Source organism: Rosa chinensis, chromosome 7 (assembly GCF_002994745.2).
Source record: "Rosa chinensis cultivar Old Blush chromosome 7, RchiOBHm-V2, whole genome shotgun sequence".
Classification (NCBI taxonomy): domain Eukaryota; kingdom Viridiplantae; phylum Streptophyta; class Magnoliopsida; order Rosales; family Rosaceae; genus Rosa; species Rosa chinensis.
The window spans coordinates 35,582,018-35,652,949 of record NC_037094.1 but is presented as its reverse complement, the minus strand read 5'-3'; the positions used below and the strand labels follow the sequence as shown (position 1 = coordinate 35,652,949).

Sequence of the window (70,932 nt, the reverse complement as noted above, 5' to 3'; positions counted from 1 at the left end):
CTAATGGTTCTTGTCCACGTGCTAGTCATGCGGACAATCAACAAAAAATAGCTACCCTCTCCAGCTAGAAGCTCAAAATGGTCAAAACGGTCAGTTCCATCTCAATTCCTAGTTCCAGTAGAATCACATGAGGGGAACTCACCGTTTTGAGCTTCTAGCTGGAGAGGGTAGTTATCTTTTGTTAATCGTCTGCATGACTAGCACGTGGACAAGAACCATTAGTGATTAATTAGCTTTTATTTACTTAACTAATTTTCTGTTAGAGTTTGCAAAACTATGACTTGGATGATTGACAAGTATCAACCATCCGGATGTCTCTTAGTAGTATAAATGGTTGTTGCTAGGGTTTTTTGCCGTCATGAATGAAATTGCAACTTTTTCTTTCCTTTATTAGTTTTCAGCTTTCAGCTTCTTTCTTTCTTTTAGACCATTGATTTGGGGGTAAGACCCTGTCAGAAGTTTTTGGAAAATCAACATCCAAGACAGAGTTTATAGGCTTCGTTATATCTAGACTAGACTTTATGCAAACATGCTAATCAGATTTTTTCGATTCTCTCTTTGTTATATCAGACTCCTACGTAACTTATTCAAGTTCATGAAGCCAATGCTTTGTCCTCCTACCATGGATATCCAAGCCGCTGCTTTAAGTGTGGTCCTTGTGAAAATATTAGGATGAACGTGTTTCTGGATATTGGGGATTGATAACTATGTTGCAATCCTTACTGGGTAAATAACTGAAATTCAGACAAATAACACAAATTTGTTTCCCATTGAAAACCTCAAATTGAGGTTAAAAACACTTGAAAACCCAAATGAAAAGACAATCCACTAGTGGTGAAGAAAGCGTTTTGAACTTCTCCACTGACCTCGAGAGAATTATGCAAGTGTATGAACAATGAATCACTTAACAAGGAACAAGTGATTCAGAGATGCAACCAAGGATGACTACACAGCTCCAGTCCTTGATTTTAGGTCGCTAGTGCACTGCTGCTATTTGAATTCCATTAAAAACAATAATTTACATAATCAGCTGATCTATCAAGAGATTTGTACTATTTTCGAATGATTTTGGATTCTCACTTTATGATTGTACATGATTAAGCCTGATCAGAACACTTGAACAATTGTATATTTATTGGCTCCCTCTCAACTCAAGGTCATGATTGATTAAGCCTTGTCTCATATGTTGAGAAAAAGAGATGAATCAAGTTCCCACTGTTCTTATTCAATGATCCCATCATGAGCGTTGGCATATGATAATTACAAATTGATAGAACCTCCTGGAAATAAAAATTTTGCCCCAATTTAATTCAATTTTAGCCTTTTGTCTTAATTTTTCTTTTGAAAGTTCATGCCCAATTGATTGTGTTAAGCAATAGACCGATTTTGGATCAATTTTCTGGAACAAAAATGAGGAAGGGCGACCTATCTTTGATGAAGTTGGGATGAAATTTATGCATTAAAGAATAAAGAGATTGAGGAAGAAGAAATTGAGAGATACTTCTTCACCATGGTAAAGGCTGAGAGATCGAAAGCCTAAGAAGCTGGAATGAGATTTTTGGGTGAGTGTCTTGCAGAGATGGAGAGAAAAAGAACGACTATTAAGGAGAAAAGAATTCGAAACAGAAAAAGCAGGGGAGCAAGAGAATATAAAAAATAAAAAAAAAACTCTATGAGGTTAAATAAGTCATTTCAAAATAAAATGTAGTCGAAATGTCTGATATATCCTTATATTTAATAGAATGACGGAATACAGACGAAAGTACCTTAATGATTCATTTTTTAGAGTCCAGGCACCTATTTGATTACTTTAAGAGTTCAGGTACCATATGAAACTCCCCCGTTCCGAAATTGAACCAAAGCATCATTACCTGCTGAATTAGATTTGAAACCAAATAATATTGGTACTCAATCTACTAAAAATAAAAAGATAATAAGATCACCAACTAATTCAAGAGAAATACTCCAAATAGTGCTTACAACCATTTCTAAAACAAAAATACAAAGAAGAAACCTACTCTCCACTAATCACTCCAAACTTTTTTGATCCCAAATCTAAAGTGACATGCAAACACATTTAAATGAGGAATGAGCAAAAAGTACGCTCAATGAGTAACTCAAATATATAAGTCTATCACAAAATAACATTCTTGAATATCACAAGAGTTACCATATTCAACAAATCAAAGCTATTAATTAAACACTTTTCAGGTACACACTTTCATAAAAAATTGTCACACAACAAGTCATTGAGATATACATGGTTCAACAACCAAGAACCTGCATGTACCCACTTGAAACACCATCATCACAAGATCATAAACTTTTACCAAAAAGTAACAAGTTGCCATCTTAATCCATAAGTCAAAATATGATGTCACTGCAACCCACTCACGTAATAATATTGGGCTGCAAGGCATGCCCGTTAGCTATGTTTGAGTAGCCATTGCATACTTCATTATAATATTGGGCTGCTCCGCACGCCTGTTAGTTATGTCTTGGCTATCTTAGCCCGAGCTACCTCAGCTCAATGATCTTGCCACAAATCATAGCCACGTCATAAGTAATGTGCATATTGCCAACACCATCACTCTCTTGTTGGCTAGAGGATTCTAAGTACATATAATTTCGTGCTCCCATTCACAAATCGGGAATCCAAAAAAAAAAACTCGCACCATCACATACACACCAAAATTGAGATTAAAACCAGCAACCAATGAACAACGAAAACACAAAATAAAACAATAACCTAGGACAAGAAGTTACTGACCACCCAATTCGATAAATAGCTAACAACACACTACCCAAACCAATTGACAAAATAATCAAATGATTATCATGACCAACAAAGTAATTACAGAATAAAATGGTCCTACATAAAACAACACCCACATTTAGACAACTAACATTTAAACAAATTGGAAACCTAAACATCTCTTTATCACCTGTTAGAAATCGGAGGACATAAACAATAGGTCTATTATCATTCTATCAAAATAAAGGCTAGAACAACCAAGAAGAAAAGAACAATTAAATACCAGCAGCCTCCCAAATTTCAAAGAAACCGATAAGAAGAGAAAACAAAATCAAATAAGTATAGAGGTCACCCATCACCAAAATAACCGCCAACAATTATGTCACCACAAGCACACCAAACCCACATCTTGCTCATACACTTAGATATCACAAATAATTTACTTGATTATGGCAAGTAATATAAGACACAACCCGTTTCACAGGACCATGATTAAAATCTAAGAAAGACTAATAGAGAAATAGAAACTAGATTGTAATCAAAAGAGTCACTCACCGTAAGACAACCAACGATGCTAAGCAACCTGAAAAGAAACTCATCTGTTCTGAAATTAGAACTACCCGATTGATCAATTGCTAAACAAAACCTTCATAAACAACAAATCGAACTTGCTGACCTTTTTTGCACATCAGTAAGCAACTCACAAAGAGGAAAAGAAAATGCCCAATTAAAAGTCAAGAAATTGATGGTTTACCATCGTCCATAACCTATCTCATACCTTGCATAATGAGGTATTTGAAGTCTAAAACTCTCTTCCAAGCAAGAGAATGGGATTGCTTCTTCCTTACCTGAAAAAAGGACATGTTTTTGAGAAACTTTTTCTTCCTAATTTGAACCCACTAATTATCCTAAGGGACCTTGACCCAAAGCACCAAAATTGGCTAAAATTATCCCACTTACCCCAGCAATAGATTTTTGTTCCCACTAACCCAATTTAAGATAAAATGTCAATTTTGTCCTTAATCTAATTAACAAACTACATTTTCTACCACTATCTTATCTCTCTCTCTGGCGTTATCGGCATCGCCAGGTTCCTACAGATTCGGCACACGTCCTCTTCCTCATCCTCATTATCGTACTTCGCTGCCACTGACGACGACTACACCGCTGACGATGACGTCGACAGTTTGCCTCGTTGTTGTTCTCCGATGGCCCTGTTTTGATGGTGCTTGGCGATGCGGTCTAAAGCTGTGGCTGCGCCGAGGCGGTCTCCATGAGTCGGGTCAGGGGGGTCTGAATCCCGGCGGCTTTAGTGATCGATGATTCCTCGGTCTGCATTCTGGAATTGGATTTGAGGGGATTAGATCAGGGAAGAAGAATATGGGTGAGTGCGCGACCTTCATGCTCTGGAGACGAGTTCAAGCCCTTCTTTTTTTTTCTTTTTTCTTTTTAATGGAGGCAAAATGCCTATAAAGAAAGGAAAAAGCAAAAAAAAATTATTAGAAGTGCCTATAGCTGTGTTGGTAAGGTTGCTTCGCTCTGGATCAGAAAGCACCGTAGTTGGTGCATTGAATGCTCTTCTGATACTGGAAAGTGATGAAATCAATTCTAGGTTCCCAAAGCATTTTCTGGGTGTCCAAATCATTTTTTTTTTGGTAAAATGAGGGCAGAAAGAAAAAAGAGAAAGAAAATGTTTTATTGGGGGGCAATAGACGTTTTAAATTGATGTAATCTCCTAATTATTTTTTTAATCAAAAATTTTGTTTGTCTAATTTTAGGAAGATTAATTCACATTCCGGCGATCAAAAGTTCTATTGGGGGGTAATAGACTTTTATTGGGTGGGTGAGGCAATAGACACCTATTGACGGGCAATAGAGGTTTTCAGAAAAATTTGGTGGCCGGATTCCGGCAATTGGCTCCGGCAAAGTCTCCTATGGTTTCTCTCTCTTCCATTTTTTTTTTTCTGTCTCTCTAAGTAACAAAGGGGTGAGGGTAAAATGGTATTAAAAAAAACTTAATGGGGTATTAGAGAAGACTTCCTTAGAGTGTTTTGGGTAAAAGAAAATTAAAAAAACTTAATGGGGTAAGTAGGAAAAAAATTCCTAGAAATGGGGTAAATGGACAAAAACCCTTATCTTAATTATAGATAATTTTCCAAGCAAGTTTAGCTATTTGTAGCATTATTGAAAAAGTAGTTGGTCTAACCCCTAGATCTCCAAGTCTTTTTGAAGTGCAAACATGCTCCCAAGTTACAGGAGGACTTTTAGCATATAATTTGGAGAAAATGAATCTAGCTTCTTTGTCAATACTATTTGTAAGCTTATACATAAAGCAAGACATAACATGGTTAGATATTCCCAGTGAGATTGCACTTAATAAGAGTTAGCTTTCCAGCTCTGGAAAGAGTTCCCCAAATCTCTTTCCACGTACTCTTTTCAATTTTTTTATGGGCTAAAACTTGTTTACTCCCTGTACTTTGTCTCCACCATCATTTAAGTCCCTAACATTCTAATTTCATCAAAAAACTCCTTGATATCTCAATTTTCCTCCAATAGGCCCACTTCGTCCAATTGCTCTGTTAACTGGTTGACGTATGTGGCACACAATTAGACGACAACTCAATGCCATGTAAGCGAGGTAGATAGTGAAATGTCTAATATAGCACAGTGGTCTTTCTCCTTTCCTGTTTTTTTTTCTTCTGTTCCTCCTACCTTATTCTTCACACTCAAAATCCAAAACATAAGAAAAATACGTAACCACTGCCACTACCAAACCATACTCAACTTCGACTCCAACCAGCTTCGCTATTCTCTCTCTCTCAAAATTAAGAAGACCTACATTCTCCAAAACCCTAATTTTCATTTCCTCTTTGAACTCACATTTCCTTCTTTCCTCTCTACAATTTGATTTCGATTATGAGCGATTCAACCAAACCACCACTGCCATCGACGATTAGACCATCGCTGTCGACTATTAGACAACCGCCGCTGCCACGAATCCTTATAGCCTCTGCCACGAATCCTTATAACCGCTACCAAGACCTTGACGCTCCGATTAAGAGGGTCTACTAGCTCCCAACTTCTCCGGAGCACCTCGATCTTAAAAACGCTTCAAAACCCTACTTCCCTTGGGAAACAACCTCTAAAACTACATCAGTCTTTACTTCATCTCTGGCTGGACAGTTAGACACTTCCACGCGACTATTCGGGAACTTAAGCCCGCTAGCCTTGCCCCTCCAAAATTTGGCTACAGCTTCTTCCTTGGAGAAAAGGAATCGTACTCGTTGATGAAATAAGAACCGGATTTCTCTCATTCTCGTTATAAAGTCAAAGCCCAGATCAGAGTATGATTTTATGGATTACGAGACTAATTTTATAATGGACCCTCCAACTCTCTAATGAAGAAGGTGATAATGGTGGAGAAGGCTGTTTTGAGGGTTTCGAGATTGGGTCCATCAGGAGGTTGCAAAGATACACATTCCATTCTCACATTCAAAGTAGCTGAAGTGAAAGTTGACCAAAGTTGCCTATCGGACAATAAGAAGGCACATGTTCACTCACAATAATGACTCCAACAAGCATACACATGATACTCAAATCTCAGTTACATAAAAGAAAATAAAACCTGCAAAGCCACTAAACATTGTCCAAGGTCCCAGGCTTTGAAGTCTCTAACAAAAATTCTTTTACGGCTTGGTAACTCAAATACCATGACATCACTCATATTTGTTCCAACTGAAAGAATGAAATCACTTATCAATAACTTACTCATGATTTGTTGTTTGGTTATGGTTCTCATATCTCCATGATGAAGGAGTATCATTAGCAGTTGTGGCCTTGTGGGGAGGAACAAATCCATTTGTTTTTGGAAGTGTGATCACAAGTAGCACTAGTATTAAATGACACAAGGAGAGGCAGATACAAACCCATACACTTAGATTTTACCTGGTCAGTGGCATAAGAAAAGCCTTGGTTATAAGTTTGTAATTACTAGAGGATTGAACTAAGGAGAGGAATGAAAGATTGAAAAGAACGAAATTGAAGAAGTGAGGGCTGAGGATGTGAACTTCAAATATTCCACTAGTTCACCATCTTTCGAGCATCCAATTTCAACCAAATTTTGTCAGCATATATCTCTCAATCTGACGATTCAGGAACCGGAAAAAAAGAACAAAAAACGGCCTAAAAGTGAGTGAACCGGCCGACTGAAAATTATGCAGAAAACCGGCAGAAAAGAGAAAAAAAAAAAAGAAGGGAGAGACTGACGCAGCCCATCCAACGAGCCCAACGTTAGAGCCCAGAAGAAGAAAGCTCTCGGCCCAGAGGCCCACTAACCCAAGCCCAGAAGCCCGCTGACGTCAGCCCCGCAGCCCACTAATATCTGCCCAGCAGAACCTGACATGTCAACACAGGGTCCCACAGCCACGTCAGCAACGAACCCCACTGCCACGTCAGCAGCGGACCCAGCGCGACGTCAGCTCTGGACCCAGCGCTACGTCAGCACAGTCAACTTTCCGGCGACTTTTTCGGCCACTTTCCGAGCACTTTTTCTAGTCAAATTTTCCGGCGACCTATTTCGAGGTATTTTTTTTCTTCTAAAAGTTCCCTTTTTTTTAAGAGTTTTTAAATTCAATTTCCCTTCTTTTTATCGGGGACTTGCAACCTCCCTTCTTCTCTCCCCCCCCTTCCTCATTATAGGGGAGACCAAATTAAGCCGAACTGTGGGGGTTCGTGCTCACTCCAAGCTTAGAGCTTGTTGAGATCTCCAAACTTAGAATTTGTAGAGAATTTATGATCGACCATTTTTATCATTGTTTCGATATAATCCAATACCTCTTAGAATTGGATTTCTTGGAAGTGACTACGCTGAGAAATCCTAATTTCTTGGAAGCAATTACGCTAGGAAATTCATAATTTCTTGAGCGACTACGCTCAGAAATTTTTATTGTTTTCGTGGTAGCCTTTTCGCTCCAAAACTAACCCTAAGTTCTTGTTCGCTTTCAGGATGAGTAACCTGAACAAAATGGACTTTGCTCTATTGGGAACAACTGGCTCTGGATATCACAGGTGGGTTCGTGATGTCCGCCAGCATCTCAAAGCCGATGGAATCCTGGATACGATTCTCGAGCCTAGCCAAGACGTGCTAACTGTTGAGCAAGCTCAAGCTTTAGAAGTAAATAGAGCAGCCTTAGAGGCAAATAAGGCGAAAGCCATCATCCTAATGACTCGTCATATGGATGATTCACTCCAATACTAGTGTGTGAATGAAGAAGACCCCAGAAAGTTGTGGGTCCCACTCGAAGAAAAATTTCGCAACGTCCGTGACTCCCTGCTTCCTGACCTAGAAGTGAGATGGCATAGCCTCCGCTTCTGTGATTTCAAGTCAGTTCTTGACTACAACTCGGAAGCACTTCGCATTAAATCCTTAATGGAATTCTGTGGTAAAGAGATCACAGATGCGATGTTGATTGAGAAGACTCTCTCTACCTTCCCTGTCTCTGTATTGATAGTTGCTAAGAACTATCGAATCGATGTTACTGCAGGACAGATCACAAGGTTTCATGAGCTCATTGGAGCTATGAATGTCGCCGAAAAGCATGACAATATCCTTGTGAAGAACTATAATTCGATATGCGTGGAAACAGAGTATATTCTAGAATCCAATTATAGTCGCGCCCCTAAGAGAAGACACTAAAAGAGAGGGCGCTAAGAGCGAAACCCTAATCTTAGGGATACTTCTAGACGTTCTGGTCCAGATAATCGCTCTACTTGGGAAGGTAACCGCCAAAATAGGTCATCGTGGAACCGAAGAGGTCAACGTGGAAAGAGAGAGAGAGGCAACGCCTCTGGCCATGTTGGTGGCGCCACCAACACTAAGAGCCATCTAAATGACGCTTTCAAAGCGCCTCAATCAATGAAGTCTGAGCAAAGAGATGTATGTTCTTGATGTGGAGAATCCGGTCATTGGGCACACATTTGTAGAGCTCGTGAAGAAATTGTCACCGCCTACAAAGCATATTGTGAAGCAAGAGAAGCTCACTATTTGGAATAAGAAGATAATGAAGATGATCTAGAGTAAAGGGTTGAAGACTACAAATCTGGTTGGGATCAATAGATCCCCAATTCTGTTTAAGTCTTTATTTTTCCAAGAGATGTAATAGGCAATTGTCATATACTTTGTTGTAAATGCCAATGGTTTAAGTCTTTCTTCAAAGTAGGCTCACCCAAAATAAGTGTGATGTCTAGGAAGGTTCTGAGATTAGTGGTACTTAAGCGAGCCTTGCTCCACCGACATCTCTCTACTCACTTGGTCACATTTATTTTGGAATTACTGAAAGAAGTTAGATGACTACCATTGTTTTGCATTAGCTAGCATTTTGGATTAGATTTTCTTTGGTCAAAGAGACAATGATGTAACTCCGTTGGCTTATGAATAAAATTTGAGTTCTTTATGACTCCATTTTGATTCTAAGCATATGACTTTTATGACTACGATGGTTGGGCCATCAGTATTAATTCAAGGACATGGAATAGCCCAAGTTCCCATTGCCAAATGGCACCTTGATTACTCTCACAAAAGCTCTCTACGCTCAAAGGGCAAATCGCACCTATGAATAGCCAACAAATTCCATGCGAAAACGCATGTAGAGAACTGAAATGAGTTCCTTTGCAATACCTCTAATGATTGCGAACAAAGATGCATCTTAGAGAAGTTTATGTGTCTCTCTAATGGACTTTATGTCACTATCCGAGCTATTAAATCCAATAAAGTTATGAGAGAAGATCTCTTGGATTTAGACATATAATGACTTTGTCACAACAGGATAGGTCATCCTAGTTATGATATGATGATCCGTCTACTAAAGATTTCACACGGACATCTATTTTCTTGAGCTAAACGAAGCATGAATCAAAAGTTGATTCTTGGACTAAGTGTGACCGCCAGCCTAGGGCTGGCATAGTCATTATCCATGACGCCATGGATAGCGTACATCTTGGTGATGACGCCCCAAGTGATGTTGCAATCACTAACTTTGCTTCAAATAGCGTCTCAGACGCTCAAGCCCAACCAAAATTCTCATTGGTTGATTCTAAAGCCTCTCGCTTGTTTTACAAAGCCCGTTCCTTAGGGAAATTAGGACTGAGACCGTCCTATGCAAAGGATATGAAAATACTCATTTTGTTCTTACATAGAACCCATGGGAATTCTATGGACTAATTCAACCAACTTGCGGACATTTAAATATCTCATGATGTTGGTTGACACGCAAACACGCTGGTCACGTGTTGTGCCATTGTCTAGTTGTAAATGCTGCTTATGCTACACTCCTAGCACATATCATACAACAATGGGCTCATCCCCGGATTATCCTATTCCGTCAATTGGACTTGACGATGCCAGAGAGTTTACATCGCAAACTTTCAATGGTTATTACAATGGGGCTGATGTTGGACATCATATTCCCATGAACACACCCTAATGGTCTCGCAGAAACGATTATGATGTTAGTCCGGACATTGGTAATGCGCATCAATCTACTTATATCCGCTTGGGATGATGCAATATCGCATGCAGCTATGCTAATTCGTCTATGACCTACCGCCACTCAATCTACCTCTGCGTTACAGCTAGTGACTGGGTACAAGTATCGTACTTACACATATTTGAGTGTGCAATTTATGTGCCAATTGCACCGCCACAGCGCCCTATGATGGGTCCTTACAGGCGAATGGGCAACTACATTAGATTTGAGATTCCAACTATCGTCCGCCACTTAATGCCCTTGCTAGGCGATCTTCTTACCGCTATTTGTGGATATCACTTTGATGAGACAGTCTTCCCGTCATTAGGGGAAGATAAGAACACGAATGTTCAGCAGGAATGACATGAATTGTCGTGGCCTGTCCCCAGGATGTCTCATCTCGATCCCTGTTAAAGTGACGAGATCACAGAAATATGCTGCAAACACGCCTGCAAGGATGGACGTCCCTATGAGAGGATGTAGCGCCACCCTACACGGTGGTAGGCATGGCGCCAACGCCAAAGAGAGTGGCACTCTGGCGTTACAGGCCATGGCCCCAGCTAGGATGCGTGGGAGGCCCGTGGGTTCGAAGGATACTTTGGCACATTCTAATCCTTTAATCATCAAGACTCAAAATTTGTCTCATGAGAATCTTCCGGGTTATGGTTATCGTTGGGGGATGCCTCAACGTCAGAACCTATTCTTGAGAATATAGAACTATATGAAAATTACACTAGTGTACATGAGACGTGGGATAGAAACTTCATCATAATTGATGATATAGTTGCGCATGAGTTTGTTGAGTCCGATGATATCGAACCACGCGCCGTTGATGAATGAATGCCAATGTAGAGAAATTTGGCATAAATGGAAAGATGCGATCCAGGTTAAGTTGGATTCTCTAACGAAGAGGAAGGTTTTGAGCCAGTAATGCCAACAGCTCCTGACATAAAACATGTTGACTAATGGGTCTTCATTAGAAAGTGTGATGAGAAAAAGAGATGGTAATCTCGCCTTATGGCGCAAAGCTTCTCACAAAACGCTCTGGAATCGACTACGATGAGACATATTTTCTCGTAATGGAAGTCACTGCACTCCACTACCCTATCAGTTTGGTAGTTTCCAAATAACCGAACATGCAGCTTATAATTGTGGTCAACACGTATCTCTATGGGGATCTAGATACGGAATATACATGAAGGTTCATTGTGGACTTCATTTACCCAAGTCAAGTGGCTCTAGACCACGGAGCGCGTTTGCAATAAGGTTAAAACGCTAACTAAAGTGACTACTTGATTGGGAAGGGATATGCCCGCGCGTTTCCATAACAAGTTTCGGATTCTATCGCGGTTCATGTTGGACATGATCTTCATTAGAAGCCCTTAAAGAGTTAAGGGAAACTGCTGAACACTTGAAATCCGAGTTTGAGATGAAGGATTTTGGGAGAACACGATTATGTCTCGGTTTGAAACTTAAGCATCGTGTTGATAGATGCTTAGGCATTTTGACAAGGTCAAGCCTTCAAGTTCTCCCATGATCTTCCGTAGTCTTGATCCTGAAAATGATCCTCTTCGTCTAAAGGATGATGATGAAGATGTGCTAGAGGCAGAAGTGTCTTACTTGAGTACAATAGGCGCATTATTGTACTTAGCTCAATGCACATGACCGGACATCTCATTTGCCATGAACTTGTTAGCTAGATATAGCTCTGCGCCAACGCAATGCCATTGGATTGGTGTAAAAGATATCTTTCGGTACTTGAGATGTACGATTGATATAGGCTCGTTCTATCCCTACAAAGAGATGATGGATTCGGACCCATCACACACCAGGAATGCCGCCAACACTGGCTTGCGTCCACTATCCCCAACCCAAAACGACATGTGTTTTAGAAGATTTTGTTGATGTTGGGTATCTCTCAGACCCACACAAAGGTCATTCCCAAAATGGTTAAGTATTCATCATGGGTAAAAGACTGTGATATCTTGAAGGTCTATAGAACAGACCCTAGTTGCTATATCTTAGAACAATGCAGAGATCATTGCTTTTCACGAAGTGGTTCATGAATGTATATGGATTGAATCTATAATTACGCATGTTCGAACAATTGTGGTTTGAAGTCTACCATAGATGAGCCTACGAGCATTTAAGATAATGCTGCTTGTTTTGAACAAATAAAGCAAGGCTACATCAAAAGCGACAACACCAAGAATAATCAGCAACAACAGACTCTCCTCAAGATCAAAGTGAACTAGGTTTAATCTGAGGACAGTATGGCAGACTTGCTCACTAAGTCATTGCCAAAATTCCACTTTTGAGAAACATGTTGGTAGCATCGTTTGCGGAAGTTATCCGAACTCCCATTACCGTAGTCATTAGGGGGAGATGCAGACATCAAGGGGAGATGTCTACATGTATGGTCTCGAAACGTGAAGAGTGTGTTGTGCTCTTTTTCCCCTTCAACCGAGGTTATTTTTGTCCCACATGGTTTTTGTTACTCGGTAAGGTTTTTAATGAGGCAACGAGAGGAGCACTACGTTTGGGCGACACAAGGGGGAGTGTTCAAGTAAATCCAGAATATGTGTCTACCCAAACTCGAGGTTACTTGCTCTAGTTGAAATAAAATTTATATTAGAGATATTATCGGAGAATCTTAGGAGATATCCAATCAATGTACGATTATGTTTCCATGTACAACTCTACAAACATAGAGATAATCCTCTATATAAAGAGGTCCCTATTATCAATGAAAGCACGATTCAATTCTATCTCAATTCAGTTTTCCTAAAACACAAACATATTTTAGAATGATCTTCAATCTAGATTCTTTTGTAATTTGTTTTTTTTGAGGAAAAAAAAAAGAAGAAAAAAAACGAAAGAAAGGAAAATATGAAATCGAGTTTGGACTTTAGACGCGTGGCGGGCCGAGTATTGGGTAATTAGTAAATTTGAGAGTGTTGATTCGGCACCGAAGCATATGAGCAGCATTAATCCTAAAATCCCTAACCCCGCTACGACGGCATCTCTCTTTCTCAATATTTCTTAGCGCCTCCGTTGTCGTCTCCTTCGCTTCTCCGTCTCCTGCGCCCGAAAACCAGAAATTTCCGGCGATCTAACGTCAAATCTCCGGCACCTCAAGTAAATCCTGACTTTAAAGCAAAAGCATCAGTTAGTATTTTATCTTTATTTGTTTGTCTGATTCAAACCCACCGTGATCAAATTCGATCGTGGAATAGTTCTAGGTAATCGATTCCAAACTAGGTACGCGAATCAGGCATTGCTTATTGGATACTCGTCTGAATTTGTAGGACGATTTCGTGAAATTGATATAGATTTTAGTGAATATAGAATTCTGTGGTAATAGGATTCCTTTTTTGAACAAGGTTACTCCAATCTTCGTGTTCGTGATTCTAACTTCTCCAAGAAGGAGCTGAAAGTTTGAGACTTTACACGGAGAGATACTTTGGCCAGCCAAGAGAGAAGAGTATATGATACAGAACACCCTTTTTCTGTCATTCTAATAGTTATAGTGACAAAAGTAATTTGCTTTAAACACAAAAGGCTTCGGCGGCATCGAAGCCTCTCTTCATCATTCTTATATTCCTGTTGAAATTTTTGGAAAGCTCAAGCCTCTTGCCCTGTTCTTCAGTTTGTTGTAAGCGTTTCTCTTAGTTGATTATGTTCAATTTAGGGATTAGTTTATGGTCTATCGGTTTAATTCAATTCGTAGGGTTCAGTTCCAATCGTTTGAGATTTCTGGTGTTGCTGCTAGTCAGCTGATTGGCTATTACTGAACCAGATTACTATTATTTTTTTGCTCTGTGCTTGTTTGTATTGCTACTATGTTTCATATACAGTACCTGATTTGCTTATTGTTATTACCTTTACCATCAGGTGTGAGAATAGTGGTTTTCTTCTACATCTTGTGTTGCTGCTATTTCGATGACAAAGTTGGATCAAACTCTAAAATGGAGATGAGCTGCCAGTCAAATGGCAATTCTAGTGATATTCAACAGCTCTGTAACTCTGGGGGGACCCCATACCAGGACAAGACTTACTCGGGCTATATGCCTCCTCCTCCTCCTTTTGTGAGCGGATGGATGTATGTTAATGAACAAGGACAAATGTGCGGCCCGTATATTCAGCAGCAGTTATTTGAAGGTTTATCTACTGGTTTTTTGCCAGATGAGCTTCCTGTATATCCTGTGGTAAATGGGGCATTAATAAACCCAATACCATTGAAGTATTTCAAGCAGTTCCCTGATCATGTTGCTACTGGGTTTGCATATCTGAGTCTGGGCAGCATCTCGAGCACAAGCACGCCTACAAATTCTCTTAAATCTTGCAATGGGGATTTGGCTACATGTAGTATACCTACACCGGTTGCTACCGGTTATCCTGATTTACAGTATGACTCCACTTCACAGACCAGCCACGACACTAGTGTTTCCAATAAGCTGATATTGAACTCCAAAGCACCTAATCAAGTTACTTCAAATCAGTCACTGGTATGTACACTTGTCTACTTGAGCTTCCGTCCAGACATGAAAACACTCTATATGTTATGTATCATTTTATAATTCATATACCTGTCTTACTAATTCTATTTCCTCTTTTGTTTCTGTATCCACTTGTTTGATGTATATCCTAGTCAAGTAAAGATTCTTGCTGGTTGTATGAGGATGAGGAAGGGAAGAGAAATGGGCCATATTCTCTTTTCGAATTAAATTCTTGGCATCGATATGGATATCTTCGGGATTCACTGACGGTAAGATATGAGATATTATGATGTTTGTTGGATGTTTTAGTGCAATTTTATAAGAAAAGCCATGAGAAGTTTCAGAAACAATCCTATTGGCATCTTAGTTGCTTGATATCACATCCTTCAGGAATTGTTCTCTCAAGTTTGAAACAAATATTTCCAGATCAACACCGTGATCATAATTATTCCCCATTATACAGCTGTTAATTTTGACAAATCGCCTCGTATCAGGAACTGACAACTCCTTATTTAATCAGAACTTCACATTTTAGGAATTTACTTGCTGCAACTCCATGTATTATATGCAAAAAAGCCAAGTCAAGTGTCTTTATTTGATAAGATAGAAGGAATTATGAAATATGTAGGTTTAAAGTGAACAATATCTCTGATGCCTGCTACATTTCAAATATTATATTATTAAGTACATGTTCCTGTACAGTTTGTCTTTTGTGAAAGTAGCTTTGGAGCATGGGTATACTGTCTCTTGGCTGCTTTTTCTCATGTTATTTTTGGAATAGATTTGGGCCCACTTCATTCATATGCTTTTGAGTTTTGAAGATTGCTTATGGAATTTCTTGAAGTTTAAGTGTTCTAAAAGCATGGAGATTCTTGTGGACTTGCTAGATCTTCAATGATTTTTTGATTCATGGATTTCCTGTCTTCTGTTGCAGTTTTGTTGAGACTTTTGATCCAACTGTTGATATGCTTTTGCAGATTTATCATGTCAAGAACAAGTGTAAACCTTTCACGCTGTCATCGGTTCTCAATTCATGGAAACTTGATGGACCTGAAACCATCACCAAATTTGATGCCAAATGTAATGAGTCTGGCCCATTGGTAAGCATTATATCTGAAGTCACAGAGGGAGTTTCTTCCCAACTGCACTATGGAATTATGAAATCAGCTCGTAGAGTTGTTTTAGATGAGATAATCAGCAATGTGATTGCTGAGTTTGTTACCACCACGAAAGCTCAGAGACTTAACCAGGATATGAAGACCTGGTCCTTGGATGCAAAAAAGGTGAGTTTTAAAGCAGTCTACTTATGTGTGCTTGCCTACAAAAGATTTCATATGAAACTTAACTGCTTCTTGCAAACTCATCTGGAAACACTTCTCGTGAAAGTACTAATTACATGCTGCAAAGGCAATAAGGGATTATTTGGGAGTGCTGTTGTAGGTCAGTTCTGTTATAGTTCATAAAAGTTCATTAAAAATGCTTCACATATTTGGAAGCATATATCGGGTGATCTTCCAGAACCCACTGAAGTGATTCCACAATTCCAAATGTGCTTGTAGTTATTGCTGCCAAATGCTACCAAAAGGACCACTGATTATCTGAAAGCCTTTAGCACTTAACTCCCTTATGCTTCTTTGGCCCCAAAAAATGCTCTTACTTTTTTCACTCTTTTTGGTTGACAGAGTACATCTATTTTTTTTTTCAACCAAATGCTACAAAATTCTGTTTTGGTTGTCAAAAAGTGCTTTCTTGCCAAAATAAGTAAACACAGCTATTTGGCTTCGCGAGATAATGGTTTTTTTGTTTTGTTTGAATAGTCTGAAATTGACTGTGAGGCTGGAGTTTCCGACTATGTTGCTGAAAGGACATGTATCAATCAGGATTTGCCTTCACCAATGACTAAATCTGTTGGAAGCATTCAGAACTTTTGGGATTCTTATGCAGTTGTTTGTAGAATGCTCTTTGATTATTGCATGGAAGTCATGTGGAATGCTGTCTTCTATGATTCAGTGGCAGAATATTCATCTGCTTGGAGGAGAAGGAAACTATGGACTGGCTCTCCATTGTTGTGGAGACCTCCTAAAAGATGTGGTGACTGGGTGGAAAAGATCACAAAATTACCTCATGAAATTGTAAGTCATCAGCATGTTTTAGTTTCTCATTATGCTGTCAAATTGTAAATTTTTAATGTTCCATTTGATCATGCAGTTATCTGATAATGATGATGATCGTCCCCCTGGTTTTGAACTGTCGGGAGCTGAGTTAGGGCGTCATGCTCAGCCATCATTGAGCTCTTCATTGGTTCTAATGGAGGAAAAACCACCAAAACAGATAGGTCCCTCATACGAAGACATGAAGTACATTGTAGAGCATATAGAAAATGAACTTCAATTGTCTGCAAAGAGTTCCTTGACCGAGTATGTTGGATGCTGTGTTGATGAGGAAGTGAGTAAACTAGTTAATTCGTCCACAGAAGAGAATTCAATAAAGGTAATCCCGAGACATTTCATTGGTTTCCTTCTTCTCCCTTCTGGTTCCTGTTTTACTGTAACATTTAAGTGATAGCAGACACTTAGTCCTTTTTTCTGCATAGACAAGCAATTAGTCACTCATCTATGCTTAATTTACGATCACACATAACGTCAGAGTAACAATTTTGTTTTTGCAGGAGAATATTGACTGTTCCCCGAGGAGCATTGGTGGCTCATCTGACCCATGTGACAATTTGAGGACTTCAAATAACACATCTGCAGAAATTATTCTGTCTGAGATATCCCTAACTCCAGAAGTAGAAAAACCCTTCCATAGTTCTTTTTCTGAAAATTGTATGTCTAATTTTCTGGCAAGTGCTTTTAAGGAAGTCTGTTCTCATGTTGATGATCTTGATGGTGACCAAGAAGTAAATGAACCATCACCCCCTGGACTCATAGCCAATGTTAAAACTCTTGGACGGTCACCTATTTGCAAATTCCGACCTTCAAGGTCAGAAGAATGTATTCCTAAGATTGGAGCATATGTTGCTACAGCAATGTTGCGGAAGAAACTCCGTGATGATGTTATTGGAGAATGGAAATCATCATTTATTGATCTGGCTCTTAATAAGTTTCTTGCATCATGGCGAACTTCAAGGAAGAACCATGTCCGTAATGAGGTATTGTGCTCCTGCTTTCTGCACCTCCCTCTCTCTATTTAGCATTCTAAATGCCCTGTTACTGCTGGTGATATTAACTTTTATTTTAATTTTACTTATCTAGGAAAAAGCCTGCAACACCAATAAAGAAGAATTAAAGCATTGTCACAGTTCTATCACTGCAGAAGTATCTCCAGTGATCGATGAATATAAATATCAGCGCAAGAGGTTGCGGAAAAAGTCAGGTTCTTCTGGACTTGTAACTGTAATTGATACTGGGTTAAAGAGTGAAACAGTGGAAAAGGCAAAGAAGCTACACGTTGCTAGAAATGTGCCGAAGAATGCTACTGTGATTCCTAGAAACAGATGTCTAAGCAAACCCCAAACTGAATCATCTGTTGATGCCATATCTGTGAAAGTTAATTCTAAAAGGCTTTCATCAACTGATAAGTCCGCAGCTAAGAATGCTAGTAGTCGGAAGCCATTGAAGGGTTCTCATGAACAAAGTATGTACTTTCACCAATTCTATTTTGATGCTTTATGGTTATGGATTTCACAAGAATTAACACAGATTCCATTTAGCTTTTATGATTATAGCTGTTTAATTAACACATACATTCCATTTAAATTTTTGTATTTTGCTTGGATCTTGTCTGCTTGTGCACTGGATTTGTTGCTCAGAATGGAATTCATATGTTAACAGGGGATTTTGCCTGTTTTGTCCAGGTTGTGAGCCCATTGACGATGTTATTGATGGCATCAGCTCAGTTAGGGGATCCCAAACTGAATTATCTGTTGGTGCCATTGCCTTGCAAGCCATTGATAAGAGGTGTTCATCCACTGATACATTAGTAGCTAATAATGCTATTAGTCGGAAACGATTGAAGGTTTCTCATGCAGTTAAAGGTAGGTCATTTTTCAACATTTATTTTGGTTTTGCGAAAAGTTTTATATGGTTATGGACTATAAATTTGCTGAATTAGGGCATAGTTTTTTTAATGTATTTATCCTTTTATTTTCCATTCCCCTGCATGTGGCCTTGTATGCTCTACCTGTGCAATGAGTTTATCACTCAGAATGGAAATTATTGTTTAAAGAGATGTTGACTGTTCCATCCAGGTAGTGAACCCATGGAGTGCACTCCTAAACCTAGTAAAAGGATGGTTTCAGCTCATGTCCAGGATGACAATGATATTGAGAATGTTGTAAATAGCCATGGTCGAGATGATCGGCTTAAAGGAGAGCCTTGTATGTGCCCGTTCTCAGTTTCTTTTTTTCATTTATTTATTTATTTTCTATAGATGGTGGTACGTGATTTAACATTTTCTTTTTGTTCTCTTTTTTTCTGTATTCCTGGTTCTGTGTACAGTAGCTAAGGTGTCAAAGCTGAAAAGGGAGCGTCCAGTTGGCGGTTCACAATTGCCACATCCCAAAAAGGTCTTGAAAGTAGCCAATGATGTTCTCAAGCAAGCAGCAAATATCCCAGTCGCAGTAAGAAAGGCCCGGTCCAGTAAGTCAAAGACGTCAAATCCTTGCCCTAAATCTGATGGATGTGCCCGTGCTTCAATTAATGGCTGGGAATGGCATAGATGGTCACTAAAAGCAACTCCTGCTGAAAGAGCTCGTGGTAGGGGAATCAAATATGTTAATGCCCAGTACCGGACTTCTGACACTAATACATCACAGTGGTCAAATGGCAAGGGTCTTTCTGCAAGAACAAATAGGGTGAAGATGCGCAGTCTTCTTGCTGCTGCTGAGGGTGCTGACCTTTTGAAAGCCACTCAATTAAAGGTTATATACAAATTTCATCAAAATAGATTTAATTGCCCTTTAAACAGTACTTTGATGTGATGTTCCATGCCAGGCAAGGAAAAAGCGTCTACGTTTCCAGCGGAGCAAGATACATGATTGGGGTCTTATTGCCTTGGAGCCAATCGAGGCAGAAGACTTTGTTATTGAATATGTTGGAGAATTGATTCGTCCCCAGGTATAGCTTTCTTGACTGTATTGGCTGCATGACTTGCAGATTTGCGTCCTTTTCTTTTTGTTTGTTCTCTCTTCCTGGCATGCTCAGTATTGCTTTCTGAATTTGCAGATATCTGATATACGCGAGCGTCATTACGAGAAGATGGGAATTGGCAGCAGTTATTTGTTTAGGATTGATGATGGTTATGTGGTGAGTGATGAAACACTGATGGCTAATTTAGTTTTAATAGTTACAAATTCTTTCTTTTTCAGTTTTATCTTTTGGCCTCTTTGAGTTAATTTATATATTTCTGGATTATTTTTTCAGTATAATTATGTTGTACCTGATGACTGATTAAGCATTGTGAAAATTTGCACCGACTATAAACTAATTAAAAGTTAAAAGAACACCGCTTTTTGCATGTTTGTAATAATTGTAAAGCGGCATTTGCACTGTAGTATTTCTCCTCTTTACTAATCATTGTGGAAATTTGCACTTTAACCTTAAACTAATTAAAAGTCAAAACAAAACCTCTCTTTCGCTTGTTTGTAATTATTTTAAAGCAGCATACGCTCTATAGTATTTCTCCTCTTTACTACTTTGTATGTGAGGCGCATTCAAGAAACCATTTTCGACCTTCTGTTCTCAAAACTAGTTGCCCACAATTGTGCAATGCAGGCTATTGCCTATTGATTAGTATTTTTTTTTTTTCTGAAACTTGCAGGTTGATGCTACAAAACGTGGAGGAATTGCTAGATTCATAAACCATTCTTGTGAGGTAGCTTCTTTATTAAATAATAATACAGTTTGCTGCATCAAATGGAGCTGCATGTATTTGGAACTCATAATATGCACCAATTGTTTTGCAGCCTAACTGCTACACCAAGGTTATAAGTGTTGAGGGTGAGAAAAAGATTTTCATTTATGCAAAACGACATATAGCTGCTGGTGAAGAAATTACATACAATTATAAGTTCCCATTAGAGGAGAAAAAGATTCCATGCAATTGTGGTTCGAAAAGGTAACTGCATGTTCTTGTGGTCATCTTTTTCAAGTTGTACTGTTTGTCACTAAGTTTTGCTTTTAAAAAAACCAGGATACTTTAGAGGGATCTTTAATTTACTAATAATGATGTTTTCTGGTCAGGTGCCGTGGATCATTGAATTAGGAATTTGAGTTCTCCACATGAGTAATGTACATAATTCTTCCTCAAATGGAGTTTTGTAGCTGGATTCATGTTCATGCCCTTATCGTTCAAAGTTTTGGCAGGCCATTTTGAAGTCATGTGTTGCTGTTGGGGTGGCAGTATATCTGGAGAGGTGTGTTTCTATGTTTTTTAACAGTTAACTCCTTGTAGTTCATTGCAGCTTTTGGCATCCATCAGGTGTTGCATTAGATTTTAGTTTTCAGGTACTTAGCCTCTAAATGAAATCATTTTTTACGGTCCGACTGCATCTGCAGTTCATTCTTTTGACTTGCCTCCTTCCTTACTGTGTATCTTCACATGTGAGAACTTTTTTCAATATCTAATGAAAATATCGGCCTTGAAAGTCCTAGATAGTAGGCACTTCCATCTAAAAGTTCATCCTGTTGGCAGGCTGCACTTCCATGAAAGATTTGTTTAATCCTTTTGGTAAAAAAATTAAAAATGCTGTTGTCAGAAATTGTAGATGTGTTTTCTAAAAGTGATTTAATCTTTGTCAATGCAGTTTTATACTTTGATGTGCTTGGAGGTGCTGGAGTTCTTCCATGATAGAGAGCAGCCTGCCCTTTGCAAGCTGTTTGAATACTTTGGACGCTGTAAATAACAATGGACGAGTCACATCAGAGTGCTTCGGCTGGGTTCAGCATCAATTGTATGTTTCTGAATCACAAAACTGTTCACATAAAGCTGATCGGTTTATGTTATCAATTTTTATACTCTTCTGTATGTAACCTTTTCTATTTGTTTATAACTACATTGTATGTATTGTTTTGTATGAGTTTTGGTCGCGCCTGGGAACTAACTGCACTCTGATGTGAACTTTACAGTTCACATTTTGTCCTCAAACGCTGAAAATGCAGTGCTTGGTAATCAGCTTCTGAATGCTTTTTTCAGAGTTTTGGTGGTTGGTTACCAAAGTGCTTTATAGTGTTTGGTGGTTGCCTAAACTTTCTTAAACAACTTAAATTTAGATTATTTGCAGGCAACCACCAAACACATGAAGAGTACGGCATTCAACATCCTAGTAAGGCTAAATGAGACATTTTCCGGATGATATATTATATGTATATATTTTGATGGGGAGTTCTAGCAGCCAGAAAATTTGGGCTCAGTTTGGATTTTCACATTTGAATGCATTTTGTTTCTTCACTTTAACTGCTTTTTAGTAAGGATTTCTTTGCGTTACAGTGACTAGCATTTATATTCTAGGGAATGTTTCTATTGAAGAATTTTACAATTATTATCCATTTTCCTGCCACCTGTGCAAATCAGTGTTGTGGGAATTGATGCAAGTTTGGTCTTCTTTCAGGTTAGGAATCAGTGTTGACATCAAAGACTGGATAATGTGGCCACAGTGACACTAAGAGAATTTTGCCTACTTTTCGAAGATATACCGACTGACCCGTGACCCATGTGCATTCTTGTAGATTTCTCTGTTGCAGATGAGTTTCTCCTCTTTAGAAACTGTAAATCAATTGATTTCCTGCACATAACAAATTTTGGAATATCAAATTCTTGTATAAACATGCATTACTTTATTTAATAAAAAGAAATTGAATTTTAACAGCTTTGAATGCTTCTCTTTTTAGTTTACAGTCAATGGTAAAAACCATCCTACTTTTGCATTCAAGGAATGCATTTGTCCCAAGTCTATCTATGTTGTGTGGAATGAGTTTCAAGAGATTATGAATTTGTTGCCCTAATGTTTGGTGTCATTTACAAAGGGCTAGGGCAACTGTCTAGCGTTTGATGCGTCGGGATTCCTTCTTCTCCCGTTTCTCCTTAGTTGGACTATCACTACCTTTTGTTCATGGATCTGAAACTATTGACAAGTTTGCTAAACATGCATCTTTTGCGGTCTATCTAATCTTGGTATATTGATTTATCACGAGCATGTGAGAAGGGAACTCCTATTTACTGAGATTTGAATGGAAAGCCTTGGCATGTAGTTAAAAAGCTTTTACAGTAATAATAGTCAAACTCGTGTTCAATGATGTGGACGAGAATGAAATTGTTGCCATGTGACTATGGGTGTTGATCCGGCCATTTGGTGTAAGTGATGATTTTTACCAATAATTAGTGGCCAAATGGTGGCTGCTTCATGGTGGATGCATGCATATATGTTGTGGTGTTCAAATTATGTGTACGTGCCCTTGTTTCCCATGTGTTTGCTTTCATTTTCTTTATTTCTCATGGTTGCAGGAGTAGATGAATTAGGATAACAAACCACTTTAGCTGCTTTGGGCGGAAGTCTTTTTGTGCCCTCTGGTATGTATCTCCCTTTCATCTCTTTACCATCACTTGCGTTGTCTACTTGTTATGGTTTGAGATTGGTTTAAGATGGTACAACTTGGTGGTCAACCCTGTGATGTGGTTCAATTATCCGAACCATCTCTTAACAAGCAAATTTCCAGAAATAACAGCCAAAATTGACAATCGTTTACCGATATGATCCGATGTGTCTATTTCAATCACAATCGAATGACTGGTATTCGATAATCCTTGAGTACCTAATTAATAGATGGTTTAGATTGTTGGATCATATTGTGGGATGGCTCCATACCCCAATGAGAGCTCCCTTGATGATAAAATGAAAAGTTCAGATGCAAGGGATCGTCGAAATTGAACCAAATTATTATGATGCAATAAGCTGTAGAATGGATTGGCCGATATGTCCAATTCAACCAAATGCGCAAGTACAAAGGTCATGTATCCTTCACAGGGTCAAAAGGACGAGGATTCTGCCTTCAAGTAGAAGTTTAGCCCGGGGAAACTTGGCAACTACTGAGTGGCTTCAAAATGCTGGCTCTAGGATAGTAAGCAACTTGCAATTAAACATAAATGGAAATGGCACTTCCGTCAATTGCTGTGCTCAATTGTGAACATGTTATTATGAAAGTCAGAGCTAGAGGAAATGAAGTGGGATTGGGCTAAAGTACCACTCCAAAGAAAAATAAATATAAATAAATAATAAATAATAACAAAAATGGTTTAGACTTTTTACCGCACTATGTTTTACATTAAAATTTTGCATTAGCATTGGAAAATGAAGTGACGAAAGTAGGGTCTGTTAGTGGTTTTGAGTATGATAAAAAGATCTGAGGAGGTACTTAGAATCTTTTCATGTTAAGAGTGGAAATGAAATGAGAAAAGCAACTCCGCCTGTGTGTATTTAGACACAGCCGGTCCCAAGCCCGGATAAAGGAGGAGGGTAAACACAAGTTATGAGAATTGTATGCTATTGCAGTGTGTTGTGATCTGTGTCGCAGCTCCTAATATTTTAGCATGTGCAAGAGAATATTTCCATAAGAAATCATGGTCTTGGTGTTAATTTTATTATTTCCAAGAGATTACTAACTATTGGCCTATGGGTGGTGGTGGGATGGCGCTGGCGTGGTTGAGATCGTTTGCTCCGGTGGTCTTTGCTCCAATGGTTTTTTGTTATGGGCTCAGATGGTTTGATTCTACTGGTTCTTGGGAATGGCTCTCTTCCTCGACCATGGCGTGCTTTGGTTTTTGGTGGTTTTTATTATTGAATATTTCGGTGTTTTTATTAGTTGTTAGTTTTTAGATATGTTTGCAGATCTCAAAATGAGTCAATTCTCTTTTGAGATTGGGTTTTTGTCTTGGATTTCGACGAGTGTCTGGATTTGGTAGCTGGTTCGGTCTTGGTAGGACTTTGTTCCCTATCGTTTTAAAACCGTGCTAGTACTAGTCTGTGTTGATGCAATTGTGAAATTTTGAGATGGCTCATCCAATAGTTTATTATAGTTACGTTCACTTACTAAGTAAATTGTTTACTTGTGTTAAATTGTCATTGGATTTAAATTCAAGGTGGAGAATAATGATGCATTGGAATATGTGTATTTACTTCATTATTCTTTACCATTGGATTTAATTCGAAGGACAGGTGAGCACAATTGAGTATAAATTTCACTAATTAGGTGAACAAACCTAGTTCATATTGTGGCCGCCGCTTGTTCCAGTTATTGTCAATTTGGCTCAACAGTTGTCCAATATTGTCGAATTCAATCAATATGTAAGTCTCACATCTTTTGAGTGAATGTCCTTAGTTTTACTTCAGTGTTTTGTCATCATGGTTGTAAATCATTTTTAGGTGTTGTAATTGTGATCACTGTGTAATTGTAGCTTATTGGAGAGATTTAATTTGATAAAGAAGAACTTTTGGGTGTTGTAATTGCGGTCAATGTGTAATTGCAGTTATTGAAAAGAAATTCAATTTGATAAAAAAAAATGAAGAGATTACTACTTCCATTTGAATGCATGTGATTTCAATACTGTTGACAAGAATGCTAATCAAAAGGGAGTTAAATTGGTTACAAATTATATTTTCCCTCCACAAGTATTTTTTTTCAACGACGTGCGTGAAGGATGGGCACGACTTGCAAAAAAAGGTACTAATTTCACCTAATTAAAACTAATTTGATTACTATAGCAATTAGTTCTCTCAGTGTTTATATTGAACCATGTGCATTGGAGGGAGAAATTAGCCATTGAATCGACCATGATCGGTTTTCAAAACCGATCGTCGTTATCAAACCGTTGAAATTGGTATGCCAACAAGTTGGTAAGCGATTCTTCGGTCCGTTTCGGTTTGGTTGGGCATAAAACTGATAAATTCATTCCAGGTATAATAATGATGAACAACTACTCTATATGTCATATTTAGAAGTAGACCAAATCGACAGTGATGAGAGAAAGAGATCTGCAAATTCAAATGATATGGAAGAGGAAGAAAAAAGAAAGAAAAAATAAGAAACAATGAAGAAAGTAAAGGATCAATAAATAGCTTAATGAAAATTATTATTTTTATACAAAATTGATTGAGGTTCGGAACTTGGTGGTTGAGTTTTGAGTTCTTTATTGAGAAGTGTGATGTTTGATATGCTAGATAAATATTGTAACTACTAGTTTTCATAAACATGAAACAAAGCAAAATTATTTGGGCTATGTTACTGATACCAGAAATTTTATAGATTCAGTCAATCTGATTAGCTCTGCTTATTTTGGCCGAAAATGCCACCACCACTATATATTCCATACCTTACAATCATCCATCAAGAAAGTTAGTGTTATGCATTGCCACAAGACTGTGTTGGATGATTTCCTCACTAAACCCGCATCCTCCATATCTTCCAGTTGAACTAAATCTTCGTCAAAATGAAGTCGCCACATATGAGAGGAATTCATTACAAGCTCTCCATACATTTTTTTTATTTTTATTTTTTTAAATTCATTGGACAACTTCAGTCTCCACATAAGGCGCCAAACTGTATGCAAATTATTCCCACCTCCACTCCCCAAGGCATCATTACCAATAGCTCTATCCTTTGCTTGAGATGCAGCCTAGAACTCGGATTGGACAAAGTAGTTTTTGTTTCGATTGTCCATTCCAAGGTAACATAATGGATAATACTGTTGTTGCCTCGTGCTCAAGAAAGTGTTTCTCGATCAAACTCAAATTTTATTCATTCTGTGTAGTAATCAAACCACAACCTTAAAGTCTCTCGAAATAGTAACAGAGGAGCTAACTTTGAAGCTAAACGGTTGAGGAATCCAACGATTAGATTTGCATTGATTAGAGAGCCATCACCAACCCTCCATCATATTCCCACATCCAATATTTCTCTACCCCACTTGATGCTTCTCCATACCAATGAAGGCATGTTCCCAGGTCGTGCAATCATCCATTTCAAATTTGGGGGATAACTGGCTTGAAGTAACCTGCCCATCAGAGAATGAGGTTGCTTCTTGATAAGCTAAAATGTTTTAGCAGTTGGGACTTGGGAGAGTCTAATTAAACATTTCCAAATCACGAAAACTCAAAACTCCCTCTTGTTTACTCTTACAAAGTCTTTCCCATTGACACCAATGATGTTTTTTCCCCCTCTCCTTTAGCCTACCAGAAACAAGTAATTTTTATCAAAAAAACTTTTGAACTCCTTTGGGACAACATTCTGTAAGTATGAAATGTTTGAGCTATGTTTTAATTCGCGCCGCTTTCCTCGCCTTCGATATGAATTTTCTTTGATCCAACATTTCTTGCAGCTTCCTTCTGCAGGATGGTTCAAGCCAACTGGTGGAATAAGACAAGGAGATCCTTTATCTCTATATCTATTCATTCTTTCCATGGAAACCCTTCATAAGACATCTAAATTGTCTGACCAGTAATCATAGATCTCAAGTTGGTTTATTATCTTCACCACTTGGTTTCAGAATATCTAACCTTATGTTTGCAAATGATTGTCTTATCTTTTTTTGACTTTGTTAAGGGGAACCTAAAGGCTTCCTAGGCCCAAGATAAACCCCTTCGGCGCATGTGAAATGCTCCAACTGTGCATTGTAGCACAGTGCCTGGCCACTTTGACAGCTTCGGGGTTCGAACCTAGGTTGGGGAGCACACCCAATTAGGCAATAACCACTAGGCCACTTGCAGTGGTTAATGATTGTCTTATCTTTGCTAAAGCTTCTAAGAAAAGTGCTCAAGCTATTGCACATATCATGAACCGTTTCTTTGCAGCCTCTGGACAAAGAATAAATTATCATAAATCCTCTTTATACTTTTCCCCTAAGGTAAATGCTTCTTTAACCTCGTTTGATTCGTAGAATTAAAGACTCAGGAAAGGAAAATCATTACTTTCCTTTGTTTGGTAACCACAAACTCCGGAAATACACTTTCCTGCCATAGGGGAAAAAATCATTTCACTCAAACCCCATGGGATTGATTTCCCCTTCCCATTTCTCAGCATTTATTACAAAAGTTTTGGACAACAATACCCTCTCTTGCATAAAAAATTGGTGTACTTTTGAATTTTTATGATGTTGTTTTTATTTTAAAATACAAGGGTATTATTGAAACATTGATACATTTTTACTTTCCTTTCCTGCACCAACCAAACACTGGAAGGGAAATCAAATGGTCTTCCTGAATACTTTCCCTTCTTTACCAAACAGAGGAAAGGAAACCTGACAGGAATTTTAGTTTCCCTCTGCCATGGGAAAGACAAAGGAATTGATTTCCCTTCCGTGAACCAAACGAGGCCTAAAACTTGACATAGTTAATTTTCTCGAAATTCAACAATAGTCTACTATTGGAAAATATCTTGGTATTCATAATGTAATTTTCTAGAAGGATCCTGTCAATGCTAAGGAGCTTCTTATGAAAATTTCTAATAGTCTAGCTAGTTGGAAAAAAGGCTCTCTCTTAAGAGGAGGTAGACTAACCCTCATTAAATCCAACCTTGCTGGTATGCCTAACCATGTAATGACTTGTTTCAGGTGTCCAAAAAAGGTAACTAATGAAATAGACAAGCAGACCAGATCATTCTTCTGGGGATTGGACTTAAAATACCCTCCTGTAGACTGGGAAAAAAGTTGCAGGCCTAAAACCTTAGGTGGTTTAGGAGTTAGACCGGCTGCTTTTTTCAATAATGCAGCCCTTGGTAAACTGGCCTAGAAAGTTGTTAATGACCATGATAACTGGTGGGCTTAGATTACCAAGAAAAAACAATCTAAGGAAAATTTCGTTTTTTCAGGCAAAGAAGAAGCAAAGCAACTCTCTGGCTTAGAATGATATCCTGGATGCAAGGCCTCTGATTCTTAAAGGCATGCAATGGATTTAGGAAAGGGAAAATTTTGAGAATAGTACATAAACTTACAAATTCTAAACTTTAGTACACGAACTTATAATCCTGACCAACTATGTGTACATGCCATGACTGACGCAGTTAGTTAGTGCGCCACCTGGCATAATTTAAAGGGTAATTTGGTCTCTTCAGACTTTTACACTAGGCACCCCTCTTTCTTACTCTGGGCACCCAAGATCATGGCCATTGCTTCCTCAGCTGCAGATGCAACAACCATCCTTTCCTTCTCGAGTTGTGCACATGCCTCATTCCCCCACCAGCGCTCAATCTTTACCAATTTCCTGAATGACAAGACATCAAACACTTCATCCTTCTTACAAACAATAACACTCACCATAACGGGAATTAGCACCATTATCATCTTTTTCCTCAACAACATCTTCTCCCATCACAATTTTGGTTATCACAAAACCATATGTTTTTGGTGACTATGAATTCTCCAATGATCTCGATGGTTTAGATCCTTCAAAGCACATAATTCACAAGAACCACATTTAGAGAAAAACCCATTACTCAAATCACTTACTTTCACTCTAAAGTCTCATAGGAATTTAATCAAGCAGTTGGAATGGTATAGCAACCCAAATCCAAACATAAGAGACATCCCCAGTACAAAAAGCAACAAGAAATGACTGTATAACAAAACCCCAAATACAAAATCCATCCCGAAGAAACCCAGAATTTTTTTAACAAACTCAAAAACAGCAGAACAACAAACAAGAAACAAGTAAAACTGAACCAAACTCTGCATCTGGTTTAATTAGCTTCACCTTAGCCGACACTCCCCATATCAATCGATCTACCCAACCTTGTTATCTTCCTACCCAATTCTTGTGGGCCGAAACGCGTGGGACTTGCTCCACAACAACATGAGTCTTCTCATTGCCGTAAAGTCCAGGCCTTCCTCTTCTCTCTCCAAATCAAAATCCCTATTTGACCCCAATTCACAACCCCTAGGGTTTCATTTCCTTTCCCTCCTCCGTATCCCCCCCCCCCCCCCCCCCCTAAAATCCTTTTTTTTTTTTCCCGAATTGGCGATCCAAAAGATGTAGGGAGCGCCATGGATGAGACTGAAGTAGAAACCCTATTCTACCCTTCATTATGTAGATGATGGCGTACAGGCTAAAAGGGTTATTAACGTCCTGTACAAATAGTTGGTTGGGTTTATAAAGTTCTTGTACTAAAATTTAGAATTTGTAAGTTTATGTATGGAAATGCATAGTGAGCCTATTTTCAGGCACTATTCCTAAATTTTTCTCTTTAGGAAATGGAGAGGACATCAAATTCTAGAGTTTCAACTGGGCTCTGGACCACCCACTAATGAACTATATTCCTGAAGACAGAAGACATCTCATTAACATTGATCAAACTGTCAGTGAGTACATTAATAACAGAGTTTGGAATAGAGATAAGCTGGCTATGGTTCTAAACCAACCCATTGTTAATCAAATCCTTAGCATTCCCATTCTAGTAATAGAGCAACATGATGAGTATATCTAGGGCCCTGCCTCTCATGGTAAGTACAATATTAAATTTGCTACTTGGATACAACTCTCTGATTTACATGAACATGAGCAAATAGACCTTATAAATAAATTATAGAAATTAAATGTTCAGCCAAAAGTAAAAATGTTTGGCTGTTGCTCTTTAGAGGAAGACTGAAGACTAGAGATAGACTCTCTAGGTTTGGAGGGATAAAGTGATCAACTCCTACCCTTTGTGTCAAGAGGATAATGAAACAGCCAATTACCTTTTTGGCTACTGCAGATTTGCCAAGGAAGTTTGGAATCTTGCTAATATAGTTTCGGTTAGTCAACTAGGAAGAAGGCTACCTTAAGGTGTTCAAGGAGCTCTTCCTTCTACAATAGTTTGATGGTTTATTGTTTAAAAAAATCATTACTATTTGTTGGCAAATCTGGAAGGCCAGGAATGATGCCATGTTTTGTAATGCATCTCCTAGTCCAAGATCTGTCACTTTAGCTGCTGCTATAGTCATGCAAAAATATAGACAAGGATGATTGATTAAAAAAAAAAAAAACCCTTAAATTTGATGAAGGAGAGCATCTAACATCGAAGAAAGCGCTGAGGTAAAAAAACAAATAATATTTAAGAAAATACCACGCAAATATCAAGTGTTCTATTTTTAAGTTGTTAGTGCTGGTAAGTTGTGCTTGTTGCTTATTTAAAACTAGCAGAGCTCACCCACTATATATGTGGAAAGAAGTTGAAGGCAGTGGAAAAAATTCCCGTACAACTACCACATTTTCTGTTTTTTATTTTTTTCTTTCTATTTTACAATTGACAATATTATCTCTATTGATTAATTATATTTCATAATTTTTAATTTATAAAGGTTAAATTGGTAAAATAATTCAGTCTTTCTCTTTTTTTTTTTTTTTTTTTTTTTCTAGGGGAATGAATTAACTTCATTGACTTCAAATGTCATTACATTCCAAGATTATAAGTTCCTCCACTCTTGGAGGAGATACAATGAAAGAATTCAAAGAAAAAGAACCATGTTTGGCCTTTTGAGCTAGGGTATGAGCAACCCTGTTTGCACTACGGTGAACATAACAAACCTGGGCATTGGAAGCAGCCTTCAACAACTCCTCAAGATCATGCACCAAGAAACCCAACTCAGTCCAGTTCAAGCTAGAGCTCTCAATCGCAGTGACCAAATCTTGACAATCTATTTCCACCATCAGGGGAACAAAATGATGGGCAATTGCAAGCTTGACCCCATATAGCAAAGCAAGGAGCTCCCCATGCCTAGCTGAGTTTGAGATCGATACATAGTGCCTGAATCCTCCTACACAAGAGCCCCTGGAATCTCGAAAGATCCCACCCACCCCAGTACAACCTGTAACATTATCAAATGCAACGTCAACATAAAGTTTCACCAAGCCCACGGGGGGCTTCTTCCACAGTTCATGCGTTACCGGTCTTGGTACCTTTGCTAAAGCATGAACTGCCCTATATTCCTCCCACCAACCTAGAATAATGGGTACCACTTTGGAGGCAAGTTTGACATCCCCATCCCACACTTTTGCATTCCGATTCCTCCATGTAGCCCAAATAATCATCAAAAGCATAGCAAAAGTAGTGGAAGATTGGGGAAAAGAAGAGACTAACCAATCAATGATACTTGTTGCTTGATTTGAAGATTGAATATGAGCTAATTAAAGAAACGACTCTGCATGGCTGCAGTCAAGAAGGGCATGGAGTGGGTATTCGACTTCTTCATCACAGAAAGGGCATTGGGTATCTAAATCAATACCACGTTCACTAAGCCTACTTCTCATGGGAAGAATATTTGAGGCTGCTCTCCATACACAGATCTTAACTTTGCTAGGGACCGAAGCTTTCCAGAGTTGCTTCCAAAGCATGGCATTAGGATTGGATGACCCTGGTAGCTCTTCCAAGACTGCTCCTTGCCACATGATATGCTGATTTAACAGTGAAGACACCTTTCTTGTCACCACTCCAAATCCAACGATCATTATGAACCCGAGTACTAAGAGGTAGTGCTACAATTTTATGAACAATATGTGGAGGAAACAACTCAGTAAGAAGAGAAAAGTTCCATGTACCCGGAGACGATAAGATGTCAGAAACTAGTTGAAACCTCGGAGTATAGAAAGGTTGCAAATTCTCATTCAGTAACCAAGGATCATTCCAAATTCTAGTGGACCTGCCGTCCCCGATATGCCGTCGAATACCAGCCCACAAAATATCCCGACCATGAATTATGCTCCTCCATGCATATGAGGGAGACGAACCCAACTCAGCTTCCCAAAAATTACAATGAGGGAAATAAATTGCTTTCAACAGTTTAGAAGTTAGTGAGAGTCGATTTTGAATCAATCTCCAACCCTGCTTTGCTAGCATGGCTAGGTTGAAAGCAAATAGATGTCGAAAGCCCTTACCTCCACAGGCTTTGGGTTTACAGAGTTCATCCTAAGCACGCCAATGCATACCTCTCTTTTCATCAGAATTGCCCCACCAAAATTGGGCGCACAATTGATGAAGTTCCTGAATGAAACTTTGAGGAAGTAGATAACAATTCATAGTGTAAAGAGGTATTGCCTGAGCAATCACCTTTATGAGGATCTCACGCCCAACAACACTCAGCAATTTAGAACACCAACCGGTGAGTTTCTTAGACAAGTTGTCTTTGATGTAGGCGAATGTGTCATGCTTAGAATGTCCCACAACCGTAGGTACCCCTAATATTTCTCATGTTTCTCTACCAACTGAACACCAAGAGTAACTGCCATAGATTGTCTCATGTGGGGAGGAACACTACCACTGAAAACCACATTACTTTTCTGTAGGTAACCAATCTCTTAATAATAGTATAGATTAACCAATATTATAGAAATCTATTCAAAACTCATTAGTATCATAAACGAAAAAAAAAAAATTTATCCTTCCTCCTAAAAAAAAAAGTACAATTTAAGAAATTAGCAGTAGTTTCTACACCAAATTCCCAAAAAAAAGAGAAAGAATTGTAGGAAAAAAAAAAAGAAAAGAAAAGTAAAGCTCATTTGGGGTCCAGGTTTGCATTTCAGACATTTCCGATCCCATTCCCCGAGTCTTGAATATAAAATTACTATTCCTTTTTATATACAACAATAAGCTCAAACTTTAATGGCGTCTCTCTCTTTTCCCCTCTCTTATAATTTCTTTGTCTTTCCTTCCTCAAGCAAGCAAGCAAGCAGAAACGCACAGTTTTGTTTTATTTTATTCTATCTATTTAATAATAATTCTATAAAAAGAATTACAAAAATAAAAATAAAAATAAAGGGAAGCGGTGTCAATTCTTTGTACCAGTCATAGAGATTAGAACGAGGAGTCCCTTTCTCTTTCTCTTTCTCTTTTCTCTCCATCACCTCACTAGTTCAATCTTTTTCGCTTTTGTCTTTCCCTGTCCTTTGATCTACAATTATATCCTCTTCCCTTTTTTTTTTTCTTTTTTTTTTAATCCCATTTAATAACAATCCAATTAATTTGATTTCTCCTTTTTCTTTCCGGGATTGTTTTCCGCTTTCAGATTTCGGCTTTATATTTCGTTTTAGGACTCCTCGTGGACACTCAGCAACAACACAACTGACCCAAATGCGACACTAGTACAACACACTCAACTGGACCCTGAAACCTCAGAGTCCCCCCGGCCTTAATGGGTTCCGAGCAGAACAGGTTTCCTCAGCAGGAACGGGTATTGCTTCTACTCTCTCTATCTCTATCTCTCTAGCTTTTTGTTTCTGTGTGTTGTTCTTTGATTAAAGTAATAGACCCTTTTTTGTGTTGTTTTGGTATGGATGAGTTGGGGAGGGTTTGAGTGTCAGATCTGGTGCTTTTTGCCCAACATTTTGGTGTGTTTGGCTTTTGGGTTATGTTTTGTGTTGTGGGTTTTGCTCAGATCTGAGGATGAGCTATGTCAGGTGTTTTGGGCTGGACAGATCTGCCTTTTATATCATTTTATTTAGGCTCTGCATGATTGTTGGTCACCAATCACTGTCCAATTCTGGATCAAAAACTTCTTTTTTTCTCCCATTTTATCTACCTAACATTTTGTCATTATCTTGTACATTGAGTGAAGTATTGGGCAATGCCGGGTTTCTATCGGTGTTTGATCATTTGACCTCTAAATTTGTTGCTTGGATGACAATCTATCCCGGTAAGTTAGACCCGAAAAGGACCTTAGGAAGTTTGATCTTCCAAACTGAAATGCTTGAACCTTGGAGAGCAATGTTTTCTAGAAATGCATCTGCTATGAAACTCGTATATTTGATCGAGGGAATATGCCCTTAGTTTGACATAGGATAGTGGGGAGTCTGTTCTCTTCTGTAATGTATGAAAGATGATTGATTCCTGGTTACATGATGCATAACCATCCAGTGGTAGGGAAGTTGGGAAGTGATTCACATTCTTTGTCTCGTAAAATCTCACTTTGACTTGCTTGGACTGTGAAGTTGGGTGCTCGGTTTTTAATTGTTTCTATATTTAATGCTCAATATCCAATTATGCTTATAACGCCCGCCTGTATTGACAGAGAAAGAGATGGGGAGGATGTTTGGGTGCATTCTCTTGTTTCGGTACACAGAAAGGTGGAAAGCGTATAGTCCCTGCATCTCGCATACCTGACGGCAATGCATCAGCGACCCAGCCAAATGGACCCCAAGCAGCTGGGTTGGCAAACCAAGCAACAGGATTAGCTCCATCTCTTTTAGCTCCGCCTTCTTCGCCAGCATCATTTACAAATTCCGCCCTTCCTTCAACAGCTCAGTCACCCAGTTGTTACTTGTCATTAGCTGCGAACTCACCAGGAGGTCCTTCAAACAGAATGTTTGCAACTGGGCCGTACGCCAATGAAACACAACTGGTCTCGCCTCCTGTTTTCTCAACCTTCACAACTGAGCCGTCCACAGCTCCTCTTACTCCCCCTCCAGAATTGGCGCATCTAACTACTCCCTCTTCCCCAGATGTGCCATTTGCTCGTTTCCTCTCATCTTCAGCGGATATTAAAAGCACTGAGAAGACCAATTACATTGCTGCAAATGATCTTCAAGCTACATATTCGCTGTATCCTGGGAGCCCTGCTAGTAGTCTCAGATCTCCAATTTCAAGGGCATCAAATGACTGTTCTTCATCATCTTTTCCAGAACGCGATTTCCCCCCACAGTGGGATCCCTCAGTTTCTCCCCAAAATGGAAACTATCCAAGGAGTGGTTCTGGCAGGTTGTATGGGCATGACACAACTGGACCCTCTGTGGCATCTCAAGACTCGAATTTCTTCTGTCCTGCAACATTTGCACAGTTTTATCTGGATAATCCACCATTCCCTCATACTGGAGGAAGGTTAAGTGTTTCCAAGGATTCAGATGCTTACTCAACTAGTGGAAATGGAAATGGAAATGGAAGTCAGAACAGGCACAATAGAAGCCCTAAGCAAGATGTGGAAGAATTAGAAGCCTATAGAGCATCCTTTGGGTTCAGTGCTGATGAAATTATTACCACCACCCAGTATGTTGAGATTACTGATGTCATGGATGAATCATTTACCATTGGCTCTCATAAATCTCCCCCAGAGGAAAGCGTAGAGCCTAAATCTGCCGTTGCAGGACGCTCTGACTTGCCAGTATTGTCCAATGGATATGAAGGTGAACTATTAACTTTTGATCTCAGGATGTTACTTGATTCTAATATACTATTGTTCATTGGTTTTCAGAAAGCAAGTATGAGGGGGAAAATTAAAAATCAAATTTTTAATTCTAAAACTAGAACCTTATTTAATCATAAGATGCCCTATATGCATGTTTTCTTAGGAACCAGATGAAACAACTACTTTAAAACTAGATTGTTAGTAGAGAGTTGTCTTTAAACTCTATTCATTTAACACATTTGAACAAGTCAAAATATATGTATGACATAGCTGCCATTCACAGTTGTGTATACGAAATTTGAGGAGACTGACATTTAAACCGGCACTAATTATGTATTTCTTTCTTTATACATCTTCTGTTTCTCCAACACCTCCCATCTCTGTCATGTGTGTGTAATGAAAGAAAAAAGAATAATTGTCAATGTGAGGGAGAGTATTGAGGGATGGTTAGTCTTTCACCTTATTTGAACAATCTTCCCCTTCCTTTCTTCTCCCATGGTCATGTAGTTATTTGTAGATGGTAATGTTCCTCTCTTGTATGACTCAGATCAAAAGTCCCGAAGACAGCCTTGTGATGTCTCTCGATCAACTACGCCTGGTATGCGTACTGTGACCAATGAAGAAGACATATTCTCAAAGATGGGCTCATCTAAATCGAGCAGAAGGTATCAGATGGGGCAATCTTGCTCAGATGCGGAAATCGACTACAGAAGAGGAAGAAGCTTACGAGAGGGCAAAGGGGATTTCACATGGCATGACAAAGAATAAGCAGCAAACCGGATTGTTAGTTGTTTGGCAAACGTGTTATGTGCTCATCTTTCGTCCTATGCTTTCGTTTGGGCTTCTGTGATTGGTGGAATTTATCTAACCTATGATCTAACCTGGTCTTTCTCTCTGCTGTGTGACCTGCTGTGTCTGATTGATGAATGTATGTGAATGCATCAATTGATATATATGTATTTGGTGGAATGCGGTTAGATAAATGTATTAGTGGAACATGGGTTTAGCTTGTATTTCTGGCTGTGTTTTGTATACCATGTGGCACAGTAAGCTAATATTAGAGCTTGAAGGGTTTTTCCCTTTTAAGTGATTCTGTAAACCTGCTCCAATGTCTATGCTGATTTATAAAGGACTAACTAACAACAGAGAGCCTAATGCTTTTCAGTTGCAGATGCTTTAATGCAATCTTTCTAAACACCTTCCACCTAAATGACAAAAATACCAACATTATGGGATTTACCCCTTTGGTGAGGTGAAATGTCATTGTATTTTTAACGCATTAGTGGTTGATTCTGACATCGTATTGTTATATTATGTTTATAGTGCCCAGAAATCAGAAATGACATGATAATTGTCCACAGGGTGAATTCTATTTCGTGCCAAAGACTCAGAACGACATTCTAGTTGACTGATACATGGGTGATGGGAGTAGTCCTAATACTAGGAAATTTATCGAGATAATGCCAGTTGATGGACCTCTACTTCAAACTTGTTTGCATTAAGCAAGAACGTGGATTCAACTACTCTAATCCAGGGCATGAGCATGAGTTAACTAGAAATCTTTCGAAAGCTCCAAAACAGCATCTCTTTTATTGACTCATCAAAATTCTGAAATTCAATCCTTACATAGAACATTTTTTAGCATTCAATCAAATAAAATAATTTTTTTTTTTGAAATTTAGTTATTTCTTTATATAGTAAAGTTCCACATAATAACCAATTATACTGAGACGACTGAAACGTGGACAAAAGCAGTGTAGATGTAGGAGAGCAGACGGTGGACCACTAAAGTCGGGAATAAGGGGTCGTTACGGTCAATGTTAGGATTGGAGTCAACATTGGAGATTGTCTTTAATTCACTTAACTCGATTTTAACGGCTTGTCTGCTTTTTGTTTTTTTTTTGGATGAATCTCGGGGAAGCGAGAAAAATTTATTTAAAAAGAAAAATAATAAGTTACAATGAACCCTAGGAATGATAGAAATCTAACCCTACAAAATAAACAAGAGAAGAGCGTATCATTCTCCTCCCACCAAAACATACACATAAACAAGAAACTAGCAAAAATAAAAATTTGGAAGACTAAAGGAGTCTCGAGCACCAAAAAAAAAAAAAGAAAAAAAGTAGGAGGCAGGTCTCACCAAACCAGACCTGTTGAATTAGAGCCATGATTTGTCAATGCATCTGCGACTTGGTTATCCTCATGAAAAATGTGAGAAGCACGAAACTACATATGAGAAATATGGTGCAAGCAATTTAAACGCTTGTATACCCTAATGACACGTTTACTTACTTGGAATGAGAATGAAAATGGAAGGAATGGTTCCAAAATAAAAGTATTCTCGCGTATACTAACACATAAAAGAAATCAGAATGGTTTGCGTTTACTAACGCATAAATGAATGAGAATGGGGTGTAGGCCACACCTCCTTGTCAGGAATCGATTTTGGAATACTTAGGAATTTGATTCCGAAGGGAAGAGATGGGTTTAGGAATCAAAGCCTCTAGAATCAAGACCGATTCCTTTCTTCTCTCATTCCAGTTGTCTCTGATTCATGATTTTTTTTCCATTCCAAATAAGTAAACGTGTCATTAATATAGAATCGATCTAATCTCTTTTTAGCATTCAATATATTTAGAGATATCTGAGCTGGATTAGCATTTACTCTCTAATTCACCACTCTATTGTGAAAATATGCAAGGCCTTTCTTGATATATATTCTTTTCTTTTTTAGTGTTTTCCAGGGATTGTTTGTGGAGCCCACTTTTTTATTAAATTTTTATTAGCTGAAATATAGTTTTTGGGTCTCGATGAATATATCACTTTGCAAATTTTCAGCTATATTATAAATCTTTAAAGTGTTGAGCTAGCTGAAATCAATGGACAAACTAAACCATTCATGTTAATAATGGTAAGTCACGATTATGAATGCTTAGACTATTTTCAATTTGGCGAAAACTTGCAAAAGTGATCTATTCTTGCAAATCAAAAAAATAAAAGGCCCATTTTTCGAGATGCAATCAAAAAATGAGTCTCACCGACAAGATCAACACCACCATCTACACCGCCTTGAGCGGTTCTGAGCAGCATTCGCACTTTTACCTCCTTGAGGGCGTCAACCTCTGATCCGGCCTATATATATATATATATATATATATATATATATATATATATATATATATATAGGGAAAATTTTAAGAACCGTACACCACATATGGCCCACTCCGAAGATCCATACATTATCTTTTAAAGAAATCAAAATAGTACATGACTTTCAAAACCCGACAAACTTTTAGTACATGGTGTCTATAACACCGTTAAACTTTTGCAATTATTCATTTTTCAAAAGGTAACTTAGTATTTTCACCCCTTCCCCCAATATCAAGGTTTGATTTGGACACCTAAATCTGATCTTCTCCTCCTCCTCCTCCTTCTTCTTCCTCCCTCCCCGATATCAACATTTGATTTGGACACCCAAATCTGATTTTCTCCTCCTCCTCCTCCTTATTCTTCTTATGTATTCTCCTTCTTCCTCTCTTCCTCCCTCTTTCCATCCCTCCCCGATATCAAGGTTTGTTTTGGACACCCAAACCTAACTTTCTTCTTCTCCTCCTACTTCTTCTTCTTCCTCCCTCTCTCCCTAATATCAAGGTTTGATTTGGACACCCAAATCTGATTTTCTTCTCATGCCTCTTCTTCTTCCTTCTTCCTTCTTCTTCCTCCCTCCCTCCCTCCCTCTCTCCGTGATTTCAAGGTTTGATTTGGACACCCAAATCTGATCTTCTTCTTCTTCTTTTTCTTTTTTTATTTATTTATTTATTTATCAATCCTTGAAGAGACAGATTTCTTCTTCTTCTTCTTTGGAGTGAGCCATATATAGTGTACGGTTCTTAAAATTATCCCATATATATATATATATATATATATATATATATATATATATATATACAGATCTTATCCAGAGTGGAGCTCCGCTTTGAAATTAACGTGTGAAGTTCGAGTTTTTGATTACTTTTCGGTCGCATATCCACATCTCGACCGTTCAGTTTTTGAGTACTAGAGTTTTGAGTACTAGAGTATAGATTATCCCTGCAAATTTTCAGCCAAAATGATGATCGTTAAGGCATTGATACCTGCCTTAAAGATAGTACGGTTCAGGTTGACAGATTCAGTCCGTCCATTGGTTTAAGCGAGTTAGATACCTTAACGATCATCAATTTGGCTGAAAATTTGCAGAGATGATCTATACACTAATACCTAAAAAATGAACGGTCGAGATGTGGATGTGCAACTGAAAAGTGACCAAAAACTCGAACTTCACACGTTAATTTCAAAACGGAGCTCCGTTCTGAATTAAATCTCTTTATATATATATATATATATATATATATTCCATATCAAGAGATACAATTTTATGGACCTGTGCCTCAAAAGCCTGAAAAGTTAGCTCTTAAGCTCAATAAGCAATTAAAATAAATAAATAAATAACTAATTTCTTTACAATCTAGTTGGAAAGATTAGCACGAACCGCCAAGTCATTAACAAAGGGAGACCTAGAACAACGGTTGATCCAAATTGAACTATGGATATAGAAAGACAATCTAATCATTTAAAACAATTATGTCAAATTCAACTAATGTTATGTAGATGATTATTTGGTTTTTAGTAGCCTCTGTAAATTAATATTGTGATTAGAATTTATACATATTAGCTCATGGTATTTTCCACCCCTAGTATATGCTTGCAAATGAAAATGACTAAATTTCTATCCTAAAGTTCTGTTTTTTTTGGATTGGATTTCTGTCCTCAAGACACTACGAAAACAATTTTGACCGAAGAAAACAAAATTATTTCTTTAGATAATTACGTGTTTGCAATTTCCATATTTTTTTCTCTCTCTCTCTTTTTGGTCTTGACCGTCTTAAAACGGTGACCGACGCTGTCTATATCTGGAGACAGGTGTGTACTAAAAAGCGTACGACACTGCTCCCACGTCTGTGATTGTCAAACTAATTAACCAACGCAGAAATTACACGAAATGGGCTACTGTAAGTCCCCCGAACCTTCCGTCACGCGCTCAAACCTCACCTTCCGTCACGTAAAAACCAAAACAACCGGCTAGGACGGCACGAGTCATCAAACCCTGTCTCCGTTATTAAATTTCAATTTCGCTGCTCATCATCAAAACCGTGTTCTCCTCCATCTTCCCCTCTGTCATTCCCAACCATATCCATTATTTATATAAAGGCTAAACCTTCCACGTCTATTACACACCAACATCCCCTTCCTTAATATTCTAATCTTTCCTTCTTCTATAAATAGCAAAGAGGCACCAGAGAAGTCCAATACACATTTTACGAGTTCAAAGTTCTAGTTCCTTTTCTTCCTGCTATCTGGGTTTTATAGTAATCAATCTCAAACACTTAACATGACGGTCGACGTAGTTTCTTTGACTCCAGCAGCTTCCATGGAGAAGGCGCAGCAACAGCATTCTCCCAAGTCGACCTTGGCAAAGCTGTGCCGTAAACTGTCTTCGAGAAAGGCAGAGAAGCGCACTCTATCGAGTCCAACGAGCAGCTCATGCAGCAGCGAGCTCGAGAAGGTGTTCTATTACTTTGATGAGAACGGTGACGGTAAGATATCCCCGGCAGAACTTCAGACCTGTGTGAGGACTGTCGGAGGAGAGCTCTCCGAGGAGGAAGCGCAAGCGGCCGTGGACGCTTCCGATTTGGATGGGGATGGGATGCTGGGATTTGAAGAGTTCCAGAAGTTGATGCAGGCCACAAATGGAGACGAGGAGAACAAGAGCAAAGAGCTCAGAGATGCCTTTCGGATGTATGAAATGGAGGGCTCAGGATGCATAACACCCGCAAGCTTGAAGAGGATGCTGGGCAGGTTGGGCGAGTCGCGCTCCATTGAGGATTGCAAGACCATGATTTGCATGTTCGACCTCAATGGAGATGGAGTTCTCAACTTTGATGAGTTCAGAATCATGATGGCATGAATACTGATGCCCCATTGTTTTTGTGTATATAAGAGTGTTCCTTGTTGCTTTCAATTTTTCTTTGACTAATTTTTAACAACAGACATTTTCATTTTTCCTTCTATAGTATGAACTCATAATAAAATGAGATATTTATATAATTTTCCCACGTAGCCCTTACTATCTAAAGTCTGCTTCACAGAACTTAATAAAGTTTTTACAAGTACCAAGGTATCATTAGTAATATCAGATATTCAGTTATAGAAGTTGCAGACAGTAGCATGTAAACATCTGATTAACAGAGTAGATGCTTAAGTACAACTTCATTGGCAAACTGGATGAAAGAAACCATGAAGTTCCAAATTGCAGCATCTCATATTCCATTAAGCGTGACCACAACTTTCCGAGCGGTAGGTTCGTCACGATGCTCACACAACCATATTCCCTGTAGCAATCGATAGAAGGAGATGGTAAACGATATGCCATAAGCTATAAAGCAGACAAAATTCTAGACTTCCGTTTTAGGTAAAGAGTTCGACAATGATAAAATAGAAACCGATTCTCCATCAGACAACATACAAGGATAGGCAAGTGAACAGTAAGTAAAAGAAACCATTTTTAATAACTATAATCATATTGTTAGCCAACAGAAATGTAGACTTCCATTGCGGCATGATTCTAGTTTTTGAATGCCTGATCCGTCTCTTTGAAGTTAGAAGCATCTGTGAAATGTCAAGAAAAAGCCCTGTTTATATCTTATTTAATTCCCAATTACAAGAAATTTCATCCCGCTCTCTTCAAAAAGTCAAGCTGCTTACAACTAGATTTTGGAAAAAGTTTCACCATGCTCTAGCATCATTGACCAACTGTCTTCAAATGCTTTTATGTACACAATTTTATATGCAGAAGACATTCTAGTCCTTTGACTTACAAAATCGTGTACATATAGTCAAGGCTTAAGATTCAAAATGAACGTTTTGGACAGGGTATTATCATACAGTAATGAGGCTATAGCCATCCCCCATCACTACTTTTACACCCAAATTTTTTCAGCACTCACGAAACAGAAAAGACTAATAACATAGTTATGCCACCCTCAATAATCCCATAATTCCCTTCATTCGCAAACTGGACCACTCACCAAGTCGCCATCAAACACTCTCCTCACAAAAGGATCCTATAAATAATTTACAACTATAGATGGTCTCACTATGGCTGTGCCATCATTTAAGGAAGTTGGAGAAGGTATCCGGCGGTGACTAGTGGAAGCGAAAGATTTGAAGATCCTATGTCACTTGGAACTTGGAAGCTACAGCAGTCTGTGGTTAACTGGATATAACCAAACCAGATCCTGGACTCTTCCATCATGACATCATGCCACTCACTGGATCTCAAAAATATTCAGTTTTCCTTGAATCCATTGCACAGTTAAACTCAAAGCTATTTTTTATTGGAAAAGTATGAGAACTTGGACACTTTTGGCCAGCCATGCTACACCTTTCTATATCAACATTCTTTTAAAAAGAATACTTCATGGCAGCAAGAAATCAATCATTCTGGACATTTTTAGGCAATCACTCAATTTTTTTTAGCACTGCTTAGTGCTCTGTTGTTCACCTTTCCTAACCATGATGCATTTTATGTCCGGCATTTACCCTTTTGTTCTATTTCCATAGCTAATAATTAGCCAATCACTCAAGAAATTTAATAAGCGGAGCAGCCATAGAACATCTTGCTATGTGTGACGATAACAAGGTGGAGAAATGCAGCTCTTAACAAGTAGAAAACTACTGTAGTTTAAATAAGTGGTTTCACATACCTGCCAAGTTCCCATGTTAAGCTTCCCATTTGTGATTGGAATCCTACATAAGAACAAGGAACATGTATATGTCAATGAGGGAATAAAACTTTTTAATAGCAATTGTAGCCAATTCTAATCAAGCTAATAAGATATCCTTACGACAGTTGGCAGCCAAACATTGATGATTTAATGTGTGCCGGCATGTCATCTGGGCCTGCAAAGCTTACAAAAATTCAGAACTAACACTCCCCAATATCAGAAATACCAATCATATATTATACCTAATGCCACTCAAACACATAATAAACCAAGTTATATGCTTTCATAGGTAGCAATTTCGAGCAAACCAAAGACTTCCACAGAACAAGAAATCGAAACAACTGTCTTATCTAATCACTTCAATCCAATACTAACCTTCAAGGGTATGTCTCCACGGTGCAGATGCCCCCTAAAAATAAAAAGATGGAAACGTCACATAAGCCATCTCCTTAGAATCAAGTATGCTGCTAAGGCTACATAAGATTTTACAGAACACATACTAACCTCAGGAACTATCCTATTAAGGAATGTCTCTGTATCGGTACGAACATCAGAGTCATAGTTCTCATTGATAGTAAGAGAAGCACTTGTGTGTTGCACTGAAATAGAATATAAACAAAGGTTAGTTCAAAAGATGAGAAAAGGGAGGCAGGTACAAGTTTAGACTTGGGGACCCTACAGAAGAGGTGAGCAAGTCCGCAGTTGAATCCAGACAAGTCCTGCCCGATTTCCTTCATTATCTGAAATGAAACAAGTAGAGATGCAACTATGATTAGATTTATTGAACTGGGGTTCTGGGTTTTGGACTTAACAGACCAGAGACGATGATGGTTAATACCTTAGGGGTGATGAGGTGGCAGCCTCTTCTCTGGGGAGGCAGAGTTATGGTCTTCTGGGCCCACTTGGGACCGGAAGCTGCCATTGAATTGGGGTCGGTGGTGCTTGGGGCGGTGAACAATGAACACTTGATGCGAACCGGAGATGAGACTGAGAGGGGCTTCGCCACAGAGAGGAACGACAGTGAGCTTTGCATTGCGGACCAAGCTGTTTAAGAAACAAGAAAAAAGCCCAAATGTACGAAAATTGGGAAAAATGCTGTGGAGAGTTTTGGGTTTATTAAACCAATAAGCATTTCCACATCATCTCACCTCTGCCGCACGTTACTCCCTCCACTTCTGGTCCACTAAACAAGTGCTTAGTTTTGTGCATCATTCCCTAGTGTTGATGTTTCAATCGGTGGTTCTAGTTCTATGCAAAAGTACTTCAGTATTTATCAGATTCGATTAGTGTCCAAACTTTGAGAGAGTCGATAGGCAGAGAGATGAGTGGAGTAGATCTTGATCAACCTTTAAAACAAAAGAAATAGTCAGGGAGGTTAGTGTGTATCGGTTAAAGATCATGTGATCCTCAAATTACTTGAGTAATGAATTTGATAGCAGTACTTTTTTTTTGTTTTTTAAATTATCCAGAAAGACTGTATTTGAATATGAAAGCCTCAAGGGCAACTAATGTTTACAACACCAAATAGCAAGACAGTTGATACATTTCTCATAACTGTATAATTGGTCCAAGAGAAACCATCGAAGGACCTATGGCCTACATTTGCAATTGCATCTGCAACAAAATTTGCTTCCCTAAAGACATGCTTGAAGGAGATAGAGGCAAACATAATAGCAATCTTCTAAATGTCTTGGACGTACGATTTTCGCCATCCTCCGTGGTGGTCCCTTTCTGCATCAATAACAAGTTTTGAGTCGCCATCAACCTATAGTTTCGAAAAGCCTTACTGTTGTGCACTAACGAGGCTATATCGTAGAGCTGTTGATTCTGCTACCGGAACTATGGTACTCCCAAATAGGGTTGGCAATGGGTTGTGTCGGGTCAAGGTACTTGTCGCATCGCAAGATACAAACCCAAGCCCAACTTATTTAATAATCGTGTCAAAAATTTAAACCCAAACCCAACCTATTTATTAAACGGGTTACCCATTTCCAACCCGCTTAACTCATTTAACAAATAAATCGTGTCGCGTTAGACCAAATGACATATTTAAGAGTTAACAATGTGACCCATTTAACTAAAAAAAATGCATAAATTAATTAAATTCACTAAAAACTCCACAAGACGAAGAATATAGATAATTATATAATATTCATAAATAATTAAATTCAATAATTATAAAGCAAAATATTTCAAACTGTCTAATCCTATAATAAATTACTCCAAACGTCCAAAATTTCAAGAAGAATTATAACATAATTGGGTTATACGGGTTCACTTCGTGTTGGCGGGTGACCCGTGACCGACCCATTTATTAAATGGGTCATGACGGGTTGACCCACGCCCGACCCGCTTTTTAATCGTGCGGGTTCAACCCGTTTTATTTTGTGCGGGTTTCGAGTCGTGTTATCTGGTCGTGTCGGAATTGACAGCCATACTCCCAAATTCTTTAATTTTGTAGCTGCATAAAGCGGTTTACCGGAAGTATCCCTCATGATGAAGCCTCTTGCTACAGAGATTCTCTGTCCAGACCCATCAAAGTTAATTTTGACATAATTTCTGGGGGGAGTTGCCACATAATAGTGGCCGGATGGTTATGCATAGTCTTCCCCCATTTGGATATATCGTTTCTTTGATATCATTAAGAATAGCAGCTAAGGCTGCTAAATTGCATTTAGGAAGCTGATAGCTCCTCTAAAGAAAGTTTCATTTCTATCTTTCCAAATTTGTGATGCATCACTTAAGAGTCCAGCTCAATCTAATTAATATCCATTGGAAATGCAACAGTGATTTAATTCTTGGTCTCTAAAACAAGTTATGTGTATGGAAAGTTGTCAAGTCATCTTTGGTCATAGTGAGAGTCCTATTGAAACTTGAATTTTAATTAAATTGTGTCTTCCATATATATCATGTAATATTGGCCTTGTTGGGCAGATCAACATTATTAAAAGTTTGTTTCAGACTGTGCTCTGTTCTTTGTAGGGCTGGGCACGGTCCCAGACCGGCACTGGATTTGCTGGGACCGGCTATTTTTTTTTGGACCGGGCTTGCAGTTCCAGAGAATGGGGACTGGGCTAAACCCGGACAGGGACAAGCTGGCAGGTTTTTTCGGGCTTTCGGGCCCAACCCGTCTTTGAAAAAAAGAAAAAGAAAAAAAGATTGATAAGAAAAGAAAGCCAGAAAGGTTTTTGGCTTTGAAAAATCAAAGGGAGAAGAGATTTGGATTGCTGGGAAAAGAGAAGAAAGGTCGTGGGTTCTTTAATTTAGTTCCTGATGTCATGCACGACTTGCGACGACTGTGGCGACGGCAGCGGAGGAGGACGAAGAGAACGAGCACGATGACGACGCTGGAGTTGAACTTGAAGAGCGAGAGGTAAAGGAAATGAGGAATAATGGACTGGCTGATCTCTAGTTTTTGGAGGAGGAGCAAAGTTGGGGGCTTGGGGTTGACTGGCTGAGGAAGAAGAAGAAGAAGAAGAACTGAAGAAGAGAGAAGAAGAAAGAAGCAGAGGAGAGGAGGGGAATCGTGAAAGAAAGAAGAAGAAGGAGAGAGAAGAATGATAAAAGAAATATAAAAAAAGAAGAAGAAGGAGAAAGAAGAAAGAAGACGCAGAGGAGAGAGAATAAAGAAGAATAAAAGAAATATAAAAAAAAAAAAAAGAAGGAGAAAGAATAAAGAAGACGCAGAGGAGAGAGAATAAAGAAGAATGATAGTGATAGGTAGTCTTGAGAAGAGTGAAAAGTAGAAGGATACGTCAAAAGAGGGAGAGGATAAGTACAAAAGATAAAAAATGTATTACTTGTGTAGTGAAGTTCGGGTTCTTCGGTCCAAAAGGTCAGCAAAAGTCAGGGACCGGGACCGGACCGGCAAGAATGAGTTTGGGACCAAACCGGCCCGAAAGCAACTATTTTCAGTCTAAAACCAGACCCGAACCGGCCTGTCCAGATTGGTTCCTCCGGGTTTTTCGGTCTTTCGGTCATTTATGCCCACCCCTAGTTCTTTGGTGAGTGACTCCCAATATCCTATCCTCTGGTTGAGTGATTCCCAGATCAAACCCCATCACACAAGCTCTCTGTATACACCTGCATCAAGTGGTATCAGAGCGGGTTTTCCGCTATAAAGCCTATTGTTGGTGGGTGCGTTTTCTTTCTAGTCATCATGGTACGGGGGCGTGGAAGTCGTAGACGAACAGCTCCAATTGATGATGTTTATCAACGTGATGAGATAGATGAGTTGAAGTGATCCAATGAGAATTTGGACCGCATGATGGAAGAGATCTTGAGGTGGCTCCCCGCTCAAGACGGTGGAAATAATTTTGGTGGTGGCATTCAGCACCCATTCAATATCCCAGAAGAACAAGAACATGGAGGCTCTGACGACTCAAGTTCTGGTATGACTACGTCGGAACAAGTACAATTGCAATCTGCTTGGGCAATGGAGCGTCTTGCAAAGGCGTTAGAAAATGCGGATAAAAGTATTCGTGTTGATGTGTCTGATTTCTATGGTAAGCTGGATCCTGAATCCTACTGTGATTGGATTGCCTCTTTGGAGACCTTCTTCCAATGGAAGGATATGTTTGAAGATCGAAAGATGAAGTTTGTAGCCACAAAGCTCCAGAGTACTGCTCTAAATTGGCTGCAAGAGTATCAGCAACGTCGGGAAAGAAAGGGATTGGGTCGAGTCAATACTTGGGCTGAAATGAAATTGAAACTTGATGACATGTTTTTGCCCCTTGATTTCAACCAAACTCTATATCTTAAGTTTCATCATCTTCGTCAAAGGCGAGACCAAAGTGTGGTCGATTACACAGAAGAATTCTATAAGCTGTTGAGGCGTCTGCAATTACAATAAACTGATGATCAACTAGTTACAAGGTATTTGAGTGGCTTGAAACAAGAAATACATGATGAGATTATCTTGCATCACCTACGCACGCTGGAAGAGTGCTATCAGATGGCCTTGAAAGCAGAAGAAAAATTGAGGAGGCTATCTTTAAAGCGTTTTGTGAAAACTCCGGGGAGTGGAACTTCAAAAGAAAACCAGGAGCACCAAGATCCTTCAATCAAACTTCCTTTGAAGATAAAAGGAATGTCATTGAACGTGCTAGTAGCTCGCGAGGTCGCGAGAAAAAAAGATGTCAGCTGTTTTCGGTGTGGGTTGGAGGCTCACATGGCCTATGAATGTCCAAAGAAAAGTAAAGAAGCTCGTCTGAACATGATCAATGAAGAGTGCAAGGACTTGCTAATTTATGACACTGATGGAGAGGGAGAAATTCTTGAAGAAGTGTGTGAACTTGATAGTGAAGCTGAGAGCCTTGTTATAAGACGAGTTTTGACTGCACCAAAGTCACAAGAGGAAGATCATTGGCTGCGAACAAATATTTTCCATAGTTATTGTACTGCTTATGGTAAGAAGTGTGTGGTTTTAGTTGATTCAGGAAGTTGTGAAAATATGGTGGCAAGAGGGATGGTTGAGAAGCTACAACTGAAATGCGAAAAGCACCTGAGACCCTACAAAATTTCTTGGTTCAAAAAAGGTGGTGAAGTTCCAATTCAAGAAAGGTGCTTGGTGAGATTTTCTATTGGTAAGTACCAGTATGAAATTTGGTGTGACGTTCTTCCCATGGATGCATGTCACATCTTACTTGGGCGACCATGGCAATATGATCGAAAGGTTCATCATGACGGCTACAACAACACACTCTCTCAATCTCAAAGGGGTCATGTATGTTTTAACTCCATCTAAAGAAACAATCCCCAAGGAGGCAGCTATCAATCTTTTGTCCATAAAAGAATTTGCAGAAGCATGTGGAGAAAGTGGTATTGCCTATGCTATCATGGCTTATCCTAACACAACTGGAGAAGAGGATTTGAAAGTACCAAAAGGTATTTAGAATTTGCTAGAGGAGTTTTCAGATGTTGTCCCTGAAGAGTTACCATTTGGCCAACCACCTATGAGGGATATTCAACACAAAATTGATTTGGTTCCCAGTGCCTCTCTACCTAATTCATCGCATTACCGGATGAGTCCTAAGGAACATGCAGAACTTCAACGGCAAGTGGAGGAGCTTTTAAAGAGAGGATATATTTGGGAAAGTATCAGCCCTTGTGCTATTCCTGCTCTTCTCACACCAAAGAAAGATGGTTCATGGAGAATGTGCATATATAGTCGAGCTATTAACAAAATTACGGTGCAATATAGGTTTCCCATCCCACGGCTTAAGGACATGTTTGATATGCTTCATGGGGCACAAGTATTCTCCAAGATTGATCTCCACAGTGGCTACCATCAAATAAGGATTTACGCGGGTGACAAATGGAAAATTGCTTTTAAGACCAAGGATGGGCTTTTACGAGTGGCTTGTCATGCCGTTTGGGTTATCCAACGCTCCTAGCACCTTCATGAAGCTCCTCCACTTGCCGTTGAAGTTCTACATGTTCCTTAGGACTCATCCGGTAATGCGATGAATTAGGTAGAGAGGCATCGGGAACCAAATCAATTCTGTGTTGAATATCCCTCATAGGTGGTTGGCCAAATGGTAACTCTTCAGGGACAACATCTGAAAACTCCTCTAGCAAATTCTGAATACCTTTTGGTACTTTCAAATCCTCTTCTCCAGTTGTGTTAGGATAAGCCATGATAGCATAGGCAATACCACTTTCTCCACATGCTTCTGCAAATTCTTTTATGGACAAAAGATTGATAGCTGCCTCCTTGGGGATTGTTTCTTTAGATGGAGTTAAAACATACCTGACCCCTTTGAGATTAATGAGTCAGGTACTTCCTTCTTAACCTGAAAGAAAGAGACATTTCTAAGATACTTCCTTCTTACAATTTGAGACCACCAATTGTCATGGTATGTGATAATTTTCCAAGCCAATTTTGCAATGGCTGCATTGTTAAAGAAGGCATTAGGCTTAATACCAAGTCCCCCTATACTTTTGGGGGTGCAAAAGTATAAGGGGACGTGGTGTAAGGTCTTTCACCAACATGGAAGTCTTAGGACTTGGTATTAGATAATTATACATGATTTAGGAAATATGCCACCTATATATAGAGAATGAGTTTAAAGGAATATTAGGTTTTCGTAGGCATGGAAGTCTTAAGATTAGAACATGTCACTATTTACATGTGACGTACTCTCCGATGCGTCTAGTTGTTCTTGTGAAATCGAAGAAAATGGTTGCTAACCTATCATGGGTAGGCTTGGCAGTAGATATATGGCCCAGTATTATCCCAAATGAACTTGGTAGATTCGAATCAAGATCTGGAACTAACATAACATCTCTGATGAACATTTTTCCATTTTTGGTTTCCACCGCAATACTTCCTTTGCCTTTTGTGTCAACCAACATTTCATTTCCCATCTTCACTTTAGTAATGTTGTTTTAGTCGATATCATACAGAAGATTAGCATTCGCAGTCATATGGTTACTGCAAGCACTATCAACAAGCCACACATTCTCACTCACTTATGTAGTTGAAGCATAGCTGACAGAGAACATGTTGGTATCACCTTGTTCTTTAATGCAGTTTGCTTGTTGACTGCCTTTGTAGTTACAATCCTGCTTGACATGACCAAACCTGTGGCAATTTGTACACTTTGGTTTTCCTTTAAACCAACATTCACCAGTATGACATTTTGAACAAATAGAACACTTTGAATAACTTGAACTGCTACTTTCTTCATTATTTTTCTTAACTAACTGATCTGATTTGCCTTCCCACTTCTTGCCTTTATTTTTCCAGTTCTTCTTCATCTTTTGTTTTCCCTTTTCTGAATTAGAACTAGATGACTCATCATTTATCTAATTTGAGCTAAGACTTAGTGTTTGAAAAGCTTTCTCAGATGGTTCATCATGGATCAAAAGCCTTAAGTGTCCCCATCACATCTTGAACACCAAGAGTTTCCATATCCCCAGTCTCCTCTATAATACAGATTATAGCATCATATTTTCTATTTGGACTCATAAGGATCTTCTGGACTACTCTCTTCTCCGTAATGGATTCACCATAGGTTTTCATTTGATTTACAATATCAGTCAGTCTAGTACTATAATTATTTAGCAGCTCAGTTTCATTCATTCTAGTATACTTAAAATCTCTTCTCAAATATTGAAGTTTAACATCTCTAACCTTTTCTGAGCCTTTGAACTTAAGCAGCAGAACATGCCAAGCTGCTTTGGCTGTTTCTTCATTTGAGATTCTTGGAAAGATCTCGTCTGAGACTGATTTTTGCCGTATTCCTAGAGCTTTTGCATCTTTCTTTATGTTTGTCTTTAGCTCCACTCTCTGAGCATTAGACATATTTTCAATTTCTGGAACTGTATAGCCTTCATCCACATAACTCCATAGTTCATGTGAGATGAACATGGTTCTCATCTTGATCATCCAGAAGTCGAAGTTCTCTCCACTGAAGATTGGAACTCTGATATATATATATATATATATATATATATATATATTTTAAATCTATCAAAGTTTTCTCTTTGTGCACAAAGAAGTTGGTTATCTATCGTCTCTCTTTCTTGTTTCTTCTTATCTTTTCTCTAATCTTTCATGATATCAATATTTTTTGATTCCTAACATGTTCATTGTAGTTGTTGAATGTGATTTTTTTTTTGTTCAATTGTGATACTTGGAACCCTAATAGCAATAAAAAATGATTTATGAAACCCTAGCTAAGACCCAAATATTGTGGTCTACCCCTAAAACCTTGAATAGTGTTGCTATGAAATACTAGGTTTTGTCTTATTAATTAATTATTCTCATCGATTTGAATTTATATCATTGTTCAAGTTCTACTAGAAGATACTCTACCATTGAATAGTCAATGAGTTATTATCTTGCTTTGCATTTGGATTGCATTGGTTGTGTTCTTTGTTTTTTATTTTTATTTATTAGAAAATCTATAGAAGTCATTCATAATAAAGTATATGGATTTTCAAGAATGAATAAAAAGTCTATTGCTAAAATCAATGGTTTTAAAAAATCAATAGCAGTTTATCAACTTTTTAAAGTGTCTGTGGACTTTTCAAAAGTCTGTCAATTAAAAAAAATTTGCACAAATCCAAATACAATACACCCCCCTTCATTGCATGGTAATTCGATGGAATTGGAATTACTATGGACACCCAATTTGGAATCCGCACAACCCATTCTAGGTATTCCAGCATAGGCACATCCTCACAACCAATTCAAACCCATACAACTAATTATTCAACGTCACAATATCAATTAATCAACTCATCCAGATTTTCCAACTAATCCAAATGCGTTCTTAATTCACAACAAACTCAATTCACCTCCCTCAAAACATGGTTTCACAGTAAGCATACAAACATGGCAACCAATTTCCAGACATTGACCACACAATATGATTCTCAAAGTTTTCACAGGGAACCCAACTCACCTTGTAATCAAACTTGACCAGGAACAGAAATCCAAATTTGGCAGGTCTACATCCAACGACGAACACAGCAAGTCCAAACTTCTCAATTCGATCACCACCCAAAAATTTCCAGGCTTACTCCCAAGTCCCAAATAAAGGTCAGCCAGAAGCCAAGCCCAGCAGTGTCGGAAACGTTGCCGGAGTCGAAGAACACGGCTGAGCCGAAATCACCCAAAATCGAAAACCATTAAAACCTAATCGAATTCGAAAAAAAATCATACAGACATGTAGAGCATGACGAGACGATCGATTTTCATACCACATGCAGCCCAAACGGTGGCCGGAGTCGTCGGAATTCGCTGAACCCGCCGGAAAAGCTTTAAGCGGTCGTACCGTTGCACTCCATCGCCGATTGAACAGTCCGATGCTAGAAGAACGTCGGCGACAAGGAGACAAAGCAAATGCCGGTGGTATGCCGCCGAGTTATGGTTGGACGGAGGACTTTCATCCGGGTGGACCCGTCGGGTCGTCGAGCAGCAGAAACGGGTTGAGAACGCTGGGTTCATCTCGATACTTCTCCATCTCTGATCTGATCTAAGGATATTTATAGCCAAAATCCAAAGTAAATCCAAGGGCTGAGATTAAGCTGTGGAGGATTGGATTGCCCAGATCGCTCCACATTATTTTCTATTTTCCTTTAATAATTTATGTAGTCCAAACTTTCCGAAAATCATAACCAATAGCTCGGGTATTCGAAAAATTCTCTGAAAATTCTTACGAACTCATCATGTCGTGTACTTTATTATTCAATCCTTAAATCGAGGATTTCACCTTATGAAAATTTCTGAAAATATTCTCGAGCACTTTGACAATTACTGATAGGAGCATTTTAATGCGACATTTTAACTGTTATTTCCCTATATTTTCTGCGTTATTTCCTTAATAAAACTCTGTTTAGGAAAGTTTCCATTCTTCGAATGGGAAAGTTCCTAATTGTAGAAAGTTTCCGTTTTGTAGTTTCTATTTTCCTTTTTTAGAAAGTTTCCATTTTAGTTTAAGAAAGTTTCCATTTCTTATTTTAGAAAGCTTCTATTTTCAGGTTTTTGGAATAAATAAGCAGAATTGAGTTCATAAATGGAACGAGAAGTTTCATGAAGATGACATGGCAAGGAGAGAATCAAGGAAGAGTTTTTTTTTTAAAAAGGAAAATATATTTTCCTTGGGGATTAAATTTGCCGTGTAATACTTAAGGAAAAACAAGGTGACAACGTGGGAATTGAAGATGATTGATTGAGGATTTCAAGGAGAGATTTTCTTGGGAGACTTTTATGGAAAGAAATATTGTTGGAGGAATAATTTGGTGTGATTGCCAACGTGAAAATCAGAAATAATCAAGGAGATGACGCCAAGAGAGATTCAAGGGAGATATTTATGGAAGGAAAATATGTGTGCACCAAGGAAAAGCTAAAAAGGCGTCTAGATTCATCCCTAAATTCCCTAAAGGAATGTTGGCCGAAATTCATGAAGAAAATCAGAATAATTTCAAGGAAATTCGGCAATTAAATATTAGGGAGGTATTTTAGAGAATTATGATTGGTTGGAACACATCACAAGGCTTACTTGGCATTCTATGATTGGTTGGACCACATCACAAGCTTACTTAGCGAATTATCATTGGTTGAAGCTATGTGGAAAATTCTGATTGCTTTGTGAACCCTAGCCATGCTCCTATATAAAACTCCCCCTTTCTCAACGTTAAGGGGCCCTCTCCCCCATACAATTTACACTTTAGAAAAAAATCAGAAAATCTTCTTAGCATAGCCGTGAGTTTCTCCATCCTCTAGTCATCTCCACGAGTTCAAGCAAGGCCAAGGGAGAAGAAGCATAGCCGTGAGCATCCATCATCCATCTCCAACCTTGAAGCTTGCTTTCGAGATTCAAGAGACCACCACATCAATCGTTCACCACCATCCCCATCTCACGGTGTAATCCGATTCTCCTTTGTAACCTTTGCTTTGAATTTCGTTGGTTATGAACTAGTTGACATATGTGTTTGAACAAATATTAATTTCTGGAATTTTTATGATTAATTGAGAATTTTAAGATTCATATTATTGTGATTCGAGAGTTGCTTATGTGGGTTTGTTTAATTAAATTTGCGTTATAGATAACTTTTGTATTTTAATCTTATGTGGTTGCAAACACTTAGGGTTTCGATATAATTGGTGCTAGGTTTAAGAACATGAAATCGACTTTTCGTTTTGTGTAAACTTGAATCAAAGTAGTAAAGGTTTTGTACAAAGATCGAATTTAATTAACGAGGATTGCAATTAGGTGGACTTTTCCATACTAAGTTGTACACTTGAGTTGATAGCCTTTCTCTATGTGTAATGCGTTAAACATGACATGATTGACTAGCTTTCTAGGGTTTGATTGCATGTTTGATAGGATTAATCTAGGTGCTTTCGCTTAGGTTAATTAGCATTGAAAAGTAAAAAATGGGAATTCATTTGCTTTCGAATGTTTCACATGATCAACTCCTTTCTCATGACTTAGATGAACAATATTAGGGTTTGAGTCCCCCCTTTTCGCAAATATGTATATATTTTGTTATATCTTTGTAAATATTATACTTTGTTTTAATTTTAATTGTTTAATTGTTTGATAATGACAGGTGTACCCTCAATCCCCGGAATAGAACGATCCCTACTTACTTTTACTACTAATGACATTTCAGGGTTAAATTATGCGCTTGCTTTAGCTGCATCAATTTTTGGCGCCGTTGCCGGGGATTGAAAAATCACTTGTTTTTGTTTATAATTATTGTATATAAATTGTTGAAACTTAGTTTAAAATTAACTTGGTTGTTTTTTTATATTGTTGAACACGAGTTTTTAATTGTAAGTTGTAAATTGAATGAAATAGGTGAAGTCTCTTTTGTTAATATTGGCCTTAACCCCTTATTGGTGCCTAGTTCAGGTCCCTTAAGGTTGAGGGCGACCTTTATTAACACTTGTTGAACTGTCTTCACACTTATGAACTTTTTCATCTTAGTAAGTATAGCCTATGTGGAATGGTGTCTAGGAAGGGGACAACGTTCATGACGGATTTTTGAATCCAGAAGTGCTTGCAAATGGGCCTAAACCACTATGTGGGAGTAGCTCATGCCAAAATGGATTTTTCCTCTTGTGTTCGTCCTCCCCCACCTGGCCATTTCAGTAAGGTTGCCCAAAGGATGTAAGAGGGACTTTATGTCTAGACGACTATACTTGGGCCGCATGTCCAACTTGATTTACCGCTTGGAATTAGATTTGATATCAATAATATTTATGACAAAAGAAAATGTAACATTTTTTTTTTTACTCACTTGTGTACCTAACTTGTGTCTTGTGTACAATGTACTTGCTAATTTTACTTGTAGTTTGTAATTCGTAGTTAAACTTGTTTGTATATTTTGTATTTCTTAGTTAATTATAGTCACTAACTTTATTTAATGGAGGTACTGTCTGGCTGAAAGACGTTAAACTCAAGCGCTGCTTGGGAGGCAACCCAATTCAGAAGCAGCTGTGAAGGAGTCTACAAACACATATTTGCTTTCTCTTTCCCTATTTCTTTTTATTTTATTTTATTTTTATTTTTATTTTTTTAAATTTTTCTTCTTTTGTTTTATTTTAGGATTTGTTTTCGTAAATTTCTTTCCTATATGCTTAATTGTTTCATTGCATGCTTATGATTGATTACATTGAGGACAATGCAATATTTAAGTGTGGGGGAAGGAATTTATATTTTTATCTTTTATTTTGAGTCATATATATTGGAAAATACAAAAAAAAATTGAAAATGTCAAAAAAAAAAAATTGTTGATTTTGTTTTTATTTTTGAGTCTTAGGATGCCCTTTCAACTGTCTAGGATAATTCTATATCTCTGAAATTATGGCTAAAAGATGATCACAAAATTGAGATGACTTTTAAATGGTATTCTTTGGTTATGTACATGCATGTCCATTTGCAAGCATAATTAGCTATAATGAGCCACGCTCATGGTACCACCAGGGGTACCAACGCCCACCATATGAGTGACTGGCGTAAAGACAGTTAGCCGGGTTACCGCCTGAGCCCCGGATCAACCCCAAAGCACCGCCGACGCGCCGCCACGCGCCGTGTCAAGATGGCATCAGAAGCTACTGAAACTGGGAACTGAAGCACCATCAGTCCCACATCGAAAACAAAGAGAAGATCATCCTCTTCCTCACCTATAAAAGGTTCTCTCCTCTCTCCTCATTGATGACGCATTCAATACTTACCTACTATTACTTTGTCAACATAAATACATTGACTAACTTAGGCATCGGAGAGTTGAAGGCCGCCCGGCGCGGTCTCCCTCTGACGCCCATTGTATTTTATTTGACAGGTAACGGGAACCACTCACAACAAAGGTATCGATCCGCCTGCCGGATCAGCGTTAACTAAGGTCCAGCTACCGCTAGACTTTTAGACATTAACATTGGCGCCGTCTGTGGGAATCCTTGAACAGAAGGTCATCCCATCACAGTTACCATGACTAACGGTAGCGGGGGAAATATCGGGGAGCAGGCAGACCAGTCCGCCGTTCCCCAACCCGCCCGCCCAGCGGTAAGCATCAACCTGGACAAGGACCTCCTGGAGGAAAAGCGACACAGGGCCCACCTATGCAACCTGCAAAACAAGCAGCGGGTATCGCGTTTCTACAACGCCAGAGTCAAGGCCCGGAACCTCCAACTGGGGGACTGGGTAATGAAGGAAGTCATTCCACCGCCAACAAAGCTTCGCCCAACTTGGGAAGGTCCATACAAAATTGTGGAAGTCGTTAGCCCAGGCACCTTCTACTTAATGGACAAGGACGGCGTCACAACGACCCACCCTTGGAATACCGAACACCTTCGGTATTATTACAAATAGTCATGCCGCTACCCAAGAGCATCTTGACTTAGCTAAATTTTTGTTCAATATTTAGCTAAGGGAAGCTACCCAACGGGTACTACCCCTCTTTTGTAAACGCTGATCAGTCAGCTATCAATGAAACGAGGAATTATTCAAACCATTGTTACCAAGTCTAGCACTGAGGGCAACTGGCAACGCCAGGAATCGTCAGCGGACCACGTCCGCTACGTGGTGCACTTGGACCAATTTTAATTCCTTTAATGTTTCATTGCTTGGCAAAAGAAAAATCTCTACGTCAAAACTCTAGCGGTACAAACACATCATGACAAACGTCAAACTCTGAAATTTCATTTCAGGGCTGGGACTCCCTACCCAAAATAGTTCATTATTACAGTGTAAAAAAAAAAAAAAAACCTATGGAAGTCTCAGCTAGCTTCAGCGGTTGTCTTCGGCTTCTCCGGCTTCAACTGGCGGCGGTACGACCGATCGGCTCGCCTGATCGGACCCTCGAGCTGTCGGACTGGGAGTCTCCATTGTACCATCCGCCCGGGTGTGTGCCTCCAGAAATCCGGCACGTGACACCTCCGACGGGGTCTGCTGGGGAGTCTGCTGGGACCTTTCCGGCGGATGGGAGCCACTTTCCCCGCTGCCCGAATGAGTACCTGCCGCAGTGGGAGGCACGACTTCTGTCTCCGGCGGGACACCCTCGACCACCGGCACGTCGGGCTGTGACGCCTTTACAAAGTCAATGGCGCCCTTCCGCGTCAACATGTCTATATTGGCCCGGGCCCCAGACTTCGCCGCTTCGGTCAATGTCTTTTTATACTCCGCCGACATCTTGAACGCTTCAACGGCGGCGGCTGCAGAAGAACTCTGTTCATTTTTCAGGCGGTTGACCTCCCCGTCCAGCCGCTGCATCTCACCCAGTCTGGCGGCAGACTCCCGCTGCACAATAATGAGCTTTTTATCTTTAGCGGCTATCCGCTCCTGCAGCAATGCGATCTCCTGCTCCAACTGGGAGACGCGTTCATTCCTCTCCAGGTCCCGCCTTATGGCCGCATTAAGCTTGCCGCGGGCGTCCGCATAGTCACACTCCGCCTTGGCCAGCCCCTGCTCGGCCTCCGCCAATCTCTCCTTGGCCTCCGCCAGCTCCCTCTGGAGACCTCCGATCTCCCCCCTGAGCTCTTCCTCAATCCGGGGCTGCTTAGACGCCGCCTCGAACATATCATGTAACCCCGCAGATATTTGACCAAACGCCGAGCTGAAGGGCGATTGGTCAATTGCCGTCGGGCGCGATATGCCCGCCAGACCCCCGAACCCCAGCCGCTCGCACAGATGGAAAAGGAATGCCCGCTCCCCTTCTGTCATGAATGGCGCATACTCGGCAAAGGAGTCCAGATCACTGACGGCTGCTGCCTCTCCCTCCGCCACTGCACCCTTCGACGCAGCTTGTCGAGCCTTCTTTTGTTGGCGGACTCCGATCACCACCTCTTCTTCCTCTTCCTCGATGGGGGAGTCAGGCTGCCGGCGTTTTTTCTCCAACGCCCGTTGTGTCCCAGCAGCGGTCCTCGTCACCCGCACCGGCGGCTCACCCCGGGACTCGGTGGCAGTCCCCGTCGGCTGCACCGTCTTCTTTTGAGGACCGCGCCGGGTGGTAGGCATCCGCTCCCGCGGCCTTGTACCAACAATCCCCTCTCCCCGCCGCCCACTTGGGTGTCCGCCTGCACTACCGGCAGGCCATCCTCACCCAGATGGGAGTGGTGCGGCATCGGCAGCTCCACCGCAACCTCAGACTGGCTCAGCACCAGCGTCTCCGGGTTCACCACCGTCTGCTGGGCCGCCAGCCCCTCGGCATACATAGCCTCCAGAAAATTTTCTATCTCGGCACGATCCATTGCTTTTTCGAAAGCGTCGCGACTAGATTTGTTACCGGGCGGGGTTTCTGAAAAGAAAAACACAAACACCCGTCAGTCCGGATCACTAAAAAAAAAAAAAAAAAAAAAAAAAAAAAAAAAAAAAGAGGTGTGGCGGAGTGGCTCTCACCAATAGAGCGAGTTAGCCCCAGGTCGACCAGCAATTCCCAACCGGTCAGAAGACGGAAGTCAAGCAAATTGCGGTTCCGCCAGCAGCCGCGGATCCTCGCCACGCGACACTCCTCTTCGCGCGTCAGAATGTACCTTAGTCCCGCTGCACAAACACAATAATCATTAGCAAAAACCGCAGGTTTGCAAAAGTTTGAAACCGCCAGTTAGTTTTAGCGGAAACCAGTTGCCAACCTCGGATGGGCTGGAATTCCGACTTAGTCTTAAACGTCGGCCCCTCCACATTCGACCTAGTATGGTACTCCCAGCCATCTGTGGCGACGCAGAAGGTCCCCCGCCAGTAGGACATTGAGTCCCTTAGATTCTCAATCAACTTGGGCGCTCCCTGGCGGCGGCTCAGGTTCACGCACCCTCTGCAACCTCGGCGCTTCACATACACTAGCTCGTAGAAGTGAAGCACTTCCGCCACGGTAGGCCCCTCGCACCCCGACAAGCGCCACAAGGAGTTCATCGCCAACATCAACCGCCACATGTTGGGACAGATCTGCCCAAAGGCAAGGCCAAACTCGCACACAAGAATTTGGAGATTGGGCACTAGCGGGAATGTCACTCCTTGGCGGAATATGGCCTCGTGCACGGCAGCACATCCCGCTGGGAGCATCGAGGCCTTCTCATCCGCTGTCGGGGGGCGCAGCTTCACCGAGCCCGGCAACCGGAACGTCCGCTTCATCCGGTTAACAGCGGCGGCATCCATCCGCCCACCTGCCTCGTCGACGGCGGTGCCATCTGAGAGGTACCACGCCGACTCGACGTTTTGGCCCGGCGCTTCCCCTTCGCCAGCGGAGCCGCTAGCAGCACTATTGCTCGCCAAGCGCTCGTCGCGCCTAGCCAACTCACCCGCCCTAGAGCTCTCTGGACGCGAACCACGATCCATAGCTATTTCCCAGGGGATGGTCCGAAGTGGCTCAACTTCAAGCGGTTCTGGCAGTGAGGTTCCTGCATGGGCAGACGGATGCAACGAGTCAATAAAGGTCATATCCGCCACGCTGAACGACACGTCAGACCCGGAATCCTCACTGCTCGAAATATCTATGACGTTGGCCATTCCAAACCCTAAAACCCACATCAGTTAGCACAAATACAGATCTAACCTACTCTCACATCAGATATAGCCAAAGATGCCAAGAACAACTACCCACAAAAATACCAAAACAAAAACAACCGCACGCTCAACCCAGATTAGACCGTCTAGCAAAACCCAAAACCCCAACTTTCTGTCAAACACCATAACCTCCCTCAAATCTCTCCCTACACCCTCCGAGAACAGCACAGAAGCAATATCATACCATTAACAGAAATACCAAAACCCAGAAACCACCATTGCAGATTCAATGAAACAGGAAGAGGATCCGAAATACCAACCTCACGTCGAAGACTTTGGAGTGCAGTTCGTCTTCACTAACAGATTTCGTCCTCTCCAGTCCGACTACTCCACGCAAACCCGGGGATCTCCTTCGCAATTCGCAGGCGAACAAGGCTCGAAGCAGGCAACTCAGATTTGAAGATTTTCCAGAAATGTCGAAACTCGCTCAGTTCCCCCCTTTTTATGTCAACATCAAATAATCCTGAGCCGTCCGCTACAAAACTACATCACGTACCAACCGTACACGTGTCCCACGTCTTCATTAACTCCCTGGATTAGCCGAGGCGTCGCCTCGGTTACGAAATCCATCATTACTCGCATTAATGACGAGAAGACGGCTAGGCTTAGGAGGCAAGCCTCCAGACGCTAACCCTCTCAGAGTTAGCCACGTGTCAACCGTCATCATTCTTTGGCTTCCAAGGGAAGTCACCACCTGACAAGTAAACCCCCAACCATGGCAAGTCTCCGCTGAGTGAAAACCCCGCTCAGCGGATCCATCCTCACTTGTCATCTCCAAAGTGACGGAGTCTCCGCTGAGCGAAACCCCGCCAGCGGATCCTCACTTGCATCTCCCAAGTGACGGAGTCTCCGCTGAGCGAAACCCCGTCAGCGGATCCTCACTTGCATCTCCCAAGTGACGGAGTCTCCGCTGAGCGAAACCCCGCCAGCGGATCCTCACTTGCATCTCCCAAGTGACGGAGTCTCCGCTGAGCGAAACCCCGCCAGCGGATCCTCACTTGCATCTCCCAAGTGACGGAGTCTCCGCTGAGCGAAACCCCGCCAGCGGATCCTCACTTGTCATCTTCCAAGTGACGGAGTCTCCGCTGAGCGAAACCCCGCCGGCGGAGCTTCTCTCCTCATTTGGTAAACGGGGCGTCCTCCGCTACACAGCGCACCGCTGGCTGACCCCATTTCTCATCTGACAAGCTGCGTACTTTATTCAGCGCAACACCGCTCAATAAAATACCAAGCACATCTACTTGACGCTGCTTCCTGCTACATCTAGCGGGGGGACTTCCGCCAGCGGCGGATCCCGAGGCCACGCCTCTCTGACAACGCCGCCACGCGGGGTTACGGTCAGAATGTCCCTACGGGACACGGGGACTAGTCAACAGTCTACGACAGCCCTGATCAGGTACGTTGACCCCCGTCACCTGGGTGCTAAGATTGGGCTCGCAACCCAACACCCTCTGCTCCGTGCAGCGCTGCACCGTGCAGCTCCCCCTCAACAAACAATAACAACGACCATCCGGAGGTCCATCTTAGCCGGGGAGTGGGGGACTCCCTGGGGGCCTAGCAGTGGCCCACCCGAAAGGGCACAAAGCGTTTGCTCAGTAAATCCATGGTTGACAACGCACTGACGCTAATTATGCTTCTGCAAAGTCTAGCGGGAGAAACGCTTCAAACCGCCGATCAACTCCCCAACCAAGATTGCCCTCCTTGACTGGGGATTTGGGGGACTTGTACATGCATGTCCATTTGCAAGCATAATTAGCTATAATGAGCCACGCTCATGGTACCACCAGGGGTACCAACGCCCACCATATGAGTGACTGGCGTAAAGACAGTTAGCCGGGTTACCGCCTGAGCCCCGGATCAACCCCAAAGCACCGCCGACGCGCCGCCACGCGCCGTGTCAAGATGGCATCAGAAGCTACTGAAACTGGGAACTGAAGCACCATCAGTCCCACATCGAAAACAAAGAGAAGATCATCCTCTTCCTCACCTATAAAAGGTTCTCTCCTCTCTCCTCATTGATGACGCATTCAATACTTACCTACTATTACTTTGTCAACATAAATACATTGACTAACTTAGGCATCGGAGAGTTGAAGGCCGCCCGGCGCGGTCTCCCTCTGACGCCCATTGTATTTTATTTGACAGGTAACGGGAACCACTCACAACAAAGGTATCGATCCGCCTGCCGGATCAGCATTAACTAAGGTCCAGCTACCGCTAGACTTTTAGACATTAACAGGTTAATTGAGATATATGAAAAATGTATGTATGTGTAGTGGATATGGATTTCGTGACCTTGGTACAGAATATGAGCATGTTAAGATGAGTTTTGATTCATAAAAACCCATGTGAGATATTTGAGCCATGTCCCTTTTTCTTGGAGTGATAATTAAAAAGAATATATTCTTAATTTCTTGGCGATGTTTTGATGATCTCATTATTCTTTCATTTGATTGACTGCTTGCCATAGATTAAGTTTGATGGACTAGAGAATGCTAGAATTCGCTCTTGTGCTTGTTGAGACATTTTATCAATACATGGCCCTGATTCTGGAAAGGATAGAGGCACCCTAGGAATTACCACCATTGCCAAATAAGCCTGTGTCCCCTTTTGTGCCCGTCGTGGGACTCCCCTAGTTTAACCCCTTTGAGCCTACGTTAAGCTTTTTCTTTCATAACCCCTAAAATCCTTAACCTTGAACCTTAGTATAACTACACTCCTACCCTTTGTTCTAAAAACTTAGTGGAGCTATCTTTTGGGGACTTTACTTAAGGATTTGGCATTGAGAATGAAAATTGAGAAGAGGTGAAAGTTCAAGTGTGGGGGTAGACTTGTCCATAAAAAAAAATGTATGTGAAAGCCGTGAAAAAGAAATAAAAAAAAAAAATTGTACACGGCTAGAAAGAAAAAGAAAGAAAGAAAAATGTCTATGGATTTTAGTTCCCCATACTTGGTGAGTTTGGAGTTTGTTTTAAATTGAAGGCCTATTACAGAAAAATTTGGCCTTTGTCCAATTCACTAGAGTTCAAAGGAAGTTTAGAGTGAAGTTAGGGCCCAACATGAAGACATATGGCCCTTTACTTCTATGGGATTATGACGTTTTATATGCCTTGGTGGATTTTTAGAAGTCTCTACATTTACATGAGCTCTGCTAGGTTTTTAGGACACTTTGTTAAATTCCTTATCCTTTGTTTCTTAAAACCTTGAGCCATGGCCCAATTACAACCTTTGAGAAGACCTTCTTGATCCTTAAGATGGGACAGCCTTTGATCTGTGGAGATGAGTTACAAGAGTTGAACCTATGGCTTGGGTCCATCTGTGCAAGTAGTTGGTATCTTTCATGAGATCTTAGAAAAATATATACATGTGCTTTCGTTTCATATGATATGTGATGTACTTGCTATCTTTCACATATACTTGAGTGTATAAGCTTTTAAGCATTGCCATGATCTGAGAGAAGAAAGAGTGGATATACCTGGTGAGGATATGAATCATACTTGTCTGAAGCATGCTATGCTTAACATAACCCATCACCATTGTTACAACCAAGTCCTACTTGTGTAAGTGAAGATTATGTGTTTCAATTAACTCTCGAATGCTTAAACATTGATTCTTGGTTGAGTGCTAATCTTGGTGTTATGAAAGTAAGAGATTGCTGAGACAAAAAGTTGAAGGGCAATAGAGTCATTGTTTGTGTAGAGTCTTTAAATTTTCGTTGAGTCTTAGTTGAGTTTTTGTGAGATTTTGCTAAGGGACTAGCAAAAGAAAAGTGTGGGGGAATTTGATAAGAGCATTTTAATGCGACATTTTAACTGTTATTTCCCTATATTTTCTGCGTTATTTCCTTAATAAAACTCTGTTTAGGAAAGTTTACATTCTTCTAATGGGAAAGTTCCTAATTGTAGAAAGTTTCCGTTTTGTAGTTTCTATTTTCCATTTTTAGAAAGTTTCCATTTTAGTTTAAGAAAGTTTCCATTTCTTATTTTAGAAAGCTTCTATTTTCAGGTTTTTGGAATAAATAAGCAGAATTGAGTTCATAAATGGAACGAGAAGTTTCATGAAGATGACATGGCAAGGAGAGAATCAAGGAAGAGTTTTTTTTTTTAAAAGGAAAATATATTTTCCTTGGGGATTAAATTTGCCGTGTAATACTTAAGGAAAAACAAGGTGACAACGTGGGAATTGAAGATGATTGATTGAGGATTTCAAGGAGAGATTTTCTTGAGAGACTTTTATGGAAAGAAATATTGTTGGAGGAATAATTTGGTGTGATTGCCAACGTGAAAATCAGAAATAATCAAGGAGATGACGCCAAGAGAGATTCAAGGGAGATATTTATGGAAGGAAAATATGTGTGCACCAAGGAAAAGCTAAAAAGGCGTCTAGATTCATCCCTAAATTCCCTAAAGGAATGTTGGCCGAAATTCATGAAGAAAATCAGAATAATTTCAAGGAAATTCGGCAATTAAATATTAGGGAGGTATTTTAGAGAATTATGATTGGTTGGAACACATCACAAGGCTTACTTGACATTCTATGATTGGTTGGACCACATCACAAGCTTACTTAGCGAATTATCATTGGTTGAAGCTATGTGGAAAATTCTGATTGCTTTGTGAACCCTAGCCATGCTCCTATATAAAACTCCCCCTTTCTCAACGTTAAGGGGCCCTCTCCCCCATACAATTTACACTTTAGAAAAAAATCAGAAAATCTTCTTAGCATAGCCGTGAGTTTCTCCATCCTCTAGTCATCTCCATGAGTTCAAGCAAGGCCAAGGGAGAAGAAGCATAGCCGTGAGCATCCATCATCCATCTCCAACCTTGAAGCTTGCTTTCGAGATTCAAGAGACCACCACATCAATCGTTCACCACCATCCCCATCTCACGGTGTAATCCGATTCTCCTTTGTAACCTTTGCTTTGAATTTCGTTGGTTATGAACTAGTTGACATATGTGTTTGAACAAATATTAATTTCTGGAATTTTTATGATTAATTGAGAATTTTAAGATTCATATTATTGTGATTCGAGAGTTGCTTATGTGGGTTTGTTTAATTAAATTTGCGTTATAGATAACTTTTGTATTTTAATCTTATGTGGTTGCAAACACTTAGGGTTTCGATATAATTGGTGCTAGGTTTAAGAACATGAAATCGACTTTTCGTTTTGTGTAAACTTGAATCAAAGTAGTAAAGGTTTTGTACAAAGATCGAATTTAATTAACGAGGATTGCAATTAGGTGGACTTTTCCATACTAAGTTGTACACTTGAGTTGATAGCCTTTCTCTATGTGTAATGCGTTAAACATGACATGATTGACTAGCTTTCTAGGGTTTGATTGCATGTTTGATAGGATTAATCTAGGTGCTTTCGCTTAGGTTAATTAGCATTGAAAAGTAAAAAATGGGAATTCATTTGCTTTCGAATGTTTCACATGATCAACTCCTTTCTCATGACTTAAATGAACAATATTATGGTTTGAGTCAATTTTAATCATATGTTTCGATTTTGATCTTTGTTCTCTCATTCCATTTGTATTTTTATTTTTTTTGCATTTTAATTGTTTTGTTAACTTAGTTTTATTTTCGAAAAACCAAAAACAAAATCCCCCCTTTTCGTAAATATGTATATATTTGGTTATATCTTTGTAAATATTATACTTTGTTTTAATTTTAATTGTTTAATTGTTTGATAATGACAAGTGTACCCTCAATCCCCGGAATAGAACGATCCCTACTTACTTTTACTACTAATGACATTTCAGGGTTAAATTATGCGCTTGCTTTAGCTGCATCAATTACCGAAATCGTAAATAAATAATTACCGAATGATCTCAATCAAGCTAGATAAATTTTCTAGGGCTCACAACTGCTGTTTGTGACTAATGGGTGGCCCTACTCCGTCAAAAATAAGAAGGCCTTAAAGAAGCTAATTCTTAAGGAGTTCGTTGGGGTTGTACGAGTGCGAATTCTGGGAATTAGGACTGATATAAAGAAGATAGTGAGGATCATCAAGTTTAATAGCGAGGAGGCAGTGGAGCTTGTTAAAGACCATCCAGTTGCTGTGGACGTGAAAGGCATAGCTGAGCCTGCCGGGTTCATTATGATGAAGCCCACCCAGAAGCACCTTAGAGTCATCGGCAAGTATTTTAAATATCAAGGATGGTAAGATGTCATGGTTGAGGTATTGTATGGATCTTATAGGCAAAAGAAAGTATCCTTTAGGCACTTGACTTGGATTTTAATGCCTTCAAGGAACGCCGTTTGTTTTGAGGAGACAGATTTGCTTCTATTAACAGTGTTCTGGTTCTGTTGTATCTTGACAATTGGATAGACAGATTTGCTTTGTTAAGGACTTAAGGTGTTCTATCTTGAGCTGGATACCCTTTTTTTTTTGGTAATTAGATTGGACACACGGGGTAAATGGGACATTTTGACCCTTAAAAAAAGAAAAAAGTAAAAAGAAAAATTTAAAAACATAAATTCTGAGACCTAGATCAGTTCCCATCTTTTGGGTTAACATCCTCTACTTCTTGCTTTTGCTGCATTTCTTGAAATAATACTCTGTTAGCATTTTCAGTGTGTATATTGCACAAGCGTCTAAATTGATTCCTTATGAGACTTCACTTTAGTTGAAAGAGCTACAAATACAAAATAAAATCAAGACAAAACGGCTATTTTGTTGAAAAGGATTTCATGAGTATATAAAAGTGTTCGGGTTTTCAATGAGTGTCTCTAAATTGGACAAAATATGAATGAATTGTCTCATTGTCACGATATCATCTCAATTTTAACAAAACTTTTATGTAACCAATAGTTGGATTCTTTGTAGAGTGGAAAACATGTGGCTACACGTGTTTGGCCATAAAACTTGACACGAGACCAACAAGAAGATCAAGATGCCATTTGCACAAATCTGAACAATAAATGAACAGAAAACGGTCAGGACAAAAGATTTGAGAAGAGGAAATAAAAAAAAAAATTGAAGAATAACCTTTGATTTCAACAAAACCAAGTCCACAAAACGCAACCCAGTACACCAGACATAAAAACCCACAACGAATTTCATCAAGTTACAAGAACTTCAAGAGAAGAAAAGATTTAGGGTTTTACCAATTATAGAAGGAAGGTAGGCTGCCTCAGCCAAAACTAAAGGAGGTGGTATTTATAGGGGAGGGGAATGAGAAATGAGAAACCCTAAATCATTTTCAACCCGGACCATATTTATAAAAAAAAAAAAAAAACTCGACCATATTTATGTGGTTACACGTGTTTAGCTACACGTGTTTGGCCATAAAAGATGCCATTTGCCATAAAACTCAACACGAGACCAACAAGAAGAGATGCCATTTGCACAAATCTGAACAATAAATGAACAAAAAACGGTCATGACAAAAGATTTGAGAAGAGGAAATAAAAAAAAATTGAAGAATAACCTTTGATTTCAACAAAACCAAGTCCACAAAACGCAACCCAGTACACCAAACATAAAAACCCACAACGAATTTCATCAAGTTACAAGAACTTCAAGAGAAGAAAAGATTTAGGGTTTTACCAGTTATAGAAGGAAGGTAGGCTGCCTCAGCCAAAACTAAAGGAGGTGGTATTTATAAGGGAGGGGAATGAGAAATGAGAAACCCTAAATCATTTTCAACCCGGACCATATTTATAAATGAGGCCCAAAATCATTTTCAACCCGGACCATATTTATGTGGCTACACGTGTTTGGCCATAAAACTCGACTAAATTTGCTTCTTAGCTGATATGGCTAAAATAGTCTCACAATTTAACCCTGCAAAATGTAGTTGTCAGTATAGGATAAGTAAGGATCGTTCAGTCCGGGGATTGTAGGGTACACCTACACAAAAATGTCAATTAACAAATAAAATAATAAAACGGGGTTTTGAAATTTGGTTCCTAATCTACTTAAAGTAAAAACAAAACAAATAAAACTATATACAATGATCGACTTAGGGCCTAGCCTAGACCAATACCACTAGGAAATTACTAAGTGTAAAAACAGAAAATCTATTTCAACATGCTACAAAAAGTCAAAAACGTGCCAATCTTAAAAAGAATTCTCAAAATTAACTCAATACTAATCTGAAAATCTCAAAAATATTAATAAAAATATTCTGAAAATTTCATGTCTCCAATTGCACAACTCGCAAATCTAAACACACAAAACTGAAACAAAAATTGTAAGTAGTCATAGTTACACTTTGAAGCGTTTTCCTTAGCGGCTTGGCAACAAGGTGATAAACTCGTCTCTACTATGGTGGTGGAGCGTCCTTGACTTAGCGCCTAAGAGATCCTATGGAAAGATGGTGGTCACGGTCTTGTAGGTGATGGAGGTTTGAGGAGTGAATTGGGCAGAGTCTCAGAAAAGTTTTTGGCAAGGAAGTGATGATAATTCTAGTCTGGATGTTGCCTATTTATAGGGGAGCATTGGTTGACTTTTGTTGATCATACCTTTCATCATTGGACGGATGGGATTGCATCATAATTCCTTTAATTTCCCAACTGAAATGTCTCCTTCATCACGTTCTTGTAGGCAACGGAGAGGAGGTTGCGCTCCTCGACGGTGAGCTACGATGCCGAAGTGGACCCATCTCCTCGTAGCGCTCCGCGAGCTTGGCCAAGTAGACGTACTGGTCTCTAGTTAGGTTATCGGGGATGGAGGACGCCATTGAAGAGAGAGAGAGAGAGAGAGAGAGAGAGAGTGGCATGATGGTAGTTTGTTAATTAGATTAAGAGCAAAATAGTTATTTAATGTTAACTTGGGTTAGTGGGAACAAAAAAATATGGAGGGTGAAATTTGCACCCCTCAAATTACAAACCACATCCCATTTTATTTTTTTTAATAATATTTCATCCCAAATCTTTTTACACTTCCCAAAACACCCTCAAAAGTCAAATTTTCTTTTTCTTCTTTTTGGTATGTTCTTCCCTTTCTCTATTCTCTCTCTCTCCGACGAAATCCTCTGAGAGATTAATCTCTCTCTCTCTCTCTCTCTGCCTCTTACTTCCCAATCCACTCTCAGACCAACGACCTCCTCACCTTCCTCGAGTCCACTCTCGAACCTGACTCCATCTTCGCCATCGAAATCGCCAGCGACCACAAGATCTGGAAATCCAGCGGCTTCGGCCGCATCCAGTTCACCACCCTAGCCCACAAAGCCAGAGCTCAGTCTCTCTCCTCCTCCGCCGACCTCGTCTTTAAGTCCCACAACCTCTGCCTCTGACACCCACGATGACATCGTCCCCCCGCCGCTTGACCCCAAGCACCGGCTCGATGACGCCGTTTTGCACTCCGGGTTTGCCATCAACGATGAGACCATGAGCGTTTTGGAGTCGTGAGAGGGCGTCCGGGCTTGGGTCATGCCCAAGAAGCGGCGGGTCGAGTTTTGGGTCCGGCGGGTCAAGTTAATCTTCTGCTTTTGAAGGGAAATTTTTCTTCTTTGTTCTTACGGTTTGTGTTTCTTGCTTAAAGTTACTGAAATTAGAAGAAAAGTTCTTGTATAGCAATGAGCAATCTGCTATTCGATTTGGGATTTTGGATTGTAATCTCCTCCTGAGTCTCAACTTTGTACTTGGATTTTGTTTTCGATTTTGCAGTTGGATAATTGGGTCTTGTTTTCTATTTTGCAGTTCGATAATACAGCTTGTGAACCATCAAATGTT

At 39.7% G+C, this 70,932-nt stretch overlaps 5 protein-coding genes across 11 annotated transcripts; 3 read left to right on the top strand and 2 right to left on the bottom strand.

Moving 5' to 3' along the window:
- Positions 1 to 13,250: 13,250 nt before the first annotated feature.
- Positions 13,251 to 22,647, top strand: LOC112176918 (histone-lysine N-methyltransferase ATXR7). Of its 6 annotated transcripts, none has more exons than XM_040510957.1 (19): positions 13,251 to 13,446; positions 13,662 to 13,933; positions 14,173 to 14,786; positions 14,930 to 15,046; positions 15,755 to 16,060; positions 16,595 to 16,909; positions 16,986 to 17,267; positions 17,446 to 17,928; positions 18,032 to 18,413; positions 18,634 to 18,813; positions 19,027 to 19,155; positions 19,277 to 19,698; positions 19,772 to 19,894; positions 20,003 to 20,083; positions 20,598 to 20,651; positions 20,743 to 20,894; positions 21,020 to 21,192; positions 21,583 to 21,729; positions 22,387 to 22,647. In XM_040510957.1, exons 3-17 carry the CDS (start codon positions 14,247 to 14,249, stop codon positions 21,039 to 21,041), a joined length of 3,588 nt encoding a protein of 1,195 aa, XP_040366891.1. In that variant the 5' UTR covers positions 13,251 to 13,446; positions 13,662 to 13,933; positions 14,173 to 14,246; the 3' UTR covers positions 21,042 to 21,192; positions 21,583 to 21,729; positions 22,387 to 22,647. The 6 variants fall into 6 exon arrangements, with proteins under 6 accessions (XP_040366891.1, XP_024170823.1, XP_040366893.1 ...); XM_024315057.2 differs by lacking the exon at positions 13,662 to 13,933 and having other exon boundaries at positions 13,254 to 13,416; positions 21,020 to 21,067; positions 21,143 to 21,192; XM_040510958.1 differs by having other exon boundaries at positions 13,254 to 13,416.
- Positions 22,648 to 31,179: 8,532 nt separating this feature from the next.
- Positions 31,180 to 31,836, bottom strand: LOC112177834. Its single transcript, XM_024316081.1, has one exon. It carries the CDS (start codon positions 31,834 to 31,836, stop codon positions 31,180 to 31,182), a length of 657 nt encoding a protein of 218 aa, XP_024171849.1.
- Positions 31,837 to 33,611: 1,775 nt separating this feature from the next.
- LOC112178966 (uncharacterized protein At1g76660) lies at positions 33,612 to 37,054 on the top strand. 2 transcript variants are annotated; one of them, XM_024317249.2, is made up of 3 exons: positions 33,612 to 33,962; positions 34,800 to 35,907; positions 36,457 to 37,054. In XM_024317249.2, exons 1-3 carry the CDS (start codon positions 33,924 to 33,926, stop codon positions 36,675 to 36,677), a joined length of 1,368 nt encoding a protein of 455 aa, XP_024173017.1. In that variant the 5' UTR covers positions 33,612 to 33,923; the 3' UTR covers positions 36,678 to 37,054. The 2 variants fall into 2 exon arrangements, with proteins under 2 accessions (XP_024173017.1, XP_024173018.1); XM_024317250.2 differs by lacking the exon at positions 33,612 to 33,962 and adding an exon at positions 34,489 to 34,647.
- A 4,092-nt stretch (positions 37,055 to 41,146) lies between these two features.
- On the top strand, positions 41,147 to 42,053 carry LOC112178793 (putative calcium-binding protein CML19). The gene has a single exon (XM_024317013.2). The coding sequence runs from the start codon at positions 41,338 to 41,340 to the stop codon at positions 41,911 to 41,913; it is 576 nt and encodes a 191-aa protein (XP_024172781.1). The 5' UTR covers positions 41,147 to 41,337; the 3' UTR covers positions 41,914 to 42,053.
- A 48-nt stretch (positions 42,054 to 42,101) lies between these two features.
- On the bottom strand, positions 42,102 to 44,848 carry LOC112178794 (UPF0047 protein YjbQ). Its single transcript, XM_024317014.2, has 7 exons — positions 44,571 to 44,848; positions 44,412 to 44,472; positions 44,237 to 44,331; positions 44,108 to 44,141; positions 43,853 to 43,907; positions 43,712 to 43,754; positions 42,102 to 42,337 (listed from the first exon to the last, which is right to left on the bottom strand). Exons 1-7 carry the CDS (start codon positions 44,763 to 44,765, stop codon positions 42,266 to 42,268), a joined length of 555 nt encoding a protein of 184 aa, XP_024172782.1. The 5' UTR covers positions 44,766 to 44,848; the 3' UTR covers positions 42,102 to 42,265.
- Positions 44,849 to 70,932: the final 26,084 nt, after the last annotated feature.

What these genes read in the sequence shown, in the direction of transcription:
- LOC112177834 (XM_024316081.1), bottom strand. Translation starts at nt 31,836, where the DNA reads ATGCTTTTGATGATTATTTGGGCTACATGGAGGAATCGGAATGCAAAA.
- LOC112178966 (XM_024317249.2), top strand. Translation starts at nt 33,924, where the DNA reads ATGGGTTCCGAGCAGAACAGGTTTCCTCAGCAGGAACGG. An exon ending in GGTTTCCTCAGCAGGAACGG is followed by an intron (nt 33,963 to 34,799) that starts GTATTGCTTCTA and finishes CTGTATTGACAG; the next exon opens with AGAAAGAGATGGGGAGGATG. An exon ending in ATTGTCCAATGGATATGAAG is followed by an intron (nt 35,908 to 36,456) that starts GTGAACTATTAA and finishes TGTATGACTCAG; the next exon opens with ATCAAAAGTCCCGAAGACAG.
- LOC112176918 (XM_024315055.2), top strand. Translation starts at nt 14,247, where the DNA reads ATGGAGATGAGCTGCCAGTCAAATGGCAATTCTAGTGATATTCAACAG. An exon ending in CAAAATTACCTCATGAAATT is followed by an intron (nt 16,910 to 16,985) that starts GTAAGTCATCAG and finishes TTGATCATGCAG; the next exon opens with TTATCTGATAATGATGATGA. An exon ending in TGCAATTGTGGTTCGAAAAG is followed by an intron (nt 20,895 to 21,019) that starts GTAACTGCATGT and finishes TTTTCTGGTCAG; the next exon opens with GTGCCGTGGATCATTGAATT.
- LOC112178794 (XM_024317014.2), bottom strand. Translation starts at nt 44,765, where the DNA reads ATGCAAAGCTCACTGTCGTTCCTCTCTGTGGCGAAGCCCCTCTCAGTC. An exon ending in GCCACCTCATCACCCCTAAG is followed by an intron (nt 44,473 to 44,570) that starts GTATTAACCATC and finishes GTTTCATTTCAG; the next exon opens with ATAATGAAGGAAATCGGGCA. An exon ending in GTGGAGACATACCCTTGAAG is followed by an intron (nt 43,908 to 44,107) that starts GTTAGTATTGGA and finishes TAAGCTTTGCAG; the next exon opens with GCCCAGATGACATGCCGGCA.
- LOC112178793 (XM_024317013.2), top strand. Translation starts at nt 41,338, where the DNA reads ATGACGGTCGACGTAGTTTCTTTGACTCCAGCAGCTTCCATGGAGAAG.